At 40.7% G+C, this 72089-nt stretch overlaps 3 protein-coding genes and 1 long non-coding RNA gene across 5 annotated transcripts in view; 2 read left to right on the forward strand and 2 right to left on the reverse strand.

Moving 5' to 3' along the window:
- The window catches only part of lgi3 (leucine-rich repeat LGI family, member 3), a 6500-nt gene extending 4755 nt beyond the window's left edge, over positions 1-1745 (forward strand). The window contains exon 9 of the mRNA XM_044196981.1: positions 471-1745. Within this exon, the coding sequence (XP_044052916.1) occupies positions 471-1200 (730 nt within the window). The 3' untranslated portion in view covers positions 1201-1745. The remainder of the gene's footprint in view (positions 1-470) is intronic.
- Positions 1746-2780: 1035 nt separating this feature from the next.
- chmp7 (charged multivesicular body protein 7) lies at positions 2781-6509 on the forward strand. 2 transcript variants are annotated; one of them, XM_044196982.1, is made up of 10 exons: positions 2781-3367; positions 3460-3631; positions 4053-4238; positions 4402-4535; positions 4735-4846; positions 4947-5066; positions 5163-5261; positions 5358-5415; positions 5502-5720; positions 5814-6509. In XM_044196982.1, the coding sequence occupies exons 1-10, from the start codon at positions 3105-3107 to the stop codon at positions 5867-5869; spliced, it is 1419 nt and encodes a 472-aa protein (XP_044052917.1). In that variant the 5' UTR covers positions 2781-3104; the 3' UTR covers positions 5870-6509. The 2 variants fall into 2 exon arrangements, with proteins under 2 accessions (XP_044052917.1, XP_044052918.1); XM_044196983.1 differs by having other exon boundaries at positions 2782-3367; positions 4798-4846.
- Positions 6510-9284: 2775 nt separating this feature from the next.
- Positions 9285-18950, reverse strand: ccdc92 (coiled-coil domain containing 92). Its single transcript, XM_044197000.1, has 4 exons — positions 18814-18950; positions 13257-13428; positions 12597-12638; positions 9285-11220 (listed from the first exon to the last, which is right to left on the reverse strand). The coding sequence occupies exons 2-4, from the start codon at positions 13390-13392 to the stop codon at positions 10412-10414; spliced, it is 987 nt and encodes a 328-aa protein (XP_044052935.1). The 5' UTR covers positions 13393-13428; positions 18814-18950; the 3' UTR covers positions 9285-10411.
- A 13102-nt stretch (positions 18951-32052) lies between these two features.
- LOC122876530 lies at positions 32053-36558 on the reverse strand. The gene is made up of 3 exons (XR_006378083.1): positions 36074-36558; positions 34591-34653; positions 32053-34486 (listed from the first exon to the last, which is right to left on the reverse strand). It is a non-coding gene; the product is annotated as an uncharacterized LOC122876530 (long non-coding RNA).
- Between the last annotated feature and the right edge of the window lie 35531 nt (positions 36559-72089).

Below are 72089 nucleotides of genomic sequence, written 5' to 3' on the forward strand. Positions count from 1 at the left end.
AAATCAAGTAATTTGCTGTTCACTGGAGTTTGTTTTGTTTTGTCAGACTATTTCTTGGCCAGGACCAGTAACTTCCCTGAGTCTCTGCTGGTGTCCTGGCAACTGCTCCCCACCAAGAAATAGTCCAGCATGTCACCCTTTGTAAAATGGCAGATTGTCGTTTTTACTTTTCCGTTTTTGTATGGATTAAACAAATGAGATATAACGTGTTAATTAGTGTGCTTTAGAGGTGATGGTAGACGGATGGAGCCAGACTGGCTGTTTCCCCCTGTTTTTAGTGTTTATGCTTAGCTAAGCTAACCGGCTGCTGGCTGTAGCTTCATACTTGCTGTACAGACACGAGAGTGGTATCCATCTTCTCATCTAACTCTCGACAAGATTACGAATAAGCATATTTCCCAAAATGTCAAACTATTCCTTTAATTGTGAAATGCTTTAGGAATACTATGATAACCTTTGCGTTATCACAGGTGGGAAGAGGACCCGCAGCGCTTTGTAAAGATCCAAGACATTGACACCACTCGCGTGAGGAAGCCCAACTTCGTGGACACCTTTCAGCTGGATGGAGAGTGGTACTTTATAGTAGCAGACAGCTCCAAGGCAGGCTCCACCAGCATTTATCGCTGGAACAGCAATGGTTTCTATTCCCACCAGTCCCTCCATCCCTGGCATCGGGACACCCATGTGGAGTTCCTTGATGTTGGGGGAAAGCCTCATCTCATCCTCTCTAGTGCCTCTCAGCCACCGGTGGTTTACCAGTGGAACCGAAGCCAGAAGCAGTTTGCTTTCTACTCCCAAATCACAGAGCTAGCAGATGTGCAGATGGTTAAGCACTTTTGGGTGAGGAAAATTCTTTACCTTTGCCTCACACGCTTCATTGGTGACTCCAAGATCCTCCGCTGGGAAGGGCAGCGTTTCGTAGAGATCCAGACTCTTCCCTCCCGGGGCTCGATGTCAGTGTATCCTTTCACAGTGGGCCTCCGCCAGTACCTCATTCTTGGAAGCGATTTCTCCTTCTCCAGAGTATACCTGTGGGATGACCTCACGCAACGCTTTCAGCCCTTCCAGGAGCTCAACATGAGAGCCCCGCGGGCATTCAGCTTGGTATCTGTCGACAACAAGGACATGCTGCTGGCTGCCAGCTTCAAAGGCAACACCCTGGCCTACCAGCACCTGGTGGTGGATCTCAGTGCCAAATAGACATGTTACAGGCAGAGCGAAAGGAGGTGTTTCGGAACATATATCAACACGTGCCAAATAAATGAAAGACTGCAAAATGTTAAAGCCATGTAACTAAAGGTCTGCTGTTTCACCTGATGTTTTAAGCGAGGCAACTTATTAAGTGATTAATCTATTTTTATGCACTATCCCTTAATATCTGAATGAAATGATGTGATAATACACAGCATTAGTAACATGCCAACATAAGTGTCATGTCACTGCTGCATCACTGCTTCTGTTCTGCCAACCATACATGTATATCTAGGCTAATTATTTTTTGAAAGTATTATATTGTATACTGTACTTAATTAATCTGAAAATGATGTGCATGTGCATCTACTAAATTATTCACTGGATGAGAGTGGATACTGCAATTGACTGTAAAACTATGAAGGTTTTGTAAATTACACAGTGTAATTTAGCTGTATAGCATTTTGCATGACATGGTACAAATGATATAACTATGTAATCCAAGCAATACTTACCATTGCAATACTTTAAATCCTCAATTATGTTTATCTTTATATATGAGATACTCTTGAATTTGTTTTGGATTTAATGTTCGTTCCGCAATAATAACATGGGCTCAGAGTCGGCATGAAGCATGAGCAAACTAAGCAAGGGACCCCAAAATTAAGTAGAGTGTTGAATATTGCTCTGTTTATTTTCTTTATAATTTAAACGTTTAAAGACATATTCCTTAATTTTGTTATAATTCCCAAATCCCCAAATGTCCCCCCATTTCACAACAGTACAATTTTTGGGGGGGCTTGGGAAATGAGAGATTTTTGTTTGCAAATACAGCAAATTTGGCGATTATAATTAATGATTTTAATTTGTGAGGCGTTATACAAAATTTGGGGATTTGTGGGAGCTATATACTATATTAAAATTATAAAAAAAAGTTCTAATCCTGTCCTATCTTTCTAAATGTACAGTCACAAACTGTATTTAATCGTTGCTGTGTACATTTACACATGGAAGGGTCGCACGGGCAGAGTGTGCATAGGTAGGCAGGTGACAGGCAGGTAGACCGCGGATGGGCCTATTATACATCCATTACATGGATGTATAATAGGAACTGGATACGGCGGACACTCACAATATTACAAATCCCCCTGCGGCCCAAAACAAGTATACATCGCTGCAGTCTGCAGAACGGGGGTTGACCCCGCCTGCATTTTTCTTTTTTATTGTCCATCTGAGGTTTGACAGTCTTTAAATCTGGATGATGGTGTATGATGCCCTTTGAGTTGTAGACTATATACCAAATGACACAAATAATGAAATTGCGCCATTCACATGTAAAGTAGTTTGTACTCACTGACATAATCAAAAAAATAAATAAACTCAAAAATAAATATATTAATGAAAATATTCAAACGACGCAAGATCACATCTCTTGCGCAGAGATGCGTATATAGGACACAAACACAATGTTCGTGAGCAGAGTTGAGGTGCGCTTGCTTTGTTTTTCAGGATGTCTGCGTGGATGGAGTTAACGCATTTGCTCTTTGGGACAGATATCCCCGCTTTATCGCACGGTTCTGAGTTATAAAACGCGCGCGACCATATGTTGTTGATATGTGAGACGTTAGCTACATCATGGTGAAGTGAGGGTTTGCTCTGATAGCTGGCAGCGAAATGTGAGCCACACAGTTTTCCCTCAACAGACGATATTTGAGCTTATATGGTCCTTGACGCTAAGTGGTGATATTTATTTGAGAGCGCGGAGGAGTGGAGGCTGGCAGTGGATGTTGCTAGCTAACCTAACGTTAACTTGGTTCTAAGGTAGCTAACGTCAGCTGCGTGAGCTGTCTGCTTGGCATAGCTAGCAAGTCGATAAAAGGTGTTTAGCCAAAGTTTAGACTATAGTATTACAAATGTCTTACTCCACTGAAATGACCCTGTCACCAGAATGGGACGACGACGAGCGGATGAATTTTATGTTCTCCGACTTCAAGGAGAACAGAGACGTCAACACGACGGACTGGGACAGTAAGATGGACTTCTGGACGGCTCTGGTCATAAAGAGCTGCAGGGACCGCGGCACTGTTTGTGTTAGTCTGCAGGAGCTGAACAAGACCTTTAGGAGGAAAGAAAAATCACCGCTGGGCTTGGCGACTGTCATCCAGTCCATGGCCAGGTAACTGTCATTGTATCAGCTCTGTCACTGTTGACTGTTCCTGTCTCTCTGGGTCAGTCTGATTACACTGCCTGTATTTTACCTTCTGCCAGATGTGGGAAGATCCAGAGGGAGTCCGAGTTTGCTGCCAATGTGGACTGTGGCTGGCTGTCCTGGGGTGTCGGCCTGCTGCTGGTAAAGCCTCTGAAATGGACTTTCTCCACTCTTCTGGGAAGCAGCGGGGTGCCTTTGGAGGAGTCCTTTGTTGTCATTGAACTAGTAAAGGTTTGTCAAACTCAATATTTCATGATGTCATTCAGATGCACCACAATACATGATGCTTGTGCCACCATGATTTTAGCATTTTTATGCAATGTTATACTTATTGTTATTAATGTTATTGCAGTAAGATGTGCATTACATGTATCTGAATGTTCCATATATTAATCCTTAAATTGCTACAAAGGTCCAGTACAACATTTGATACAAATTAATGAGTGAAATTAAATATAGTATGCATCTGAACAAAATCTGAAACATAATTTATGCAAATTAGTTTGTGACTACTGTACCACCATAGGCATTTTGAACAAAATTAAACTTGCAACCATGCTGAATAGTTTCTCTTTCCATATCTCTAGTATTTCAGTTGGACAATACCAATTATAGCTGCTATATATAAAGTGAGTTATCTTCTCTTATCCAGGAGAAAGCAGCAGAATTACTCAGGGTGTACCGGAGCAGTGAATTTGCAAGCCGCTCCATCCTGTCATTTCAAGAGCTCTGTACTCTCTCCTCTGATGTCTGTGCTGATGAGAGCACCCTGTGCATGGCTCTCCTGCAGCTGCAGAGGAACAAGCAAGTGACGGTTTCATTGCACGAGGGCGAGAAGGTAAAGTGTAACCTACCACTCCACAAGCTGTTCATTCAAAGTCATTAGAGGTATTTTTTTTGCAAGTCATCTGTCAGGACAAAACCTGTTGAGAGAGACTTTATCTTCTGACTGCTGGAGTAATGCTTTATGTTTCATTTGTCTTTATGTGTCTTCTTTACAGATTGTAAAGTTTTGTCAGCCTGGGCAGGATCGCGTTTCCCCAGTCAGTGATGTGGATATAGGCATCTACCAGCTGCAGCGCAGTGAGAAGCTGCTGGGAGAGCGAGTGGAGAAACTGGGCTTTGAGGCTGACAAGTACATCAACTCAAATATGAACTTAAAGTAGAATTAGTATTGATTGATGATGTAAACTATATGTCTGGTAGGCATTTGTAAGCAAGGCAATCCCTTTGGGCAAAGAAGGTATATGATTTAGTCAGGATTAACTTGTTCCAGTTGTGAAATAACCAGTACTATGTGTGCAACTTGATGCTTTGGCCATTTTTTTCCCCAGGTATTGGATCAATAGTCAGAAAGATTGCATTTTAATGGCTCTTAAAGTCAGGCTTTCTTTCAGGTGCAAAGAGGAAGCAAGGGTGCTGCTCCGGGAAGGGAAGAAATCACAGGTAGTAATAACAGTTAACTGCAAAACTTCAAAATTTTATTGTGCGCAACCAAATGTCATAGCACTTGGTTCAGTTCAGTATTCACTGTCTGTCCCCACAGGCACTCAGGTGTTTAAGAGGCCGCAAAAAGGTAGAAAAGAGAGCCGACAACTTGTTCACCAAACTGGAGTCCATCAGAGGAATCCTGGAAAGAATAGCCCAGTCACAGACTGATAAGATGGTAAGAGGCAGAACGAACATCAACACTCTTTCTGTGCAGTTGTCTGCAACCAAGTTTGTTGTCAGTATTTTAAGTGTGTGCTGAACATGTTTGTAGGTTATGCAAGCATATCAGGCTGGAGTGGCAGCCCTGAGACTCTCTCTTAAGGATGTGACTGTGGAACGTGCTGAGAACCTTGTGGATCAAATCCAGGAGGTAGCTGTTTATTTTAAGACAATGAATTGTGTATTTTATAATTTATTTATATATACTCTTAAGCATCTTAATGTATGTATTCTATTATTTAACCAGTTATGTGACACTCAAGATGAGGTGAACCAAACTATATCCAGTGGTGTGACCAGCGCAGGTATGACATACTGTTAGTGCCACATCTTTAATATATTGTGTATATATGAATATCAAGGAGATCTAAGTTTGCCATGTTTTTTGTAGATGAAGACATGGATGAGTTGGAGAAAGAACTGAAATCTTTGTTGGACGAGTCAAAGCCGGATTCCATCTCAGGTTTACCTGAAGTTCCAACAAATGGTCTGCGACCTTCTGGGGAGCCGAGCCTGCTCACTTCTCTGCCTGCTGTACCTTCCACCAACTGGGATATTACCACTGAGCAGCTGGAGGAAGAATTGAATCAGTTAACCCTTACAGATTCAGGTTTGTGCTTTCAGATTTCTTAATTATTTTTTTTTCTGTTGGACTGTAATAAAAAATTATTTTGAAGTAACGTATGTTCACCTTACTGTCCAGGCTTTCAGCAGAAGAAAATGACATCGCCAGTGAAGAGATTAGAGCCTGCACAGTGATGGCACAGGCAAAACATGGCAAGTTTAAAGCTCTGCAACATATCAAACTGTATCTCTTAAAATTATTCTGTTAGTTCATAGAAGTTTAAAAAAAAAAGTACTAAAGAACTAAATTAGCAATTGCTAAATCGTAAAACAAAACCCAAGGAACTTTCCTCCATTTAATGAAAATAAAAAGGCCTTTACTGTGGAGGCATGCCAAAAAGGATTAAAAAAAAAAATCCTTTTGTAAATTAACATGCTTTTCAACTTGAAAACTTTTAGATCTGCTCTGCTCTGAAGATCTCAAGTGAAATGTGAACATTTTAACAAATGCTAATATCCTCTCTGGTATGCCACCATTAGGAATGCTTTTAATTTTGTGGTATTTTTGACAATAAGAAGAGAACTGTATTTGTGGTTTATCATAATGTGTTTATTGATGTTTGTAAATGTCCTTCCTTGGCAGTCCTGTAAATTGTATTAAGTGGCCTTTTGAACTGTAAATATGAAACTTAAAGTAAAGAGAATATTATGCCAAATGATTTATTACAGCCATGAGTATATTTAGTCTCATTGCAACATACCTGTGAGGACTGAAAAGCCTACCTTAAGTGAGTTTAGCCAAATATGTTTCTCAAAATAAAATTTATTTTAATCACTTGTCTGTAGTGGTATTTTTATGTCAGTGTCAGTCACTGTGTTCGAAGCAGAGATGGAGGTGAGGAGAAACTACACTCTTTCCTACTTCTTTACAATCTTTCTGTGTGAATGAAACCAATATAAAGGGACAGTTCACCCCCAAATAAAAAATACATATTTTTCCTCTCACCTGTAGTGCTTTTTATCCATCTAGATTGTTTTGGTGTGAGTTGCCGAGTTTTGGAGATATCGGCCGTAGAGACGTCTGCATTTTTTTATTTTATATAATAGGACTATATGGCCCTCTGCTTGTAGTGCTCAAAACGTCAAAAAAAAAAAATACATTTGAAAAACTCAACAGCAATGTCTCTTCCAGAAATCATGACCTGGTTACTCAAGATAATCCACAGACCTTGTTGTGAGCAGTTTCATGTGGGAACTATTTTCTTTCTACCGATAGTTCCTACATGAAACTGCTCACAACAAGGTCTGTCAACTCACACCAAAACATAGTAAGAGGAAAAATATGTATTTTTGATTTTGGGGTGAACTGTCCCTTTAATGTGTTCCACTTAGCAGTTATGGTTGGTTTGCAAATTTACCTGAAATGAAGGCTATTTTACTTTTTGGTTTTTCCTGGCGTGGCACCACACCTCAAAGGTTTGGGGCAAAGTCAGGCAGACTTGTGGACCTACGAAATTTGCAACCTGCCAAGGAGATTCACAGATACACCAGCACCAGAGACTGTAGGCAGTTATGTTTATGAAAACAATGACAAACATGGTTTTAATACTAGTAAGCAACCTGCACCAAGAAAATGTGACTTGGTGTTTTGAGTATCCTGGCAACATGATACAGAAAACATGCATATTAAACCGCTAGAGAGGAATGTTTGCAATATATGGATTCACATTATGTCAGAGGCTTTAACATACACACACCTTTTCATAACTGGCCACAATCCATGGTTGATAAGACTAATGTTTGGTGACATGGTTAAAAAGAAGTTTAAACTTTCTTTTGCATATATGTGATAAAAGAAGCTTCTTTTTTCAAAATAGCTTTAAAAATAAAGTTGTGCTAATGCATGTTTTACTGAAGTATATACAGTGCTTTGGCCACCAGGGGTCACTGGCACTCACTCAACCAGATTATTAACTCTGGTTGCAATTAAATAGAGCTAAAGTAGCTTTATTGATAGCTTCTAGCACAGCCTCTTTATGCTTTTAAAATATCATTTACAGCATTTGGCCTTTAAAGACAGGTTCCACATGTAGCAAAGACAATAGGGTAAAAGAAACAGCTCTACTATTGTGTTAATGTTTGTGCACAATATCTTTGACTTAAGACTGATGTTTTGACCAAAATTAACACAAAATATGAGTCGTTTTGTGTTCAAGTATCACACATAAATATGTGTATATCTGCATGTATAGAGCAACTCAAGATCTGGAGACTGACTTTTAAAAATGAATTCTATGTCATTGGGAGTAATATAAAAATATATTTGGATACATACTTGTAACAGTGGCAGAACAGAGAGTTGGATTGAAACATAGAGGCCAGATTAATTAAATATGTTGGACCATTAAAATGTCATCTGTTGCAGATTACTGTATATTTTAATCGAAATGGAATAATGAAGGTAAGAAATTCTGATTTATTGATGCCTGCCAAATGTACAACAGGGATGATATTGTATTAAGATTATTTCAAGATTTGAAAGTGTTAGTATCAAGTGCCCTTTTCTTTTAAACCTGTTTAGTGCCACTTTAACAGTTATTATAATATATTTATATATCTACATATGTTATAGTTTACAGGAAGACTGTGTTTTAGTTTTTGAAGGATCTGGAGAGTCTAGTGGTTGTTTTTATATTCAGATTATCAAGCCTGGTTCCAGTCGGCCCACAGGAGAGGCCTTTGTGTGTGTCAGACGTGACCCTTACTTGTTCCCAGAATTTATTTAGGAGATCAAAAATTCCCAAATCATTTATTATCAAGGGGCATTTGAGCAGTTTTTAGTTTATACATTTTTAAATGTTGTAGTGTTGGTATTGATAATGGTTGGTATGTCCTATTCTCCATTAAATTCTTCCATCACTCATCTTTTATTGTGAATCAAGGAGGACACGTAGTGGTTGAACTGGTTGAACTACATACACATGTGTATAAACAGGTACACTGCTTTTCCAATGAAACTCATCTCTCATCAGTAACAGCACACTCTTCGGAGTCAGTGTGACATTAAGTTGTTGTTGCTGTGAGACACTGTGATGTTAATAATATGATACTGAATGGTTGTGGGTGCAGACAGATAATCCGTAGAGCATAATGGTCACTATTCCCTTCTTTAATCAGTTCTGAAGTGCACTTTAGCAAGACAGCTCAGTGATCGGAGAATTTAGCTTTCACATATAATGTTGTTACTCTTCTTATTATACCCTGGTATCAATAACTAATTACACTATTAGTTACAGGGCACAAGGGGACACTGAATGGTCCGATGAGTCTGAACATGATGTGAAATATATGCTAGGACCTTTACAATCACCAGCTCTCAACCAAACTGTGGTTGACCTAACACCGATGGAAGATTTTGAACACAAAATGAGGGAATATCTTGTAGAAGAATGGTGTTCATCTTTCCAGTGGACATCCAGAGGCTTGTCAAATCTATGCCAAGGAGCACTGAAGTTGTTCTGGAGGCTTGTAATGGCCCAACACCTCACTAAGACACTTAATATTGTCTTTTCCTTTAGTTTGTCACCCATATGTACAAACAGAAACCAAGTAACCAAACCCAAAAAGCATTGCTTTATTGTATTGATTTATACGTATACTTCAAGGACAAGTGATATTAATGTGAAAAGCAGGTTATTAAGTGATTATAATTACCGTCATGTTGGTGGTGCAGTGGCTACTGTCAATATCTGAGGTGCTTTTGTGTTCTCTATTGAACAATAAATTAAAAAAGAATTCATTACAAATGTACAGCCTTTATAAAGTACAGTTAGTAATATCACAAAATCCTATTACAGCAGTGTTTTCAAAAATGCCCTTGTATCACAAATAAGATCAGTAGATTTTGTTTAAGCCAAAACTTAATTCTCTCACAGGCCTTCATTGTCTCTCTCTGAAACACACACTCTCTCTCTCTCTCTCTCTCTCTCTCTCTCACACACACACACACACACACACACATATATACGCCTTGTTCACCATCATTTCATACTGCATTTACATGTGCACCGCTGCTGTTTTTGCCAGTCAACGAAAGAAAGGTGAAGTTACAGCTCTTTCACGTTTCACAAGCAAATTTCAATTGCACATTATGCAGCTTGTACTTACAGTAACGTTATTATACTGATACAGAAGAAGATGAAAGACATTCGGGGGAGTATTAAGTTTAATAATTCCAGTTCTACCCTATGCAGCTGCACACATCTTATATAGTTTGTTGATATGTCCAGACTATTGTTGAGAAGATGGAGCAGACAGAGATATGTAAAGGTAACTATTAGCCATGACTACACTACACAGCTTGTATATGGTTAAACCGGTCGAGCAGGCACTGATGCAGATATTTGGCTGAGAGTTTGTTGTATGCACCACATGAGACAGAATGAAGTGAAAGTCGAAGCAAAAGGTCAAGATGTGTATAATACAAGATCTCACTGGGTTGTAAATAAGAAACATTTGGCATGCTTTATAGTAGTCCTTTTGTAATGTATATTAAGAAAAACAAAAGTCTTAATGGAATACCATGAACAAAATGATAATTTAGTATTTTTTTTCATTTCGCAGTGTTGCGTAGAAAGCAGGCTACACAGTGGGTCAGGCTCCTTCCTGCTCTTGCAGTGTAGGGTAGTAGGGTGTATACAGTAGATGTGCGTTTCTGTGAATGTTAGCATTGTAGTGTTAAACTGTCCTGTCGGCTCCCGAGCGCTTCCGCACAACCTTCTCCTCATTGACCTGGTCCACTGCCAGTGTCTCCAGCTCTGCTTGCGGTGGGGCCAGGGGAGTGGTGCCATGTGGGATGCGGTGCGCCACGCCCACATGAGCCCTGTACTGACGGTCCCGGGCGGGGCTGTGACGAGGGCTGGCCGTAGCACCCAGGGGGCCGACAGGGGACCGCTCAGAGGCAATAGGAGGGATAACGGCAGGCCGTTCTCGCATCACCTGTGGTTCAGGAGACTCTCTCCCAGCCTGCAAGAAGGGTGTGGGGTCGGGCATGGCGTCTACTGTCTCCCGCAGAACCAGCCGCCTACCGTCCGGGCCAAGCCGATACACCTCTGTCAACTCTGGGTGAAGAGGCTGGGAAAGACTCTTCTTCATGCGCCGCCGTGGGGTTTCAGGCTGCCTGTCCTTGGATGGTGGAGGCGTGGGCTTGTATGAGGTGACTGGACTGACGTTGGGGCTGGCCTCAGACGAACTGCCGGCTAACAGCTTCTTCTTGGTAGCGTGAAGCTGTGAGGTAAGGTAAGCAATAGTGCTCGCTCTCTGCTCCAGCTCCCCGGACAAAACAGCCAGCTTGTGGCTCTTCATCTTGAGCTCCTCCAGGTATTTCTTCTCCCTCTCCTTAATGGTGTTTTCCAGGACGGAGATCATGGCGTTCTTCTGCTCAAGGTCCCTGAGCAGCTCTGTGTTCTCCTCCTCCTTCTTCTTCAGCTGGGCCTCCAGCTCCTCACATCTCCTTTGCAGCTCCTTGCATCGGACCTCACTGCTGTCTGTAGACACAATAAAAAAACTGTTAAAATAGCAGCTCTGACATGTATGCACAGATGCATACATGTAGTAAAAAGCAAACATAAGTACAGATAAATAAGTGCACACAAGAAATACACACCCAGAGACATACATATCCCCAGACCTGACCAACCATTAGTACATTAAGTGCAGACACTGACTATGGACAGTCTGTCAGCTGACAGAGACAGTAAGATCCTATGGAGACTCATCTGCAGTAGGCAGAAAGTGCCAGTCTCACATTACAGATCTGGTAGACAGCAAGGGCACTGTTCTCCTCCTCTGACCTTCATCACTGCTGCGGCCACCTTGCCCTGCCCCACCCAGTTACAGCCTATACAGCCATGTTTCTACATGTGCAAAAACCATGGAAAAAAATACATTTATATATATTATGTATATAAATGTGTATATATCACAATGGGCAAGTTTTCCTAAACTCAGTATCAAATACAGGGATGGTTAGAAAGATGACTGTTGCTTTCCCTTAATGTTTTGAAAGGGGGGCTGGTAAATTTTCTCCCCAGCTGGAGCAGCTGAGCCCTGCTGCATTAAGCAGGTTGCAGGCTGTGCATTAGCGCTGTGACAGATAATCTCATTTCCTGCACTCCAATTTCTGAGATGTCCCACACTAACATGATAGTGCCTCTAACTGGAGGCCCTAATAATATTGCTCAGATCTGGGCCAGCCATGTTAAAAGACCTATAACATATTGTCATCCTGGTGAGATCCAACATGCCTCCTGCTCAGTTACACACATCAGTGGGGTCATGTGAGTAAATTAAACTGTATGCAGCCTGCCAGGGGCCTCCCTGACTGTACTGTGCTGTACTTCAAGCCAGTATAAAGACAGTGGAGCTGGGTCTGAATCAGACCAGTGTTGTGACTCCATGTCATGGCTTTGGTAACATAGGGGGAGGGGCAGTTGGCAATGAGCAGTGGGAGCTCTAATGAACAGCAGGGAGTCCAACAATGCAATGCAATGCTTCCTGGGTGGGACTTTGTTACCAGGAAACAGGTAGAGCCCCCTGCTCTCAGGCCTGTGCACTGACACAGACCTCTATTTCAGCAAAAAACACAGATTTATACCATTGACTTTTGTAGAGTTGTGTCTGCACTTTCACAATTTGAATCACTTGTTTAAAAATATAATTGTACTCCTACTACTGTCATAGAACACTAACTCTAGATGAAACCCCACACAGGACTCACACTTCAACAAAACCACAGTTCAGAATGTTACCAGTAATTACATTTCTGCAACAAATTAATATTGATGGAAACTAATGAGACTAGACATCGAAAGTTAGTGGTAAAACTGATGTGCGTGTTTACCAGAGTATGATGGAGGCTTACCTGAGGGATCAGAGCTTCTCACAGTGAGCTCATATGTCAGGTCTGTGAAAAAAGGAGAGGGTTACTTACATGTCTGCGTCACATGAGGTTGCAAAAGGGCAGCTATCAAACAGCATGCTCCTCACACAGACTAACTAGCAGCAATGCATGTTTGGGGAAAATGTGTCAAGTGCTTGCCATATGGCGAAGTATTCATTTAACAAGATTAATGAGTTCCACATCAGCTTTAGTGACAGGTTAGCCAAGGATACGGGAAATCAGGGCTAAAGCATGCAATGTCCTGTTTTCCTGGGTGACCATCTTTATATCCTCCCTTTGTGGAGGAGTCTTTCTATTCCTTGTGGTATACTCAATTCAGGCTTTGCTGTGTTGCATTGCTACAGTGCAGGGTGTACTCACTAATGCTTGAGTGCATTTCCCATAAGTCATCATATTCTCTCTAAAAGGTTTAATAGTGGCACACAGCCTCTTGTTTACATTTTGTCCCAAATATCCACTACGTACATCTGTCCCGGTTATGAATTTGAGGACAATAGGATCATTACTGACATTTATTGTTTGCTTTACTGTTTTCAAATGTTCCATCTGTTCTTGAGATATACTCTTAAGAAGTTCTTTAATGTCCCGGTTTTAGAAGTGGCTACTTGTGGCTGTGCTCACCTGTGCATTGCTGTTGTAATCTGCGGATCTCTGCGTGTAGCCCCTTCAACGTGTTGGCATGGTCCTGCTGGAGGAAGAGCAGGTTTTTCTGCGCACTGTGCAGCTGATTTTCCAGTGTTACATTTGCTGATGCCATGACTGATTATGTTCAGACACACACCAGCCTTGCAACCTCCAGACACAGAAGACAGAAAACAAGGAGAGATGGAGAAAAAGAGAGAGAAGGAGAAGATGATAAACAAAACTCAGCCCATCTGGCAAACAGACCGTTACTTCTCACCCTTTCGCCCATAAACATCTGGATTTCGGGATGTGGTCCAACTTTGCTCTGTCTGCCAACTGGCAAAGGCAATCTGCTTTAGATGACAGATCGAATTAATCACTATTGGATAATACCATCAAATCCATTCACAATGAAGGCCACTTGGCACTTCAACAAACAGAGCAAGTGTAAAAATTTTAACCCTGTGCGTTGATAAAAAGAGCAGCAAACATGCTGATGAAAAAGTGATGATGCACATTTATTAATATGCAGAGTAGGTGTGTACGCTATCATCATTAATAAGGCTGGCCTTTTTTTGCTTGCTGTAATTAGCAAGCAATCACTGAAATATAGCTATTGATTGAGAACCTGAGAGTGAGCAGTGTGGGCCTTCAAAACTCAGACATCTGAAAGGTAACACTAATCTAATATACGCTAATCTAATCTACACTTTATATAGTAATTTTGTTAGTACATACAGTGGAAATACTCTTCAACAGCACATAAGATACCTAAGAAAATCAAATTCAAGCCTTACACTGAAATTAAAGTGGCAAATTAGAAAAGTCTAAAAAATTAGATCATGTAATCTGGTACATATACAGTATATGTACCAGATTAGTATATGCACAGCTTCACTTGGTACAACATACAACATACAAGATACAAGATAGATTTATTGATCATTTTACAATACAGGGTTATATAATGAGATTTTGTTTACTTCCCTTTATGCTACTCAAAAAGTATATATATACAGTAGATCAGTAAATAAATAATAAGTCATAGAAAAGAAAATTATTTTACATTGTGGAGTGCTGAGGATGAATTAAGGAGTCTCACAGCCTGAGAGAAGAAGTTGCTCTGTGGTCTGGTGGTACGACAGCAGATGCTTCTGGGGTGGGTACTGTCCTTTAGTATCCTTTGGGCTCTGCGCAGGCAACTCACCTCACCAATATCACTGATGCTCGGTAGGTTGGTACCAATGATCTTCTGAGCGGTTTTAATCACCCACTGCAGAGCCCTCCCTGACATCCCATGCCAGTTTGTGATGTTTCCAGTCAGGATGCTTTCTATTGCTCCTCTGTAAAAGTTAACAAGATTTTGGCACAGGAATTTTGCCTTCTTAAGTTTCCTTAAGAAATACAGCCATTTCTGAGATTTCTTGACCAAGGTGGAGATGTGAGATGACCATGTCAGGTTCTCTGTGATGTTGATTCCCAGGAACCTAAAACTATTCACCTGCTCCACCTCAGCTCCATTGAGGTAGACAGGGGTGTGTGTCTTTGCCTCCTTTTCCCTAAAATCAACAATCAGCTCCTTGGTTTTGCTGAAGTTGAGCAGTAGGCTGTTCTCTGTGCACCACTCTGCAAGATTGTTGATATCCTCCCAATATGAAGTCTCATCGTTGTTTGTAATCCGGCCGATGATGGTGGTGTCATCCGCAAACTTCACAACAGAGCTGTCTCCATGTCGGGGCTGCAGTCATGGGTGTACGGTGTGAACATGAGGGGGCTAAGCACACAGCCCTGGGGGGGCTCCGGTGTTGAGCACTAGATTGGGTGGTGAGAGGAGGTGTGGCCGGCAATCCGAACTGTCTGGGGTCTGTTTGTAAGGAAGTCCAATATCCAAGTGTCTTATACTTGATACTTGTCTCAAGTATCCTTGAGTGTGGTACTCAAGCCCAGAGTGCTAAGTTTGCCAATCAGTTTGGGGGAGATTGTGTTGAAAGCTGAGCTGAAATCAACAAACACCATTCTGATGTAGGTGTTCTGAGTGGAGGACAGTGGAGATGGCATCCTCTGTGGATCTGTTGGTTCTGAAAGCAAACTGGTGAGGGTCCAGGCTGGCTGGGATGTTGTTCTTTATGTGCTGGAGAACCAGTTTCTCAAAGCACTTTATCAGTATGGGAGTGAGAGAAGGTGGCTGTCTTCAAGCAGGTGGGAACAATCTCCTGTGACAGTGATATGTTAAAAATGTCATCATCATCAGCAACTAGCTGATTGGCACATGTTCTTAGTACACAGCCAGGGATGTTATCAGGCCCAGCAGCTTTACTCATATTCACTCTCAGCAGGATTCTTCTCACATCCGCTGTGGATGCTGACAGTGGCCGGTCTTCTGGAGGCGGAGTAGACTTTACAGCTGACTCTTTGTCAGGGAGATCAAAACTAGCATAAAATGTGTTTAGCTCATCTGGTAACGTGGCCTCACACACGATGGGGGCGCTCCTGCTTTTGTAGCCTGTGATGTTTGTAATCACCTGCCACATATCTTTGGTGTTGGTGTTGAGATCTCTCTCCAGTCTCTCCTGATGTCTCAGCTTTTCCTCCTTGCTGCCAGCTTTCGGTCTTTCTCTGGCGGTGTTGTATGCTTCCTTGTCTCCTGACCGAAAGGCAGCTTTTTGGCTCTGAGTAGAGCCCTCATCTCTCTATTAATCCAGGCTTTCTGGTTGGGGAATGATTTTAGTTTCTTTGTGATCATCAACAAATTTGCTGATGTATGATGTCACTGATGATGTATATTCCTATTCTCCTGGGTGGCGCCCGGTCTGTGCACTCAAAACAGTCCTGCAGAGCTGCTGTAGCTTCATCTGTCCACCCTTTAACTGTTTTTACTGATGGTTTGACCCTTTTTATCAGCTGGGTGTACGTAGGTAGGAGGAGCAGGGAAATATGGTCTGATTGACCAAAATGGGGGTGAGGGAGAGCTTTGTAGCTGCCAGAAATGTACACATGGTCCAGTGTATTTGCTCCCTTGGCGGGGAAGTGGACATGCTGGTGGAATTTAGGTAAAATAGAGGTCTGTTTGATTAAAATTACCAGCTACAATAAAAACACCATCCGGCTGTTTTGTCATTTGACTGCTGATGACCTCCTGAAGTGCGTTTTTTAAATTTTTTGGAGGAATGTAAATAAATACAACAGATAGCAGGAATGACATTTCTTTCTGCTAGAAAATAAAAAAATAAAATCTCTTTCAGTGTCCATACCATGGTCAATAACAAAAAAAACAAAACAAAAAAAATCAAAGCTAAACACATTGATAGACATCACAATGACACTGGGTGTGGCATGAAGGCCTGCCAGTCTGAAGCAAGCCTCTTCCTTCCCTGCCTTGCCCCACCGTCCTCCTCCCTCCCTTCACTGAACGTCCTTGTCTCAAGAGCCAAGCCAGAGAGAGAGAAACAATCATTCAGCCCCAACATCTCCATCCCTCTGCCAGACAACTGTACTGGGCTGAGAGTTGAGAGCACACTGATCCCTGCAACACCCCTCCTGAGTGCAGAGAAAGCTTCTCCCTGCATACATAAGTGTACTTCAATAAAAAACATCCCACAGCTTCTCACTATTACATCATCAGCTCACTAACATGAATAATATATTCCATGATACTTCACTGGACACACTCCCTAGTTTCTGAAGTTGTCGGTGTGATTTTTTTCTTCATGGCTTAAATGGGAAAAAGGAAAGCATGTGATAACCAAAACACAGACTTATAATCACAAATAGAGGCAGTGGTGTGTCATAAAGGCTGAAGAGATCATCTATTATTGATGAGTAATGTGGAGTCCTTCCGGTAAACCCTGCGCTACAAGCATATCTCTCATCCCAGCTTTTTCCTAGAATAGCTTAGATAGCTTTCTATTTGTAAAGACATGACCTCAGCCAACTTCAAAACATGGCTCATGCCATAGCATGGAGGTGACAGTGGTACATAGGAGTATAGGAGTATAGAGTTTTAGTGAATTCAAGAGAGACAATAAAGTTTCTCTCTCTTTGTTCAGAGACAATGTATGAGGTAAATGCAAATCTATCAGTAACTACGTTTGTTTTAAAAGGCAGAGAATAATGTCAAACCAGTGTGACGTGTTCCTTGACTTTCCATGTTTATTTTTTCCTAATGCACAAACCAGCATTTCACGATAAGGAGAACATAAATAATCAATGAACTGCAGCAGCATGAAACATTAGCTAGTAGCTACCACAACAAGAGCTTAGCAGTGACTGGTCTTCCTCTCCTTTTCTGTTTCTTTGCACACAGATGTCCATACTTCATCTTTGGTTTTGACAATGTGGACTACTGTCTTCTCTAATTTTGTTGCAAGTATTTTAGGGCGAAATGCGTTTTAGACACTCAACTTACTCCTTGCATACGCTTATGTTTTAGGAAACCTAAACGCCTACCATGTCAACAATAATAATTTTAAAAAAGGCAAACAGATAAACAACTAAAGGTTAACCAGTATAAGCATTAAAAACACTGCCTATAGTTTTAACAGGACATAAGCTACGTGTTAGCCGGCAGGGACGTTTGATACTTTCCACGGCACTTTCAATTTCAGCACCTGCATTGCGGACAGCACCCCAAACCCACATTTCACATTAAACCGCTGCTGGTCCTGGCAGTAGCTGCCAGAGGATCATTACTTCACACAAACGTTATTATCAAGCTTCAGAGACAGCACTATCATTCAGGACATGACCTTCTTAATCATTATCAAACAAAACGTTAGTGGTCGTAAAACCGGGGTTGGTGACAGGTGCCTGTGAACGACTTCAAAACATCTCACTTTCCTTATTGTTTTATGACCTGATGCACTGTAGGATGCCATCACTGCATTTCGTACGGTCATCACAAAGGCTGTCCTTACAGCTAATGTTATGTACTGCTGCTGTCCAGGGAGGAGCTGTACAGTTTCAGGAACCGCAAACAAGCTAGCCCGATACGTGCTATTCTCTACTGAATGGGGAAAACGTCACACCAAACTCCCTTTACAATCCGTCACCCTAGTAATATCCTGCTATACACAAAAGGAAATGTACGAATCGTAGAATATAAACAATGTTTTTTGGCATTGTGGGGGTGTTGTGGTAAATTCGGTATATGTTGAATCCACCACACATGGCTTAATTGCAATAAAAGTCCAGGGTTTACAAACATTGGGCATATAATTAACAGCTGCCACCCTATTATTCAATTTTTTTTCTGACGAAGAAACAACAGGAATAACCCGGGCAAACCCATTATAAGGGTTAAAATGTCCATGAAGTCAATAAGCTTGGATTAATGTCGATTTGAAAAATGGCAGTTAAAACCCGAAAAATAAGCTTTATTGCGTTTGCAGACAAGCAAAGTGATATTAAAATATCTGGATTTTAAAATGTCTTTGAATCAAACAATCCCTCCATATAGGTGGAGTAACGTTACGTATGAGGCTTTAATTATGCTAGCCTAGCTGAACAGCTAACGTTAACGAGGCTACAACAGCACATTATCTTGTGGAGCGCTTACCTTATGGCTAAAACTACGCAGCCGTCGAATATCTTGTAAAAGGTTGTAAATTGTCGTTGAGCAGCCTAGCCACACCGGCTAAGAGAGTTCTGCCTTGCGGGGCATGTCGGTGATGCTGTCAGGGGATCGCCTTGGTCGGGTGAGAGGGGAGTGTGGCTGTGTCAGTTTCCTGTCATCATCTCCCTGAGCTACTAGACAAAATAAAGCGATGCATCATGGGAAACCATGGTAAATTAACGTTAGCTATCTATCTAGCCTAAAGACATTCAGTCACTATTATTTCTAATCATGTCATTCAACACTAGCATTTCGAATTACAACTTGAATTCTAACAACATATGAACATATGCCGCAATACAGGTTTCACTAACCTTATTTGACATGAAATGTTGTAGCGGTTGTCAGGGTCGTGCTACAGTTTTTAGTCACTAGCGTCATCACCATAGCAACAGAATATGTCACCTGTTCAAGAGAGATGCATTCACGCCATCTAGTGACAGCGCCGGAATATAGCATTGCTGCAGTAAGTCAGACATTTGCTAATTTCTTAACGCTTACTACACTGTATTTAGGAGTCAGGTTTAATGTCCATCACGTGCCAAACTGCCGCGGTGAAGTAAATTAATGAAAATAGATGAAAGCGGATGAAAAGAGTACAGCTGGTGGACAGCAGAGGGGAGTGTTGCCCTTCAGTGGCAGATTAGGGATACTACAACAGTATATTGTGATCACTCATTCATACTGTTTTTTAATCTATTAAGTTTTTCAACAAATCCCACAGTGATTGGTCTTATTATCTTCATTGCTTTAATTTACCATAATAATCTTTAATGTTTCATATTTTCAATGAATTTATGCATATTAGAAATTAATCTATGGTAAAATCCTACATTGGATTCTCTAGTGGTCTCTTGTCATTAGAGATTGTAAAGGAATGTGAAACATGGGTCTGATCTTAACAGATTTGTTTTCTATTATAATCAAACAATTAGACATTCAGCAACACATGCAAATAGATGTCTGTGTTATTTTGGCTAATAGCCAACAGTACAATGTGCAGTATGCTATTTAAGCCCTTCTGCCAACACATATGTTTGACTCCTTGGGCATTCTTGCTGCAGTGTGGGGTTACAAGAGCTACTACTGCCTTAAAGCTGCCATAGATATAGGTAGGTAGGTAAATACACACCCAATATGGCTATTCAAGTGGATATGCATTTATTAGAACTGGTGACAGGTTTGTTATGTCAGATGCCAGACTGCAACCAAGTAAATGTGTGGGCTTTATCAGCTGTCAAATGTCATAAAATATATCTATCATGCAAAATTTATTTTAGAGAAATGATTTAAATTTGTTTTTAAGAAATGATTTGAGAAGTCCTGACAGAGTACTGTCTGTCAGTGAGGAACAGAAGTGCCGATAGTTAATGAATAAACCTGAGGGTAATAAATTAAGAACCATATCAAACACAACCTTATGGCCAGCATATTTTGTCAGGACAGCATCAGCATCAAAGTGCATTTGCCAAATGTAGGTGTGGTGTTGCTTCCTTAGCAAGAGAAACATGTAGAAACAGGTAGATATGCCGCAGTTGATAGATGTAATAATGAATCCATTAAATCTAAATTTCACAGTTTTTTTACCCTGTGTTGTATGTTTGATGTTACTCCAGCAAGTGTATTACGGTTTATTTTTCCAATGTTTTGTGTGTGCGTGTGTGTGTGCGTGTGTGATCACAACGTCTTTTGAATGGTCCTATTATGAGGGTTGAACGATGAGTGACACATTAATAAAGTTTATTCTATTCCAATCTACACTTCCATACACTTTCTATGCTCAATTTATTCTAATATCTGAATGGTCTGTTATGTATGTTTATGACAGTATATGCATTTCATTTGATTTGTTAAAATCTAGTTATAATACATTGTACTATTTACTGCTCCCTATGCAGTTTTCCAGAGGAATAATTCAACTTTATCTAATCTTAAGTGATATCAGCACTCTTAACTCCTAGTCTGAGGTATGAACACTTGGGAAACAGTAGCCTTTTCATACTGACCCATAATATCACCTTAAATTATTTCTGGCAAGAGAAATTCCTCAGTGACATAGCTACTGCGTAAAATGATACAAAACAAAAACAAAAGAATCAGTTTTCATTACCAACCTGAGAAAGAGTCTCACATGTAAAAAGAAAATATCGTGTGGAATAAATGGAATTATTGTCCACCTCTAGAAATGTTATTTTTCGGAAGCAGCCTTTAATCTCTCCCTGGCTTTGGCATGTTTGTGATAGGGATTAAATTCTTCTCATTTCTCTATTTTTTAGTGTTTCTGGCACACTTCCCAGCCGCCTGCAGAAAGCAACCAGTTGAGCAGAAGGTAAGTTATCCTCGCCCCAGCAAAAGTGTGGTGAAAAATTATTCCCCAACAGAGACCCCTACCTTACTTGTGATTTGTTTTACTTACACACTGCTAGGGATCTCCATATATCATAACAGGTAGTAAAGTATAGCTCAGTGAGACAAATCAACCAACTAAAACAAGCAGGATTGACTTTGGACTCCTCCTGTGACTCTAACCAGTTTACAGTCGTTGTTTTTTTGGCCTTTGCCTACGGGTGATCCGGTGCTGGGAAGGATCCAGCTGAGGAAAGTCCTTCATACAAGCTGACCAAAGCTTCTCTCCCACCTGAGGTGTCCACAGTAGGATTTCCTTTAACAATCTGGCAGACCTCATAAATGTGTCTCTGATTTACAGCTGAGTGTGTCTGTAGATTGATATTCTGTTTTTTATGAAGAAAGCGAGGAAATACATTCTTTCAAACACAGCCATGCACTCAAAAATGTTCCAAGTGATGCCGTACAGACGGTGGCAAAGGTGCTGGACATGGGCCCAAAACGTCATATGTTATACTGCTGGAAAAGTAATGAGTGAACTATTAAGCTTTTGTTACAACTTCTGGGCATCAGTCACGCATCAATGAGTGTCAAAAAACGAATTTATATCATTTTTGAATGTGTCTCATTGGTATGGTTACTGGACTGTGAACAGATAGCGCAGGTCCTTGTCAAATTCATGGAATTACAAATGAATTCTAAGCACATGGCAGCCAGTCTCAAATAGCACTGTTTTACTGCCCATGCTCTGACAAGCTGCCAATACTAACACTTCTCAGGTTGTAATAGTTTTACAGTTATTATATTGAGGTTGGCAAGGCAAAATGCCTCTAAAACTCTGAAAACCTAATTTAATTTTCCAAGACCTTTTTTTTATTTGTCTGTCCAAAGAAAGTCATAATCGCTCAACTGTTGAACTGAATGTGTCATTTATGTGAAAACTTCAAAGTAAGCCACTGACAGTTGCGATGGCATTAACTTATTTCAACTTTATAATAATAGTGCATTTAACACTGGATATACAGTATCATAATGTAAAATACAATTGGGCAACATTTTAACCGTAGCTGAATTATGTTTTTAGATAATTTGCCATTATAAGATTCCTTATGGATTTATGTGTTTCTGTTGTTTGTGAGCCCCAACCTAAGACAATTTTATATCATTACGTGATAGACAATAAAGTTTTTTTTAATCTCTAGACACTACAGGCAGTCAGTGTACATGCTTGTGCGTGCTCATACTTACTATCATCACCCCCACATATAAACACAAGGGTACAGCCTTTTTCATAGGGCTACTCATCATGTTTTAGCCAGATGTTGAGTCTATAACAGACATTTGAATCTTCTCTGTCAAATGGTAAATGGACCCAGAGACTTTTCTATTTTGATTTGCTCTGTGCTTGTGTGGCATGGAAAGTATTTGTCCTTTTAAGTCCTTACACAGTATCCACAGTATGAATGCCAGTAGCATCTGGACTTTATACTGTATGAGGCCATTTGAAAATACAGGGGCCAGAATATGTGAAATGAGCACTTAAAGTAAAGGTTATTTCAACAGCAATCAGCTTCTCTGACACTGTTTTGTACCTTCCAATTAATTCATGACAAATTTACGAGCTGACAAAACATAGGTGAACACAGAGAGGAAATTATAGCCAACATGTTACATAGGGCCCACATGGAAAGCCCTGCTATGGAATCGCTACACCACCACTGCCAAAATGTCTCTGCCTTTATTCTGGTAATGAGGGTGGACTGCAGGAAACCATGCTTTCTATGCAACTAATTTTTATTTTTTTTTTTTACATTTTTTTACAGTCCAGGGAGAGTAGTGTGCTCGATGCCATTTAAAGTGACACTTTAATTACTAGTGGTTAATGGACCACTAACACCAGACTTTGAAGTGGCTGTAACTCAATGTGCCCGCACAGCCAGCCTCGGCAGGAAAAATGTGTGCCATGGTGTAATCCTTCCACACAAACTGGTACAAGACACGCTGTGATAAGACACATAACTCAGTTTAAATGAGCTAATGAAATAGAAAACATGAGGGCTCACAGGACAAATCAAAGGAAAGCAATTATGGCAATAAGCTTTGAGTATTAGTGAGTATTTGAGTAAAGCCTGGATAAGCCAACTAAAATAATAATTTAGAGAATGCAGGGGCATTTTAAGTAAAGCAAGTGCATATGTCAGACAACTCTCGTTTCATTTCAGATTTCATAATGTAAAAAAGTCACTTTATGGTCTGGCCAAGTGACAATGAAAAGAAAAAGAATCAAGACATAATATCAACTAGTGTGCTTTATTGATTGATTTATGTGATTTATTTGTAAGGGAACATGCACCATATTAAACATAATGTTACCATTTGATGTGTTGTACAGTGACAGAGCAGCACTAAACAAACAGGACAAAAAGAAGTACATCACTCACAGCATGTCAGCAAGAATTGGACAAATCAAAAGCAAGGATATTTGTATACAGAAAAAATCAATAAAATGAGAGTCATTTGGTTACATTACATTCTAATTTGTCTAAAATTTGCCAAGTTGCATTTAACTTTTTACAATTTTTCTTATAATTAAGACTTAGATTCAGATATTCAAATTCAGTATCTATATCAATCTTTTCATCCCTGATGAGAATGTCATCGTATCAACAGCTATATAGTGGTTTTGGAGAATCTCCTTCATCTTGCCAATATTAAAACTAACACATTTGTTAGTTTTACAGCTGCTAGCTCAACTGTTTTTTCATGTGTGTATACAACAGTGTCATCGGCATACATTTGCAATTTTATCCCTTGACATGGTTGTGGGAGATCATTAACATACAGATTAAATAATACTGGGCCTAACACTGATCTTTGAGACATCTATGCCAGTGCTTTAGATTTAGAAATAAGAGTGTCATAATTGACTGTATCATATGTTTCATGCTTCAGGCGAACTTGTGTGGTAACGTTATGTGCAAACCCTTTTGTGGTTTGCGGTGGATATTCTCCTCTTGGATTATCACACTTTAGTTGACAACCAGAAGAGAAGCAGAAGCAGACATGCCTTTCCTGGATTCAGAGCAGCCATAAAATCCTCCAGGCTCCTATTTCGACCACCTCAGCCTTCCACTGTGCACCACCATAATCACTGCTATGAGATACAGCTCAAAGAATCTCTGTTTTTCCAGAGAAATAAGAGACTGGTTGTAGGTTTTCCATGTTTTCAATAGAAATATTTCATCCTGGTGTCTAGTCACAATAAGGATGAGAATTCTGCTGACTTCTTCATTTCATGTGCCCACGATTATCCATCTTCTAACCACTGGTTGAGTATGTAAAGAAGGAATCTTTGGACACTGGAAGTTCAAAAGCTGAGAGAGCACGTCTCTGAAATATAATCAGTAGAACTGTAAATGTACTCTATGAAAAGGTTACAGAAGCTCTAAAACACTTGCTAGTGCTTGAAATGTCCTTGTGGCTGTGAGGAATCTATACATATACATGAGATCTATGTAATATGGCTGTGACTCCTGTGGCTCCTATGGTTTTGGCAGAGTAATGTCTTAAATCCTGCTGTGAGTATGCTGCACAACTCTGTGTCTTTAAAACTGTACTGAGAGTACTGGAATTTGGCATTTATTTCTGCTGGGGGTCTGAGCAGTCACAGTTTAATTCTGTGAGTGATGGAGGCCTCTAAACCTAACCCTAACCCAACCTTAAAACACCCATCATTAAACTCTCCCATTTGCACTGCACAAGATGAAAAAGTCAAAATACTCATCAGGGACCCGCTAAACACATGACCAATGCCTCAAGAGTAATTTGACATTTTGGGAAATACACTTTCTTGCCAAGAGTTAGATGAGAAGATTGATACCACTCTCATATCCATCCAGTAAATACAAGGCTACAACTACAGTAGCAGTGGGTTAACTTAAGGCTTAGTATAGCAGACTTTGTTTATACACTAGAAAATCCGAAGTGTAAAAACAACAATTCACCATTTTCATGCTAGGCTAAGCTAACTGGCTGTTGGCTGTAGCTTCATGTTTAGTGTATAGATGTGAGAGTGGTATCAATCTTCTCATGTAACTCTTGGCAAGAAAGTGAATAAAATATTGAACTATTCCTTAAATCTATGTAGACGTTGATAGTGGTCAGGATGAGCCTTGAAGTCCTTGCTGTAATCTCTAAATCTGCAGCAAAATAAGAAGATAATGTTTAATTATATTTCTTGTACAGAATACTAAAATTACATTGCATTGACAGAAATGTTTGTGAAACTTGCTTCAGTTTGTGGTTTACTGTGTTTGCTTATTGCCCTTACCCAACCCAGGTATGTTAGACTTCAGCTCCTCTTTCTAGAGTGTGGAGCTAGCAAGCATTGGGTACATGCTGAAGGATCAAATGCTGTAAATAAACACTGGCTGCTGTTTATACATCTCACATATGGATTTTAGTGCCTGTGTGATCTCCAAAGGCCTTGGGCCCGCTCCAGTCAAACTGGGCGACTCATCCTTTAGCACAGGACTCCAAATAAAACAGAGCTGCCTAGCCAAGCAAAACCCACTACAGAGCTATTTTCCACCATCTGTGTGGCCAGACAAAATACAAGGAAACCATTTCAACCCTGAGGCCTTCCCAGATCAAGAAACACTAGATCAGTCAGATTGACGAAAAGGCCCAATCAACACACTGTCAAGGCCCTTCCTAAAGTTGTCCACTTCCTCTGTGGGGGTAAGTGAAAAGCTTCACCTAACCTTGCACCTCTCCCAGCAGGAGAGCTGCTTCACAAGCTTAGCGCACCCCACCCTGTCTGAGCAACCTCCCTGAACTGAAAACATTTGCTTTTTAACCAGTGTCTTTTATTTCTTCCCACCATTTGAGTCAGACACATTTCACCCATATTGACAACTTCTGATTCAAGACCTTCCAAGTCACTTGCCAGGTATTCTCCTTCACACTGGTGCTGTGTTCAACTATTGCCAATATCTCCCAGAGTCTTCCAGCTGCTCTCTGCCTCCCTGTTGTCTTTTTAGACGTCTGCAACAGGGACGCCTCTCCTCCATGTGGCTGCAGTGGCAGGGTCCTCAGGGCCTCATGGAGGGACTCTACTTGACTATCCTCTTTCAAAGAGGACTGAACAGGACCACAAAACACCCTAGCCCAGCTGCTTGGATGGAAACCCAACACCAGCTGAGCTCTGTGAGACCAGTCAGCACAGGAAAGCCACGGATTATGGCCTCCACTGCCACACCATCTTCAGTAACACCACTGTCGTCCTTGGCTTCCAGTCCACCCTTATACTCTGAAGAAAGGCTCCTCTGCGACAAAAGTCAGAACATTTCAAGGTCTCAGATGGAAGAAATTGAACAGTTGTAAAAAGGAAAAACAATTTTCAGTGCATTTATGAATTACATTTAATGTTGTTATTGCTCCATCCACAGAAAAGCCACTCAAACCCAAGACTTTGCTGATGATTCCTCCAGTGCATATTCTGCTGTTTAGTGGCAAATGTGATTGAGTTTCATTTCAGGAAATTCTTTCCATGCTGTATTTTCATTCAGGCAGGGGCATTGCTCTGCCTTGAAACTTTAAGACAGGCCTGCCCCAAGTGTGCATTGAAAAGAGTCTTTATCTGCCACTCACTCAAAATCAATACCATAAATGACACATTGCCAGAAACACTTAGAGTTTATATTACTCAAAAAACAAACAAAAAACAATCAGCAATTTGAATGGGGTGTGTATCCACCTGCTGGATTGACAAAATATGAGCCTTTTCGTGTGTAACACATAACTTTTTCCTTTCTTATTTTAACAATTAAACCACTGTGATTTTAAATCTGATGACACATATACACACAATAGTTCCATATAGACTGTAATTTTAAAATACCATTTTTTCCTGGAGCAATATCACCAATAAACACACCTTGACATAAATCACTCCTTTGGCTGTTTTGTTTTTGCTCCTGGAGGAGTGGAGCTCTTAATGAATCTAGTGCTTGGCAGTGTTCACAGTCACAGGCTTTAATAACAGCAACATCAGATGACAGAGTGTTCTGACTTGCACCTCTAAATACCCTGTAGTAATGTAATAAATCCAACACAAGAATTTACCTGGGCGACATTCGTGCAAAATTATATTGAAAAGTGTCCAAGAGTCCAAAAAGGTCAGGCTGACAACAGGACATACCATATGATGTGAAGCAGCAGTGTGAGACAAACCGTGGACTATACGGTACATATCACTCCACGAAAGTCTAAAACTGTGATCGTCTGTGACCAAAAGTCTACTAGTGTGGCGTGTGGTGAAGGAAATTATACTGACGAGGGTGACATGCATGAAATAAATTACACTAACTTGATGGAGGGAAAAATTGGAATTGGGGGTTGTGTAAACTAAGCTGCTGTCTGTGCTGTTGACTCACTGCTGAGCGAGCAGCTGGTGAGCCGTCAATGTGACGTGAACAGGGCAGGAACAAGAACATACTGCCATCACAGCTTCTGCCCTGAAAATGGTAATTACTTAGTAAAGTGGACAGAGCTAGACAAAAGTTAGATATTTTTTTACATTTTTGTTTATATATTTGTCATGTCGTATTTATTTCAGATGGCTAAAAATAGAAATCTTTGAGTTTAGTGAAACTTGAAGGAATTTAATTTGTAGGGTATTTATTTGAGAGTTGCATTCTCCTGTAGATCAAAATGTTATGTCAGAGACCCCTCTATATAATTCTAGAGGAAGTGAATGTTTCCAATCTTTTGTTTTTCAAGGGAATAATTCAACCTTTTGAGAAATACACTTATTCACTTTCTGGAGGAGAGTTAGATGATATAGGCTACCACTCTCATGTCTGTGCAGTAAATATAAGGCTACAACCAGCAGTGGGTTAGCTTAAGGCTTAGCTTAGCGCAAAGACTGGAAACAGGGGAAAGCAGCTAGCCTGGATCTATGTGAAAAGGTAACAAGATCTGTCAACCAGCACGTCTTTCAAATTCACTGTATTCATATGTTATATCTTGTATGTCTAATCCATACAAAAATCCAAGTGTAAAAAGAACAATTTGATGTTTTACAGAGGGTTATGTGCCAGACTATTTTTTGGCCCGGACCCCCTGGAGTCTCCACTGGTTGCCTGGCACATAGCCCTCCATAAAATAATGAGTCGTCATCTTTACTCTTTTTGTGTGTGGATTAAACAAACACGATATAACACATTCATTAGTGAGCTTTAGAGGTCCTGGTGGCTGGATTTTGTTACCTTTGGAGAAAGTCAGAATTGCTGTTTCCCCCTGGTTCCAGTCTTTATACTAAACCAAGCTAACCAGCTGCTAGCGCTAGCTTTATATTTACCGTACTATGATGGGAGTGGTATCAATCTTCTCTCTTTACTCTACAAAAAGAAAATAAGATTATTCCCCATGATGTCCAACTATTCCTTTAAGACTTTTGGCAAAAATGTGTCAAAAATAAATGTAGCAAATATTGGCACAAAATATTTGCATTCAGCAGTTTTCAGCTCAAAAATATTAGTTTCAACTTTCATATGTCTGCAAATTGCAGGTGAGACAGACAAAAAGAGAAAATGGGACCACAGATGATACACAGCACTGAGGGTAATAGAGAGGCACTGTGTTTGTGCACATTCCTGGAAGCCACAGCTCCTGTTGGCAGGTTGTCCTCCTGTGCCTGTTAGCTCTCCCAGCTCCACGTGTTTATGTCTTGGGTTTCAATCCTTCCCCCTCCCTCTCCAAATATTTCCTAATGCCACTGAAGAATGTTCGAATGTTGTTGAAGTAGTGAAGCGGTCATATCCAATGAGCAGGATCGTTGTTTTTTCTTTCAGCTGATACTTTATGAAGAGGCTGTACTCAGCCAAACATCCCTCTCCTCCTAATCCCACTGACAATGACCAAATGTTTGAGTGAGGATTCATTATCTTTGTCTTGATCCGACACACACACACTGCACACGACAAATGTAAGGCTGTACAGTAGCATAAATGTAAATAAATGCCATGATTTATTTCTATAACTCACTAAGAAATATTTGCTTCTGGATTAACTTGAATGACTTCTTTGTTGAGTTGAAGAATGTTGGCTAAAAATAAAGCTGTGTAGTAATGGAGGGTTTCTGTGGCCCCGTTGGTTCTCCTGCCGGTGGGCTCAGAGTGGGTCTGACTCTCTAATTCAGCCCACATATATTGCTGCGTTTTCCATTCATAAATAAACAGAAACCACACAGTCTGGCCACAACGTGACAGGGAAGGTGTAAACTACACAACCGCAATGTAGGGACCAAGCCTCACAGAGTTCTGGTATGCCACTGAAGCTAGATGAAGACTTACCGACAGCTGAAGTTACAGCCAATAGTGTGAAATCCCGGTGGGGAATGTGTTGCTTTCTTGCCGAGAGTTAGACGTGAAGATTAATTCCACTCTCATGTCTCTGTGTTAGGTATGGTGCTGAAGCCAGGAGGCAAATAGCTTAGCTTAGCATAAAGACTGGAAGCATGGGAAACAGCTAGCTGTTCGAAGTATGAAGTCCTGAAGTCACCGTTAGGTTTCCAGTAACCAGCCGAGACTTCAGGGAATACAAAAGTTACCAGCACAAAACAACACATAAAACCTTAATTCGTCATTTTTACATTTCTACCTTTGTACGGATTAAACAAATGAGATAAAATGTGTTAATTAGTAAGTTTTAGAGGTGTTGGCAGGTGTATTTTTGGACTTTCGAGTGAGCCAGGAAAGCTGTTTTCCCCTGCCTCCAGTTGTTATGCTAAGTTAAGCTAATCATCTCCTGGCTCTAGCTTCATATTTAGGAAACAGACATGAGAGTGATATCAGTCCTCTCATCTTAACTCTCAGCAAGAAGGCAAATAAGTTTATTTCCCAAAATGTCAAACTATTGCTTTACTGTCTACTCACTGGTTACCTTTAACCTTTAACTGTACTCAATCATCTAGGTTAAAAATGAAGCTGCAACCAGGAAAGGGTTAGTTTGGCGTAGCAAAAAGACTGAAAGCAGGGAAAACAGCTAGTCTGGCTCAGTCTAAAGGTAACTCAGGCTACCTCTAAGAGACCTTCAGAGGCAGTGACAGACATGACATGTGTCCAAAAAACAAAATAAATAAATAATTAAAATAAGCCAAAGATAGTACTTAATAAGAACTGAAAGCCTCAAGTTTGGCTATAAAGCATACAACCCTGTCTGGAACATTTACCTACTCCTTTGTCTTCTTTGTATTGGTTTGTCAGAGTCTTTCGAGCTGTAGCACATATGTGCTTTTAAAACTTTAAAACAAGGCTTCAATTTCTGGAACAAATCCAATGTATGCTACTTTCTAGCCTTGCATTGGCATTGCAGTAAAGGCCTATATGGTATTTGAAAATAATATTTTTAAATCAAATTTAAAAAGTAATTCCTAAATGTGTTACCTTATATAACCTCAGAGTTACATTTTAATACCTCAGGAACATAGACAAATACATGCTGAAATTGAATTTGTAACATTCCTTAAAAGTAATCTAATGACAATAGCTTCTAAATTTAATAATCATTATTAAGTTGTACTTTTCCACAGGCAAGTAGTGCTAGATTTCAAATATTTGAAATATGGTGGATTTCTGGAAGTCTCTGCATATGAGAGGCTTTATTTAAAAGACTCAGCAGATAGCTTCTCTTCAGACCCGTTTCCCTCTTTCCCATAGTAAGTATGTCTCCTCTGAACCACCAGGGGCAGGGAGGACACATCTGCTGCAGCCGTGCAGACGCATTGCTGATGATTACTGCAGGTAAACTCATTTATTACTGTACTGAAAATGATTAGCTGCGGCAGCCAACAGGGACAACAATATTTCATTATTCATATGAAATATGAATCATCTCGTTTCAACATTTTTGATAAACATGGCATAAATGCTTCAACAGGACACCATATTTAAGGTTTTGTGGAAGTACACAAACTATGAATTTGAGGGTGATGTGATTTGTGTGCACAGCTGGCACTTTTAGTATATTTAGATCTATATATTTGGCAAATTTCTCATTGCAGTGAACAGATCTAGGATTGAAGGGTGCCTGCTCTGGACTGTTTCAGGTGCCGCCAACATCCCGGAGTTGAATATTTACCTTTCACTCTAAAACTGGGGAAAGGGAAGCCAATATCCAACACCAACCTGTGTATTCAGCAGCTGTTTGCTCAGGTGAACAAGCCCTTATTGAGGATTTTTCCTGCTTATTCAGGGGTTTAGTAGTAACATTATAGAACTATCATCCTTTAAAAGCTGTGATTCAGAGTTAACAGCTCACACATATAGACCCTGCAATGAAAATTACGCTCACCATGTGTTGTTGAGGTGGGACATTTTTTATTGCTCTAGCTTTTAGTCTCTATTTGACCCCTAATGAGCATGCAAAGTGGACTGTTGATCAGTTGTATAAAAATGTGCGCCCCATGTATCCTTTGTTGATGCAACATAATGATCTGTATTTTTGAAATTAAAGCTCCTTAATCAACTAGCAGTTATAAACTCTTTTAATGAACCACTTTACAGGAGTTTCTCTTTACAAGTTTCCCTCAATGAGAAGAAATGTTGAGACTGGTCTATACGTCCAAGCACTGGAAAAAATCCCACAGAAAATAAAGGAATGTTTATGGGAACAAGTAAATTCATAACAGGCAAGCTGTCAGAGACATTTTCCACTCTAAACATGAGCCACACAGGAAAGTGCAAATGAGCAACAAAACAGCTGTTAAAGTTTACAGGCCTGCAGCAGTTTATTCATTCATTAAAAGAGCAAAACTTTGAAGAAGTTGTTTACTTGAGGTCATACATGACAGTCCATGCTGTGAGAATAAGACAGACATGGGGGAGAGACAGTGGGACAGCCACCTTTTCATTCTTGAGATCACAAATGTTCAGACACTGTGAGTAAACTTGTAAAAACATTTACACACTGAGGTAAAGTTGTTTAATTCCCAACAAACTAGTGCCAATCAAGACACTGGCATATAGTCTTAGACTTACCAAGGAGTGACTTATATGTCCTCCCATTTTGGCTCTGTAAGTACAGACGAAGAATTTTGTCTCTAATTCAGAGACGTGTGCTCATTTGCCAAAGAAAAATAAGGCCCACATTGAAATAATCTGAATTCAATACCTATCATATCTGTGCCACCAGCAGATCAAAGTTTTCCTTTATCTACATGCTGGATTGGCACATAATTCCAGACAATTCCAGACATTCATGATCCCCAGAAGATGAAACCTATACTGACTTTGGTAATTCCCTGTGTTTTCCTCTTGTGCCTCCAGGCAACCACATTTGTTCTTTTGAGTCAAATGTCTCAACAGCTACTGGATAGATTGCCATGTAATCTGGTTCCAACAATCAAGTGCTCCTTAGGATGAATTGTACTTTTCATCTAGTGCCATATTCAAGTTTGTCCAATGCTTTATGATTAATGATTATCATTACTTGCAGTTACTGCAGGTATTTGGCCATATACCTGCAGTAACTGCAAGTAATGACATTCCCATCAGCCTCAGCAGTAGGCCTTCTTTGTGTTTAGTGTTAATTAGCTAATATATAAAAAATATAAAATATTATACCTGCTAAACATCAGCATGTTAGCCTAGTCATTGTGAGCATGTTAGTATGCCAAAATACAGCCTCACAGAGCTGCTAGCATGGCTGTTGACTCTTAGTCTTGTGTAATAATTGCCCCATTTGGGAAGAAGTTTTTTAAAATGTGGCCCTTACCTCAAAGCAAGTTAGTAGTACTTGTTTCTTCTTTTAGTACTTGTTTTTTCTTTTTAGTAAACTTGTATTTCATTGCCATAATTAGTTTTCCTTCACTCTTTCTCTGGCAGGGACAAAATAGAAGTGAATAAGCGGTAAGCTTTCCATCTCTTATTAGCTGTAATAGAAGCCTCCTGCTCTGACAAATGTTCTGCATCTGTGAATGCACAGACCTTTGACATAAAATAACACCCTGCTCCTTCCAGACATGCCTAAGTATACACTCACAAAACCACACAGGCTTTGGCATCGGCTTGTCTGCATTCATCTGAGTTGTTAGATTGCTGAGTCACAGAAAGCTATAGGCACTGAACTATAAAGAGCTATAGCTGAGAACATAAAGGCTGTAAAATATATTGCCTCTGCGGTCTTGGCTTTGTTGCAGGCGAGAGTCCTTGTTCTGAGTCAGACACACAGGACAGCAGTTCCCGCAGACTGCACCAAGTGCAACACCAACAAATTACAAAATGTACATACTTTACTCATTTGGCATACTCTGTCGTGTATTTCATAAGTACATCTATCAGCCTATAGTATCTAAACTTGTAGTGTATGGCATCAGTCTTTGTGTAATTTGCACCCATGGCTAAGGCACAAAAGACAGAAAACCCTGGTTACAGAGCATTTTTTGTGCGTAAAAAGTGGTTTAAATTCAAGTTTGGAAGGTGACGCCATTCCAGCTCTTCTCTGCTTTTCCTCCCTCTGTATGTTTGTACAGGTGCACGTGTGATGTATGTGTTGCAGCCACTGTGTGACTGAGCACTGACCCACTTCCACCGTTTGGCACGCTGGTACTGTCCTGAAGAAAGAACCTGAGGCTGAGCAACAAACAGCCCTCTGTCACTGGGAAGAAGCCATACTTAGTTTTAATGGCTCACAACTCGCTTTGGGCTCTTTGATTAACTGAATTTCAGAATTATTCATAGATTTCTGAAGTCACTGTTCCACATGTATATTTACAGTATGTATATACATGTCCATATGAAACATATGTACCATTTGAAATGTGCACACATGCACACAAATGTCAGAAATGTCTGTACTATAAGCGTCCTATAGCACTACTGCTATTATGATTAACACATTGGCTCTGCTGCTGACCCACCACCACCTTTAACCAAGCATTTTACAGCAAGAAGTTTGTCAAAACACAGCCAGAGTAATGGGTGGCAGAAACATGGCATGGCAACCATCAGGGTGATAGGGCCTGATGGGAAAAGGAAAGTGGGGCGCATAGTCTGGCAGGAGCATAATTAAAACTGAATTTTGGGGTTAGCTTACATTAATTCCTGTGCCAATTCAAGCATATTAAAAGCTGGAGCGTCAACAGGCGAGCGTGTCCCCATGTGGTACCCTCACTGACTCTCATTCTTCAGAGCGGCGCTCCCCTGCCATGTCTCTTTGCTGTTCCACACTTGACTGTTGCGACTGGAGTCAACCAACATCAAGGAGGCTTTTTGAAACAAAAACATTATCATTCACATATTAATATGTCAACACGGCAAGTAGGATAGAGATGTGGATTTTTATTGGCAAGATGTACAGGAGAGAACAGACCTCCTGCTTTGAAGGATACACTAAATCTCGTGCCCACTGGATCCTTGTCTCTTTCACATAGGTCTGTAGAGGAGAGAAGAGGAGAAAAACTCATTTAGAATCTTGCCCATTTTATTTGCAGCTTTAATATGTTTGGTTCAAAATTATATAATAAACTTTTGACTCCCTAGTATTATTGTACTATAATGGGTTAATTTCCCTGTACCAAAACAGGCCACTAGGTGTCTCCTGTCACTGCTTACAAACAAACTCAGTTTCAGGCTTTAGCTCTGCATTCATACAGAAATGCATGATGAGCTCTACTACAGTACCCAGTATTGTAAGTAGCAGACTTACATTACCATCACTGCATGCCAAACATTGCACCACACGGCCAAAGACAGCAGATATGCCTCCACATGCGGCTAATATATTTTAGTGGAAGAGGTGGGGAATGGATATGACAGATGTGGTGAATCATGTAGTCAACTCTGAAAGGTTGTCATCACCATAATAAAACAAATTCCTTGACAAGTGTGTGTCACAGTGAAATAGGCATTCTGTGTCCCATAAAGAGGAGTGGAAGTTGTATAAATAAGCATAGAAACAAAAAAGCGAAAGGCCCTGTATTCATCCTTTTCTGACTTTATAAGCCTTGGGCCACAAAGAGCCACTTCTGGCAACAAAAAGTTCACAGACTGACACAGCTGATGTTGGCTGTCATGTCCGAACAATAAGTACAAAACAAACAAAAACATAAAAGCAGATATAAAGATATATAAGTGAATCGAGTTCAGTTGGCCGGTCCAGCCCATCAGTCCACCTCCCTGCCATCTCCTCTCTCCCCAGCTTGGCCCTCTCCCTCACACACCACTCCCTCTCCTGGGAGTGGTGTGTGAATCTACCTCCCTGCCAGCTTCCTGTACAGCAGCTCTCAGACCTCTGTACTGCATCTTAATGGTCTAAATTACAGCACTGCATTTGATGGCTGCCTGGCAGAGAGGGGGTTCCCACACCTGAGAGCTGACAGGGCTGCGAGGCTGATTGCTGCTGGCAGAGGTTAGACAGCCGCTGCTGGACAGGGAACAGTCATTTCAGCCATAGCTGTAGAGCTATTCTGTTCACGGTCACAACCGCTGCTGTCACCCCCTCTCTGCTTTCTGGGAGGAGGTCAAGCATTTTGGGTGTGCGCCTGTTTTCACAGTGCTGAAAAGGAATATTCTGACAAGTGACAGTTGAGCGTCAGAGAATTTTTGGTGGGGCATTAGGTCTCAGGTTTACTCCCTTTGACCTCAAACTGCAGGCGGATGGGAAAGCAGGCACAGTTCCACATCAGGGACTAAACGGACAACTTTGCCAAGTGGCTGTGACACTGGGCGGTGGCGAAGGGTGAGGCTGCAGTACATCAAATTTAGCAGTAAAATCTAAATACATGTCAACATAAAAATAAAGTCTCCTTTAAATAAAGCTTGAAACAACCCAGCTCCTTTTTTTTTTGACTTACCGCAGACATTGCATTTCGTGGGACATGAGTCAACAGACTGGGAGGTCAGTGGTGGGAGGGAAAATGAATGAGTGACACTCTTCCCTCCTTTAACAGCCAATGCATTTTTCTTGCTTGCAAAGTTTCTCTTCACAGAACCTGTCCAACAGCTGGGATGGAACGCTGTCACTCGTCCATAAGTACATCTTGACAGCCAGACACCCCTCATCTCAGCTGATCCTTTGACAGACCCTGACTGTGCATTTGTATGAGTTGAAGAAAGCTCTGAAAATACTGGTAACCAAATTCCTGATCTGCATGCGGTTTATCAGTGCAGCAACCAAAACCACTACTAGCTTTGCATCAGAAGGAGGTCTGGCCTGTGTTCACTGGAGCATGGGCAAGCCCATCCAAAAGAGGCTCAGGCAAATTGGTGTCAGCTGTTGAGATCCTCACAGATTTGAGGTGCACCTCCAAGAACTGATTTTGATCTGTTTTTTGTTTTAACGTTTCTTGGGATTAAGTAGTTTTGCTTCAGTTTGATAAGAATGTATTCACTATTGTTTTGTTTTTTTGCACTACATTTTTGTTGTTGGAAGTATGTGAGCAGGGTAAAGGGGTTGCTGGAGGCTGCTGGAGTGCAGATTTTGTGTCTGGGGCTAGGAGCAGGACTCCTTCCTGTCTCTCACAGGATGTGGGGTATCCTGTCTGGCAGCAGCAAAGAGGGGAGCCCGGCTTCAAAGGCCGGAGGAAGTGGTCAGGGGATGGAGAGAGGTAGGCAGGACAGGGGGAGGAGGCAAACAAGGCCGAAGACTGAGCCCTGCAGCGCTGAATGGCCTCTTAAGTTCTCTTTCTTGAATTCAGTACATTTCAACATGAACTCAATAAGCACACAGTCTTAACTTTATAAAAAGCTGGAAGAAATAAGAGAGCAATTTTTAATTTTGGACAGAGATATTGTGCTTTTGTTTCAATACATTTAAAGGAGACAGAAGTCAGAACCATACTCTGACATTTCAGATATTTATTAAAGAGGATACTCATAAAGTACAATACTCTATTCAATGTTGTTAATAGCTCATACGCAGAGTTCAGTTTCTTTCCTACAGACCCTTGTTCTATTTACAAGTGAGGGGGCTCTCTGAAAGACATTTGCAAATCTTGACTTCAAAAATATGTGCAGTTGGCACTGGGAGACACATCTTCTTCCACTGGCATCTGAGTCATGCCATAGGCAGTGGCAAATGTGTCAAGAGGCATGTGGGCTGCAGACAAACATGCACACAGCAAACAAATGGGAGACAAACAAGTGTCAAAGAATAGATAATAGAAGGATAAAAGGAGGGATAAAGCAGGGAACAAGGGAGGGAGAGAGATTCCTTAATTACACACGTAACAGTAAATATGGGGCTTTTAAACTCATTACATTCTCCTGTAATTTTATGCTTGTCTTGCAGGCTGACTCGCAGGAGATCAAAGGCTAACACTGAGAGAAGCAGAGTAGGAATCAAGTAATTATCACTTAAAAGATGAAGCATCTTTGCTTGCCTTCGCTGTAAACCCTTTTCCTCTCCACATGTGTTTGACATTAGCTGCTCTGTGCCCCACATTGGTAAAGACATTCTAAGACCACTAAGAAGGCCTGACGAAAAGGAGGCCCGAGGCACAAGGAAGCCTATTTATAGACCTGGGTCACAACAAGCTGCCACTAATTAGTCAGGTTCATCATGGAGCGGGAAATGTAGTGAAACATAGGAAAAGAGAAACGCTGACTGTAAAGGAGTCAAACTGGGCTGTTGGAAAAATGGGTTTAATGTTTAAAGGCACAAAAGCTGAGACTGTGTCATTGCAAATCAAAATATGTCATTTATTTACCTATTTATTTATTATTCTCAATATGTAGTTAATTGATCAAATTACCTGCTTTACAATCTTCAGTATTTCAAAATAGTAAACATAGAAATAAATGTGAGAAACACAGTCAGTTGTGAGAAACTGCAAGGCTAATTCTGACTGAAAGATTTAGGTAGCAACAGAAATCACCTGTTAAAACAAGACTGACATAACCTTATAAAGTTGATATAGCACACATCTAGCAGACCTATAGCAACATTAGCATTCAGTTGGAGACATTTTTCTGGCCACTTGATTAATGTAAGTCCAATATTCAATCCAGTATTCCTGAGGTAAATATTTATAGTTATTCATATATTATAGTTTGGTGCTGGGCAGGTACGCTATGAGACATGTGAGAGTGAACCAAAACAGTAAAGTTGTGGAAAGACGCTAAAACACAATAGAGCTAGGAAGAACTGCAGAGTCTGGTGATAATTCTCTGTTGTTTATTCACTACGAGTGACAGTGTTCACATACAACTCGTCATGTGATCCCTTATTAGTATAAAAATATTTATTATAGCTGCTTTAAAAAACTGTTAATTGCCTTACCTGCTTGGTTACATAACCCCTTGTTTCCAAATTTGTGTTCCAGCAACATCCGAAAAGACATCTTGATAAAGGATATCTTCATTTTATCAGATTTTAGAAGATATTTTGGCAGTTTGGATGCATCATTTTGCAGTCTACATTTTAGTCCCACAGTCTAAACAAAAATATGAACAATCTGGTCATATAACTTAAAAGGGAACTCCACCGATTTTACACATCACAGTCTGTTTACAGGGAGTACTACTGTGAAAAAAGTTGTATGAAGCCCTTTGTGGCTCCAGAAGGAGCTGTGTGAAGTCTGATAAACTGCCTCGAGTGATGTCACTTGAGTCAGCGTCGTTTGAAGCCTACAAGTTTGAAAATGAAAAATAATCTGGGGGTGTGCAGATAGAAAGAAGTAAGCTTACCAGTCCTCTATAGCCCACTCCTTATCTCTGATTGAGGTTAGCAGCTCAAGGCTATGTTAGCAGCTAATAGCAGACAATGTTAAAGGAGTGCAAAGCTAAAACTGTGAAGAATCCTTTTAAAGGTTCATACAGTGAAAGGATTATTGCTCTCTGGCAAACTATCCTGGCTGCATAAACTATAATTTAATGATATTTGATTAGAAAATGTTTAAAGCAGGTGTGAATGTGACTGTCCAGAGTATCTTACCCTTTGCCCAGTGCATGCTGGGAATTCATTGGCATCTTCAGTAGTCTGCATTTGCACTGCAGTCAAACCTTTAAGCATAAATATATGAAAATACATTGGGCAGTAAACTCGACTGAGCCAGAAAAATAATAATATACGTCCATTCATGTACAGTTCCAAAATCCACTAATGTTGCATGTGGTGTGGTGCGACTGAAATACTTGGCTGAATTCTTATTTGGTCTGTGGCTCTGAGATGTGGGAGTTACTATTCACAAGAGCAGAAATGTTGGAATAACAAAAAGCTCCTAATGCCAGAACCTCCTCATAGATCCTGCCAGGGTGTCAACATGCCCCTAAAGAATGTGCTGAGCTTCACTCTGGCCAAGGGTCAGCCGAGTATATGCGTGTGTATGTGTGTGTGTTCACATGTGTGCAATATTCATGTGCATGTGTGTGTGTGGATATGTTTCTATCTGTGGGATTCACTAGCCGTATGTGTGTAGGTGTGTATGAGTAGGGTTTAGGATGAGTCAGCTGTGAGACAAAGAGGTCAGGTTAAGGAGGCTGTTTGCTGGAGGAGGACAACCCTTGACCAACAGTAACAAGTACAGTCAGTTACACTTTAATAAAACATTGTTACTACTGTCACTACATTGCAGTGTGAGTAATGAGACCAGGTTCATTCCACTATGTCAGCACGTACCCAGCCTGCTGAAGTGTCCTTGAGAAAAACTCTGTGTTTGACCCTGAACTCTGACCTGCTTATGAGAAGGCAAACTCAAACTGAACGTTTCAAATTATTATCAATAAAGATATTTGTTTGATTACATTTACTGAAGAATATCATACATTCAAACATGAGTATTTTTACCCATCACAAGTTCTTGAGACATGAATTATGGGTTAATTTGTGTTAAATAGAGAAGGTAAAGGAATTCTGCAAGTATGTACACACAAATGTGATACACAATTACCCGGCAACAAGGTGCATCTTTTTTTTTTCTCACAATATGTAAATCATATCTCAGTCCTGTTTATGGGAACTGAGAGTGGAATTTTTCAGCTCCATTTTGTTCAGCAGCTGTTACCCAGAGCAGCAGTCCTGCGCCCCGCCGGCCTGCCGGCCTGCAGTACCTCTGCAGGCCAACTCAGCCCACACACTGTGGGGATGAGAAGTGGCACAGCAAGCTCGCTGGACTATCCCATAATACCCCATGGTAAAAAGCATCATTCACAGTCGCCATCGCCTCTGTTCTTTGTGTGTGTGTCCGTGTCAATGCCTGTGGCCAGATTTACATTTTTTGCATTTATGCATGTGGACATTTCTCTACAATGTGTATGTACATAGGTCCCCATGGGTATATGCGCCCACTTTGTCCAGCATATTGGGGTGAAGGTGCTTTCACTCAGCTGGAAAGGCGGACCAGGTCAGTGTTTGCAACTAGGGGAAATACAGTAACTGCTGTGAAGGATGCTGCTCTGCACAAAGACTGATTCACAGGGCTGATGGGAACATGTGTGCAACACATGGTGAAGCCTGAACAGAGAAAGAGCCACGGGCTGGAGAGGCCCATAGGGACCTGGCTACAAACAACCACCACACATCACTCACACACACACACGTGCACAAATACCCATGTTCTTGTACAGTCTACAGTTTTACAGGGCGTTGAAGCTTCACATTATTACTTTAGTTCCCAGGTAGAAGTAAGTGTGTGTGCTTGAGAGTGTGTGTGTGTGTGTGTGTGTGTGTGTGTGTGTGTGTGTGTGTGTGTGTGTGTGTGATTGGGATGTGGTGATGAGGGATATCCGGTGGAGTGCCAGCGTGTGAAAGTGTCTTAGAACACCCAGAGAGCTCAGAGATTTGATTACAGCTAATTGCCAAGATGAAGCGCAACAGCTGGAACTGCCTAGCTGCCATTCAAATACACCAAACACGCACACACACATACACAGATACATCCCCTCCTGCACACCAGTGCCTCCCTGGTTTTTACTAGGACAGAAATGAGCTCCCTCTTTGCACCTCACCCCTCATTCCTCTGGCTCCCCTACTCTTGGCAGGGCCAGATCTATAGCACAGAGAGCTCTGCGAGATGACTGAGAGCTTGTTGGAGTCGATATAAGCTGGCCCGGACTGAGATTGCTGAGGCTGCTTTTTTCAGCTCTGGGGTTTCCCCCCTTGCTGTGGTATTGATGGAATCCTAAAGATGCTTGCAGCCAGATGTCTCAAAGACAAAGAGAAAGACAGAGGGAGAGAAAGAGGCAGCTTGCAGCCCTGCAGAGCCTGCCACATGCTGGAGCTCTCTTCAGGCTCACAAAAGCCTTAAAGCATGCGTTATCTGCTTCCATCCAAAAATAAGCTGGAGCCCATATATACATTTCTATCTAAAATGAAGGATTAAAGAAGAGTCAGGCGTGGGAATTCAAGTAAGAATTCCGGGCAGAAATAGGATTTAGCTTTGTGCTCTGAAAGACCAACATAGATGCAACAACAAATTCATCAGCAGCTGCTTTAGTTGTTTGACTAAAAATATATGCTTCCTATGACTTGGGCTCTGTACAAGGCAAAAGGATGAAAACAGTTGTTATTTCAAGGAAGTCCAGTAGACTTAAAAAGATCAAAAGAGCAAGTTTGTTTATAGAAACTTCACCAGACTGTTCCAGTGCAAATAAGAAAGGCTTACATACGTGATTGCCCCCAACAAACATACACAGTCATGCATCACATTCCTCCCATTCCTCTGCAACTCTTAGCCACATTTTTTGCTTTTTCATTCACTCACACATATTCTCTTTCCACATTTTTTCTGCCTCATCTACCTTTTCTTTCTGTCTCCCTGACCTTCTTTCCTGTCAACCCTCTGGTCTTTCTCCCAGAGACCAGCTCGTGCAGACAGGAAGTGTGGCCTCTGGGTTTGGGCCCATCAGTGCGGTGTTTATTGTCCTAACCTCAGAGAATTAGCATTGAAGACAAAGTCAAGGGCGGGGGGGTCAAGACAGGTCCAGACTGGGTTGTATATTTGTTTAGTGTGGGGTGTGGGGCTGCCAACAGGCAGTGTGATGAACAGGAGGGTGAGGAGAGGCTTGGTTGGGGTTGGGTGATTGGAGCAGAGCTGCACACATTCCTCCCATTGTGCCCTGTGCACCGCATCATGCTCCTCCCATCATTCTCTTCCTCCTACAGAACTACAGAATGTAGAATGACTTGATTAGATACAGTAGGTGTCTGTGCAAGCATTCCTCCATCTCCATGACTCATGATAAAAACATTTCTCAGCTCAAATTCTTAGTTTATACAGTTCAGCCCTGAATTTGCTAAACCACTTTACCATATGTGTAAAATAGTCAGCGGACATGGACAATGAAAAAGCCTGCATATGGCACCTTTCTCTCCTGCTACATTAGGGCAATAAAAGGGGAAGTTAATGACTGAAAGTGTGTGTTCCTCCTTTGTAAAATGCCATGCAGAGCAGTTAAAGTTCCTCTCCTCTGCAGCAGCAGGGAACAGGAGGCTGCAGGAATGTGCTCTGTTCACAGGGAAGCAAGAAAGACTTATTACAGCTGTGGAGAAAGCAGTGAGGAGCTGCCAGCTTCCACCGTCATGGAGGGTAGAGTAAACATACCTATGCTCAATTTACATTTTCTTATTAGCAAAATAGTTTGTCCATCTTTAAAATCAAACTAATACCAGTAAGGCAAAACTGCATTCTTCTTACAGGTTAAACATCTATGATTTCTGCCATATAGTTTTTTATTCAAATAAAGTATAAAATACATTTCACACCCCCTGACATTGTTTTCTCATTCATACTATTGTTTCAAGTAACAAAAATACTCATTTTTAATGGAAAAAATGCTGTGTCTCAAAAGGATGATGTAACATAAAATAGGAGAATGATTATTGAGAATGGTCTTAAAGTTAAATAGAGGTATTAGTGTTTTGATTTTTAGGTGATATTGCAGATTATTCCCAGAGACTGCTGTACTTACAGCAAGGGCAGTTTTTCGTCGATCAATTCTGGTTCGGGACTCCTGAAGAATCAACCAATCACTGGAGAAGGTTTGTGGACCAGCAACCCAGCAGTAAGGATGAGATATTAGATGGAAGGCTTTGTACATAAATAAGTACAGATGATTATTACATCTCTCATCGTAATTATCACCAGTAATGAACCTGAGGTAAATGTAGTCTAGGGTCCTCAGAGTGGAAGCAGTCGCATATCAATGAATGACACACATAATCCAGTCAGAGGGAAGCTGGTTCTGTTTCTGTACAACAGGCCAAGCTTCTGTCGCACTTTACAAACAAGGTTTTTTTTGACTATGAACATTAAACCCAGGCAGAGTGGAGATATGCATATTATTGTTATCTGTATCTGTATCTGGATCTGGAGAATAGCATGCATTTTGTTTTATGTTCATTAAGTACTAATTTAAGATTAACTAGTGCATCTTGCAGTGCATTAAAGGAAAGTTGTAGTTTGTGTGGCTCTGGCTTATTGGACAGAATCAACAACACAGTATAAAACAGTATAGTCTGCATAAAGATGACTTTTACAATCAGATTGTTTCTTGGTTGGATCTAGCCTGTGACTTTTGTGTAACCACAAAGCCACTCTGCCACTGGAAGCTCAAACAGGCACTGGCCATAACAATGACAACCACCAACAAAAACAACATTGAAGACATAAGCAACAGCCGTATCCTCTGGATGGTGTAATTGCACTGTAGAGGAGGTAAGATAATTAATTTAAACCTTTAATTAGTGTAAAATACACTGCTTTCCCTTCAATTACTTCAGTCAGGAACATGTGGAGGCTCCTTTTTGTGGAGAGACTGTCGGTTCACACAGAACAGAGAGGTAAGAAACAAAGAAACTTCTATAATGCTTTGTAAACCAAGTCAAATGTCAATGGCTTATGCAGTTAAAGCTAATTCCCATGGTTTGTGGTATTATAAAATGCCACATGCATGAAGCCAAAGGTGGCCAGTAAGAAAGAGTACCTGCATTCAGCATGAGCCAAGAAATTATCTGTCTCATTAGGAGAAGAAAACCGTTTCAGTTGGTGTTGTTAGTAACCAAGTCCAGTAAAGACTTGCAGGGAAAAACTCAGAGGACCGAACTCGCCCGGTGCTCTGTTTCTCTCTTCTGAAATGAAAGCCATTTTTCTTCTTGAAAAAATGCTATAGGAGAGAAAGCGACCGAGTGGAGAAGCAGAACACCAGCCATACCCAGATTAGTTACACTGTGAGCAGCCAAAAAGAGAGTTGGACATTAATATGGCAATTTTACCTGTTAACATTAAGTGGATTACAAATAAAATAAATGGGGTAATGGTGACTCAGGTGTTGCAGTAATACATTTGTCACTAATGTCCACAATAAGGTGGGAAAGATATAACAAAATACACAACAGTGGTTTGGAGGTCAGCCCCCTTTTGAGAACTAATTTGGGTTTGTTTGCCTTTGTTGAGCATTGAAGGGAACATCTATGCACATAAATCCTTCAGTGGTGATTGGGCTGTCGTCCAACTCAGATGTTACACAGAGTTTCACGCTTGTGCCTCTGAATTTGAAAAAAAAAAATCACAGGAGGCCACACAACTCCAGTTTAATGAAACTATAAGAAAGTGAGTGGACACACAGTGGGACATTGGGAGAGACTTGTTTAAGGAGGATTAGAGTTGCAGTTGTTTAGCTTCTGGTTATGACCAGAGCTGGGCAAGCCATGCATGACAAATCCTATAGATGTAAATGATGGAAGGATTTAGCTGAGCAGGGGCTGAAGGCCTGGCACTCTGAAGAAGGGGCGAAATCTCTGCCATTTCATCCACTGAACTCTGTGACACTAATCAGGAAAATCTCCCTGAAGTAGAGAACTTGAGATGAAACCACAAAATGTCTGGAAGGAGTTGACTCCAGGGGAAAGCTGGTGTAAGGTAAGATATGGCTGGGCCTGGGCTTAATCTTGAGTGCTGAAACGGCTATGAGGAACTGCCCTAGATAGAGGCACTGATTATTGTAAATGTAGGCTCTAGTGTCTGATGAATCAGCCTGCCTGGTTACCAAAACAAGGGACTGTGCCTGGGAAAAAGAAAAAGATGGTGAGCTTTGGTGGCCCCAAAGGACACTGTGTGTGTGTGTGTGTGTGTGTGTGTGTGTGTGTGTGTGTGTGTGTGTGTGTGTGTGTGTGTGTGTGTGTGTGTGTCCACAGCTCTTCCCCCAGCTGTCCTGCCACTCTCAAATCTCTGTGAATTTTGGCCGTTGGGTTGAACTGGCAGAGGAATGCTTTCATGTTGCTGCTTAGGAACTGGAATGGAAGTATTAAAGTAATTCAAAACATGACCCTAATTTATTAAAAGTCATCTGTTTCCTATAAGCGAGTGCTAATTAATGGCCAGGGGGAAATGAGAGGCTGCACAGATGAGAGGCAGAGAGAGAAAGAGGGAAAGAGAGAAAGAGAAAGGTTTGTGTGGGTTGGGGAATTAGAGGACAGAGAGATGCTATACATTACTTACTGTAACATGGTTCAAATGGGATTACTGCTCAAGTTAGACAAGAAGGCTGCGTTCAGAAATCATTTGCACTTTCACAATGTTTTGATTAAGACCAATTTGCTGTATTTGTTTGGTGACTGGAAAAGCAGGGTAAACAAAACAGAGGGTGAGTTTCCTCTGTGTTTACTTTAACATGCAGGGAACAGCATATGTCTGTGTACCACTTATGACAGCAATTTTCTCAGTCCCTGCGAGACGCATGGAAATTATTAAAGGAAAAATGTGCACTGTGGTGGTCACAGTTATTCTGGCAATCAGCAGGAGCAAAGTGATGCCAGAGTAAGCCTTGAGGTTTTTATCTTTACATTTTTTCCTGCACCTGGACTCATCCTGATCAATATAGAAACATTAGAGATGATTTTCATAAATCAGAATGCAATGCACACTTTTCCTTTCTCCTGACCTTTACATTATATTTCAATAATCAGATCTAACTGGGGTCAGTGGATATGGCCAACCTTTCTCTTCTGGAATGAGACTTGAATCTTAGACCTCAGTTACATGGAAAAACATGCAATACCTTGAGATTTCCTATTCAGACAACCATAAGCCAGTTCTCAGACAATGGCAAGAGGAAGTCTTCTTTTCCCCGTACCGTAGAGTCTAGATTTAATCAGTATCTGCAGTCTGGAGCAACACATCAGCAGACCAGAGAGCGTCAGGTAGCAAAGAGAAAGCCTCTTTCCCTGGTCCACGGGCCTTCGAACATGCACACCGCATCTGCCGCAGACCTGCTGGAATCCATGTTTGCACAGCTGCTGCTTTCTCAATCTTTCTCCATATTGCAAACCATTTCTTACTCTCCCACTACAAGAGAATAACATTACAGAAGCCCCCAGGTACTACAGCTTCTGCTCGGCGGTGGAAGACAAGTAATCGAGCCCCTGACCACGGCCTGACTGGCCCACCGGACGTCCGCTCTCACGGTTGGACCGGACAAGCTGGTGTTGACAGAGAAATATGAGGACGTCTTCACTGGAAGCACAGTCACTTTTTTCCAATCTAATAAAAGGCTCAGATTCCCAGAAAAGCATTAAGTCTTGGTTGACTACATGACTGTCATCAGCACTTGATTTCTTACCGCCCACCAGCTCAGGCAACATATCTTTACATCAGTCTAAGTAAAACTCTGCTGACAGACTGTTGTCCAGTTCTGACAGTAATGTATGTAGCTGTTTTAATGCACCTCAGTGTAGCGTGACAGACAAGAGGTACAATGTGAGATACAACATCGTCTCTAGTAAAAACATTTAAGGGGAAAAATTAAGTCTAGACCGATCATCTCCATTCAAACTAGGCCTGTGGTACTCTGTTAGGAGAAAGACATTATAAAGGTTTCCCGTTTGAGAAGGCCTCAATTTGTAGATCAGACGCACTGACACAACAGCTCATACTTGCTCTTGTTCTTCACCTATTTAAAATAATTAGTCTTTCTTTCTAATTGTCTTTCTTAGCCTGAGCTTCTATTGTGGACAGTGTGTTTACGGTGAGTAGGAACTATTAAGCAAGGCCTGGCAAGAACAGTAAGGCATTAATTACAATGGTATTCTGAGAATTTAATTGAATTTAGTGCTAAGCACTCATTACTGTGGGGGTTTTGTCCCACATTTCCCAGAGATCACTACTCAGTAACTCAGAGTGGGCATTACTGTGATGTCTTGGATGGATCTGACATGGATCTTTAGCCACACTTGCAGTTCTAGGGATGTCTCGGTTGGTCCACCACTTTGGTCCAGACCATCCAGATATTTAAGTATCGGATGCATTGCCATGAAATGTTGTATGGAAAGTCATTGTTCGACAGATTATGAGTCCCAATGATTCATGATCCTCGGACATTTCCTGTTGTCACACCATGAAGATGACAGTTTTGGTTTTGAGTGAAATATCTCAAAAATGATTTCATGGATTGCAGTTCAGTTTGCTACAGATATTCAAGGTCCCCAGAGGATGAATGGTAATGATTTTGGTGAACCCCTGAGTTTTCCATTAGTGCCACCAGCATGTCAGATTTATCATTTATCCAATGGAATATCTCCACATCTCCTCGATAGATTGGCACAAAATTTAGTACAGACACTCACGATTCCCAGACGATAACTACTGACTTTGGTGATCCTCTGACGTTTTTCTAGAGCTACCAGCAGGTTAACATTTTGGGTCTAAGTGAAATACTGTGTCTCCACAACTATTGGATTGCTATGAAATTTTAGTACACACATTCCTGCACCCAATGGAATAAATTGGTATAACTTTCTTAGTTCCCTGACTTTTCACCCAGCACCATCATCAGGTCAAAATTTCACTTTGTCTGATACGAATTTATGACCAAATACCTGCAAAACTAATGACATTCCCATCAGCCTCAGCTGTATTTTGCCAATTAGTAAATGCTAGCATGCTAAAACACTAAAATAACATGGAAAACATTATACCTGCTTAACATCAGCATATTAGCATTGTCCCTGTGACCATATTAGCATACTGATGTTAGCATTTAGCTAATAGCATGGCCTCACAACCGCTTGCACAGCTGTGGACTCTTGGATTTTCTGTGGGTGGCACTTTTCCTTTTGTCTTCTTATTGTTCTACTTATTGTAAACATACTGCTGTTGCTGCTGCCAGAAATGTAAGATGCACCAGTTCCTTCATGAAAGAGGATCTATCTATGTATCTAAACTTAAAATGAACTCATACAAACTCCCTCTAATCAAGTCATATAACTACAAGATTGAGCAGAACATCTTGATCCTTGCCTTTTGGACATTAGCAATCTTTTTGATGCAAAGTGCATTGAAATCATGTAAAAAAATCAAAATTTTAAATTGGTTCAGACCCACCGAAAGGAGAATATCCATTTGTGCATATGATACAATATTCATCAGTGCAAGATAGTGGTTAAAAGCAGGTGAAATAATATAGTGTTATGAAAAACACACAGGAGATGAATGAGAGTCATCTTGACACATCAGGAGTTATTGGAGCACTGGATCCTCCTCTTAAAAACAAAACAAAACAAAAAAAATTATGCCAGAGTCTTCTTTCTTGGATAATTAATCTGCTGGAGGGTGATGGGATGTTAATGGCAAAGATCAGAAATGTTTACATAAAATGTGCCCAATCTGCATCGTGGGAGGGTGATGTGTGTGTGTGTGTGTTGGGTGGGGGCTCGTTTTAAGAGGGCTGTCCAAGGTCAAAGTGAGATTAGGTTTGGAATATGTAAACACACTTTCACTCCCACTCTCATCTTTGTCTCTCTCACACAGAAACACACACACTATCACACTGGGAAAGACAGGGGTGGATAATCACACTGTGTTTCATATTTCAGGAAGGTGTGGATATTTTATCAAGCATGATTCATCTTCTCTATAGGCAGCAGATTTCCCTGTTTTCTCAGGGCAAATAGTTTGGTAGTCAGGCAGTTCTACTGAACTTGTTTTCATAGATCAGAGGAACCCACGTACTGTATCCACACTCTCACCCACCCAAACACCCAGCCACACACAGCAGCCTGCTGCCTCCTCCCATAACAATACCATGTATTTTTGGACCGTGCCACTGGTTATATAGTTGGTGCAGTTCCAGGACATTTTTAAATGGACTCCCTCTCAGCATTTTGTTTGTGTTGTATTTAACAGGCATGTTCCATTCTTTCTGTTCCATTTTCTGTACTTCTTCCAGCAGTCAGTTATAGCCTCTCTGCCGACTGCTGCTTTGGTTTGGGCTGCATGCACAGAAACACATTTGTTTAAGAATAAGGCGGCGGCACTGACAAGGGAGGGTGTGGTAATAAATGTCCAAAATTCATGGTAGGCTGAGAGTTAAGTTTAGCCCACTTGAACTGGCAACTACCGGGGAGGCCCAGCAACAAATGTAGAGGGAAATTGAAGGGAGGAGTGTGATAGGGCCAGACAGAAATGCCCCTGTATGAGAGACATAGCCTTGTCATATAATCTGTCATCAACACCACGACAGTGCTGTATCACTCTATCATGTCTACGTCTTTTTCTTTTTGCTGTTTATAAACGGTACATGTGACTAATACATCTACTGCTGTCCACTGTCTAGACACATCAGAGCAGAATGTTCTGTGTCTGCAAGTGGACACCAAAGCTGTGATTGATTAATCTCAGTTCAGTGCAAACACAATTCAAATGGTATACACATTATGTGCAACAGAGCATGCAGCATATGAATGATGGTTTAGATGCTACATGCATACATAAGCACATACAGTACATACTGTATATGAATCTAATGTGCATGCACACCATTCTAGGCCATAGTGGTTGTGTGAGTGTCCAGCATGAATAGTTTATTAGTCATGCTAGCAGCATAACTTCAGGGGTGACAATGTCAGTCTGTCTGTCACTTGTTCTATCTACCACTTTGGTCCAGACTGAAATATCTCAACAAATATTGACTGATGGATTGCCATGCAATTTTGTTGTTGACATTCATGGTCCTCAGAGGATGAATTGTGCTGACTTTGGTGATGCTCTGACTTTTCCTCTAGCGCCACCATGAGGTTGACATTTTAGGGTTTTAATGAAATGTCTTGACAACAATTGGATAGATTACAATGATATTTAGTACAGATATCTATGATGCCCAGAGGATGAATCTTAATGACATCAGTAATGCCCTTTTGTGTGAAGTTCATATTTGTGGTTTTGAATGAAATGTCTCAACAGCTGTCGGATGGATTGCCATGACATTTGCTACACACATCCATGTGCCCCTCAGGATGAACTGCAATAACTTTGGTGATCCCTTGTTCAATACCAAAGAATTGAAAATGGTTCATACCATGTTAAATTATTTGGTTCATGACCAAATACCTGCAAAACTAAAGACAATCCCATCAGCCTCAACATAACTATGTGTTTAGTGCTAATTAGCTAATTAAGATGGTGAACATGGTAAACCTTATACCTGATAAACATCCACATGTCATTGTGAGAATACTGACATTACCATTTAGCTCAGGGCAGTCTCACAGTGCCGCGAGCATGGCTGTAGACTCTTAGTCTTGTATTTACCATCACTTAATGCTGCACAGAATTTTTCTCCACTGACTTCTGATTAGTTTTCACCCTACCTACTCAACCCAGAAATAAAAAAGTATAACATCCTGACCTACTAAGATAAACAGATATTACTCAACAAAACACTTTAATTTCAGTACACTTCATATACGTACACACACAGGTTTTTAAACAGAATTCTAATACAGCCAGATTTATTTGCAGAAGACAGTTACTACAAGTTTTCCTTTCTCCGCCAGCTTCCCAGGATAACAAGAGAGAATGTGGGTGAGAAGTTCATTCCTATCATTCCAGGTTGGCGACTGGGAGTGAATTCACCTCAAGTGTTTGAATAAACCTGTTGGGACTCAGCTCTATTATCTCTTATGATGCAGAGCAGATCTGGCAGCTTTGCAGTAAAGTAGACAATAAATCTTAAATGATATCTTGATAATCTTAAATAATAGTTTTTATCTCTGTTTTATTGATTATGGCAGAGTCTATCATCTAGCTAAGAGTTTTTGTAATGAAAGCGTGAAATAACTTTATTCTTCATAAGTAGCACAGTGCAATTGCTGGTGATGAAGGTGCCAGTTGTACAACCAAGTGCAAATCATTAAGACTTTACAGCAGCCTAACCCAAGCTTGTGTGGTGGAACTGTTTGCTCAGAGCCAATATTTAATAACAAGTTATGTACCAAATTGAAATAAATAAAATCTCAGGATTTAGTGCCAGAAACCATCATGGTCCCAAAAATGAAGCGTTCCCTCAGTGTTTGGGTTTGTGGGCTGTCAGTAGTGGTGAGGACTCAAGCTCTCTGGTGAAACACATTCATGCCCAGCATGCATAGCATGCGGCGGGGGTGTTTATGAAGCTGGTTTCTCTGTCTTTCTCTGTTTCAGATCTCTTTCTGTCACTCTCATTCACTGTCTCTCTCTCCTTTTCCCCCCCTATATCTCACTTGCTGCCCTGACAGCGGCGCTACATGGCCTCTACTTCTCACTTTGTAGGTCGAGTTTGAAACCCAACACTGGCACCAGGAGTCACCTTCCAGGCATGGCTCAAATGCCCACCACCATCCCCATGCCCTGCAGTCACAAGACTGAGGTGGGAAGGGAGGTCAGGATTGCACCAGGCCAGGAGCTGGACCCCCTCTTGTGATGCTTACATAACTTCAGAACTTGTTGGAGGACATTGGATGGGGAGAGTACCTCAAAGCACATGATCAAAGCACATCTCCATCTGTTTGATCAGTGTTGGGGCCAGATTGTTAGGTGGGCTCCACCGTGACCTTCCGTAAACCCGGGTGACCTCCCCCCCAAGCATTCGGCTCGCTCTACCACTCTGGGGATTCAGTTTCAGTGGAGCCATGCATGGATTCCCGTTATACACACAGGGACAAATTAGAGAAGCAGTGAGTGAGAGAAAAGGAATGGTTGCAATGAAGGAGTGAGTGAGTCTGGAGAAGAGGAGGTAAAAAGGCATAACCATATATTTATGCCTTTTTACCTCCTCTTCTCCTTCTACCTCCTCTTCTGAGGTGGCAGTGAAGACAGCACACAAGCGGATTGGTTGGTCCTTTTATTGACCGTCGGTGCCTCAGATGAGGAGATTTATGGTCATTAGGGATGTGTGTGTGTAGGTAAGGTGGTGTTTGTGTGTGGGAGGAGGGCTTTTGCTGACTTTGCAAGAGCACATTAGCAGTACAGAACCTGAGACCTGCTCAGACCACCTGCACTGCCTTCAGCCTGTCAAAATGGGGCCCTTAACAGAGTCATACTGCCACAGGTGGTCACATGAGCAGTTGACCTGACCTGCTCCTCCATTCCTAAAACTCTTCATTACAACTTGGGTATTATTGTCAGAGTTTTGGCCATCATTTCTATTATTTATGATACCACTGTACTTTGTCGACACTGCTATAACTAAGTCTGGCCGTGGGAGAAACACAAGAAGTCAGATGATAGAGAGTTTAGATTGTCTAAACCACTTTAATTTGGAGGCAAAACTGAAATTGTGTGCACCTGAAATGTCAGTAATAATCCCTCATTGCACCAGAAAACTGTGGTACACAACTATGATCAATACAGCAGGTCGAAGTTGAACCAGGAAGTCATACTGTAATTGTAATGGACAGTTTGTGTAATAATTTTACAGTGTACCTTTGTTTTCTCTACCCAATAAATTTGGTTAGGCTGGGGGTTTATTAAAAACCTGTCTGATCATCTGACTGCTCGTGTTTCTTGGCTTGTCGCACTCCTTTTTAGCATTGTCTCGGCATTCCCAGATCTCAGGAATTAACTGTGAGTACAATGTGTTTATTACCAAAAACAACATGGCCAAAACTATGAAAATAATACCAAAGTTATACAAAACTGGAATTTTCATTTTATTATTGTTATTTGGATCATCACTTTAAACTCTTGACCACATAGGATTAAAGCTGCACAAATCAATATTTTTATATTAACAATAAGTCACATTAAGTAAGTAAACAACAAGTAATGTGAAAGGTGTCACTTGTAATGACAAACCCACAGATAATCATCACCCAACTCTACAATTCCCCTCAGCTCTATGGAGCGTTTTAGCATCTTTCAGCTACTTTTTTTGGTTTTACAGCCTGCAACTTTAATGTTTAGTTCATTCTCATAACTCTCATCAAACTTTTTTGTGCTACACCAGACAGTTTTCAGTGAAAAAGCTCTGATAAACTGACTGTACACTACCTGCTCAGCAGGTAGACAAAGTTAGAGACTAGCTGGTGAACATAGTGAAGCGTCACTTGAGCCAGATATTTCCCTCAAAGTTGGTGGAGACCAAAACAGAGCTAAAATAAGAGTGAATATTGGACTAACATTCATCAACTGGCCAGAAACACAACTCCAAATGAAAGGTAGTGTTGCTCCAGGTCTGCTAGATGTGTAAATAGGGCGCTGTTTGCTAATACATTTGCCATGTCAACTTTATATATGTCAATTTATTGTGTTTACAAGAGGGCAAATTCATCAATTATTGCAGGTTTAAGATAGATAGGTTTAAGAAACACTGTTAACAAGCACTGTCAACTGTATTCAACTGTACAGTCTACTGTAAACCTGCACTCCTTACTCTCCTAACACTCCAATCCTACACGAGCAACTGATAATGAAGACAAAATACATCTACAGAACTGACAGTAATACAATCCTCATTTCAGTAGTCTACATGACTGCTTTTACGCATGCTCCCCAAAACTGCACCCTCTGTGACCCTGCTGCCAGTAAAGGTGACACACGCTGTCACGTCAGATTGCACCCAGTCATATACTTGCAGCCAGTGGCCCCTGATGTAAGCTTACACACATTAAATTCTTCAAGGTAACCGAATGCTGTGGGTAGCCATGCAGGAGCCAGCCTCTGTGAACCCATGGAGAGTTATAAAAAGAGCAGAGTGCAAGCAAAAGGGCACTCCCTCTCTGTTTCTTTGCCTCTGTCTCACTCTTGGCCTCCATCAGCTCTTACTCATATCCACCTATTATTCAAATCTGATAAAAAATTAATAATACATGTTATGTGCTTTATTATGCCTTATTATAATATGAGTATGATATACATTGATTTAACTGATTTAGAGCACATCATATAATTAGGCAAGTAATAATTAATAGAAATATATAATTAAATGTTTAACAAATATGTGTTTGTGGTTGTGGTTGTCTAAGCTGCCTGATACTCATTGCATTGTCCGATTGTCTTGTATAGCTTTATGGAAAAAGCCCTCCAATGTAGCATTTATCTAGAATAAAACCAGCAGTATTGAGGAATTTTGATTGACGGCTGCGGCTTCCTTTCCTTAAGGCAATGTATCAAGCAACTAAGAATATTAGCTATGATAACATAACATAGATAACATATTATGATCTTATAATATAAAGTTGATATGGTGAATGTGTTAGCAAACAGTGGCTTATTACAACAGTTATGGAGCAACATTATTATTACAAGCATTATCATTCATTTGGAGTCGTGATTCTGACCACTTGATGAATGTAAGTCCAATGTTCATTCTCCTTCTAGCTTTGGTTTGATCTTCACCAACTCCTGAGGGAAATATGAGTCTCTTTAACTGCTACTGTAAATTCTCCACTATGTTCACCAGCTAGTCTCTAACTTTGTCTGTTTGCCATTTGGTGCTGGCTTTATCAAGGCTCTATAGCTGCGTCTGGAAGCTATGCTGAAGAAAGTGCTGAGAGAGAACCAAAACAGTAATGTTGTGGGCCATAAAACCAAGCTGAAAGACACTAAACCACTTTGTAAAGCTGAGAGAAACTGCAGTCAGGTGGTAATTATCTGTGGGTTTGTCAACAGTCATTTCATCCATTGTTATTGTAAAAATGATTATACTGTAGCAGCTTTAAAGCTAAATATTGCTGCTTTCTCTGTTGATTATTGTAATTGAACTGCTAATGAGAGCCTCTGGCAGACTCACTATGTCTGCTTTGTTTAGTCAAGATTAACCCATTTTTGGCTAATGAAGCTGTTGCATATTGAGCTTGGACATGAACTTACAATATTTTCTATGTGTACTTTGACTGTAGTCTGAATTATTTTCTGGTGTTTTCTTTGTCTTGTTACCAGGTTTGCTTTAAAAACACATTAAAAACACTCATTCGTGTCTCAGTGTTTATCACAGAATTAAATGGTTGATATAAATATTGAATGTCTTGACTTAATTTACTCCTGTTGAACCATGAAAAGTTTTCAGATTTTCAGACAGTTAAACCAGATGTATTATATACTGTATAAAAGAATGTGTATAAAAGGAAACAAAAGGCACATATGTCTGTCTAGCCAGAGAAAACGAGGTAGCGAGAGATGGGATGAGAGCAAGAAAGAGAGAGAGAAGTCTGTAGCTCTGTCTGCTGTCCCATGTGGATAGAGTATCGTGGTGTTGAAATGGCCCACTGAGCCAGAATGTCAGCTATACACAGCAGATAGGATGGAGCACCAATCTGTCCACAGTTTACAGACGCTGCACTGCTCTCCACTGCCTCCCACCCACCACTGACACTTCAGGGCCAGTGGAAACCTTCCCACTTCACACACACAATGCATACACATGCTTTAACACTTTTGCATGGGGAGGGAAGCAGCCAAGTACATACATGTATGTATTTTTTTCTTTACAACTCTGATGAAATGAACCCAAGCCCACTTTGCCCACATTTTGACACACAAAATCCATTGCCATTGTGAAGCATTCAAAGGAATCTGTTTCCCTGAAATACCACGTCCTTAACAGAAAACGCATGGAAAGCCTTCACAAGGCCAACATTGTTCCTCAGGCCTTTTAAAATGCACATGGAGACGTTGTTGAAGGGAAAAAAAACCCTACTGTAGCACTGTGGGTGAGAATTCAGGCTGCTGGCAGATAAGATCTTTAGAAGTCGGTGAACAAAAATCTGCCCTATTATTTATGAGGTATGATATCAGTGTGAAATACATTGGCAAGGTGGCATTGTTTTTTAAGAATGGGTGAAGAAAAATAAGCAAATTAAATATTTGGATCACAATGCAAATCACAAGGCCTTGAACCAAAAGTTTAAGTGATAAGAAAAACCAAAGCAGTAGGAGGCAATTCAACAGGAAATCAATCAACAATGTAAGCAGCTCAAAAGCACTGACATACTACTCAACTTAACACACAGAGTTGTGCAAGAGGCAAAACAGCCCAGGGTAAACTATCCAAAGCCAGATATCAATGGTCTGTTTAGCATTAACTACTCACGAATGTGTAACATTTTTAGGCAGAACAGAGACGACTGACTGGTCTCATGCCACAGCAGCGATCCATCAGCGCAAATGGTGAATGGCACTCCATATGAATGATAAAGATCTCATATAATGTCTGCAATGCTACACCATCCAGCCTGCCGAGTGGAAAGCTGCACTGCAGGTCTAATGAGCAGAGAAACAGCAATGTGTTTGACACGCTCTGTTGATGATGGAGCTCCCACTAAAGCCCCAGCTAATTAAAAGCCACCACAGTGTTGCAGGATTGAGCCAAAATAGCCTCCAGACCCAACTGCTTGATGGAGTCAAATATGGCTGGCTTCTGGAGTTTTCAGTCAAATACAGAAACACACTTCATGTTTAGCAAGATCACAAAGAAAACTTTTGTCTTTCAGTAGCAGTATGAATGAAACCCATGGGAAAGTACTGCGTGAAGATACCAGGTTTGCTTTAAAAACATATTAAAAACTCTTCATTCATACTCTTTGTGTCTCAGTGTTTCACACAGAATTAAATAACTGATATAAATATTGAATGTACATAGTTGACTAGACTCAATACTGATATATGCTGAAAAGATGTCAAAGGTCTGATGTGATTTTTTGCAGGCACATTACTGAGTCAGTGGACAGGTCATCATTTTTCTTTATTCTAATGCTGGGATCAGCCTTATTCTGTCTTTCAAGATACTGACATTTAATTCAAGAACAAATGATTAGTATTGAAAATGGTTTGAATAATCAATGAATGGAGATCTTTGACAGTGTAAGACATATTGTCATTTTATAAAATATGATACATTGATATATGGATTTAACTTCACAAAAGTCTAAATAGTAGTTAAAATTAGCTCCAAATTGAGCAGTTAAAACATTAAAATACTGACTATATATGAATGCATAGGTAATAATAATCAAAAAGTAAAATAACATAACCCTCTAAAAGGAACCATTCTGTATAATGGGTATTCTTACTTTTAATACAGTACTTAGTGTACTTACATATTTAGTAATAATACATATACTTTTACTTCTTTTACTAATCGATATTTTCATACAAACAATGGGAAAATGACTACATGTAATGTAAAAAGTGTTGGTTGTAGTGACAAATCCACAGAAAATAATCACTTATTTTAATCTTTTTAGCATCTTTCAGATCATTGTTTTGGCAGACAGACAAGTTAGGGACATGTTGGTGAACATAGTATTTAGCAACTAGCTAAAAGAGAGTGAATATTGGACTTACATTCATCAGGGTGCCAGAAACACGACCCCAAATAAATGCTAATGTTGCTTTCTGTCTAATGCAGGTTTTAGGATACTTCAGTAATAATGCATGTATTCAAGTATATTTCTAACTTTTTACTTGAGTAAAGGATCAGAATATGTCTTCCACCACTGATTGCAGGTATAGGGAGGAGGGAGTTCTCCCTATACCTGTAATCAGTGTGTTCACTGGTTCATTTGAGGCAACAGGGAGAGATATAGTAATAGATAACAGTTGTTTCCATGCTAGCGGTAGTGCGACAGGCGGAGGCAGACCCCCAGGGTGTGACGTGCCCCTCTGCAGCCCCAGACATGTCAACAAAGCTCACCTCCCATCCAGTCCACAGCAGAGCAAACACAGGAACCACATCAAAGCATCTGAGCCATGCCACAGTGCCCCTGTGTACCGGTTTGCTTTTCTCCTCCAAAGGTTAATTATAGTGGGGCTTCAAAGGGTCGGCTGGCCATCTGCAAGGAATTTGAAAGTTGAAGTCTAAAGTTCCTGTCAAGCCAAACAAAAAAATAAATAGACCAATCAATCAGTACACTGCTAAATTACACACCCCTCCATTGTGGTTTGTGGGGGGTAATGGCAAGTTAATGTCTTATTTAGAAAATAGCTTTTGACCATGAGGGAGAGACTTGACACTTTCATAATCCAATCTGCAGTGAGGTTCCCGTGACAAGGTTATGTGAGGGCATAGTACTGTATGAACAAACAGGCACAAGCAAAATGTATGTGATATACAAATGTGCTGCTGGAAAACATCTTTCTCATGATGGAGATGTGTCCATCATGAGTTTGCAGCACAGATGCAGCACAGATGGAGCAAAGGTTTATTTGAGGGTAGATTACAGGGTGGAAAGAGAACAGAAAGAGAGGAAGAAGAGTGATCATCTTTGTAGAAGAAAAGAGCTGAATGAAAAGAGGAGACAAAAAAAGAAGTTATACAGAAATTCTTTACACCTCCAGCCCTTCACCCAGCCATACCCCAAGCTGTGCAATAACTCTATGAGTAGCGACAGTGCATTTCAAGACCTGCTGGTGTCCCTGGCAGCTCTCATTAGTGCTAAGAATAGTCAGCTATTTGTGTTTGTGCAACCGAATCCTGGGCTTTTTATGACTGTTTACCATGGAGGGAATCTCGCTAAGAGCCCTCCCCACTATTAGGTGTCACAAGTAAAATATCCACAGCCAGAGCTGCGTCAAACAGTAGTTCAAAGCATTTGTTTTCCCATCCTCAGAGAACCAAATGAGTGGGGTTTATTGTACCAGCACATTTAAAATAGTCTAGTCAATCACAGGCGAACACACTACATTAACTTTAAAATATACCTCTCTGTTATTGTCTAAACTTTCTCACACTGATTGCACCGCTCTGTATGGCAAACTTATATAAACTGGCACAAGAAATATATGTGAAAACTGCTTGGACTTATAGGTCTGTTTGCCACTCGTCAACTTTCCCAAACCTGCAAACCACTTCTGTTTATTCTAATAAGGCACAGAGGGCTGAAAGAGAAGCATTAACTAGGCATAGTACTGCAGTACCCCTCAGTCTGTATTTATTATTCCAATATGGAGGACAGGCGTGTCTAATTGCTTGAACAGGTATATATGTGTGTGTGTGTGTGTGTGTGTGTGTGTGTGTGTGTGTGTGTGTGTGTGTGTGTTTGTATCCCAGTTTTGGGCTGTGAGTACACAGGCTGAATTGAGAAGTGGTTCACTTGCAGAGAGGCAAAGCCAGAATCACATGGTTTTAATGCTTCCTGCTTGTTGTTTTATGTGTCTACATTAAATGGAACCACATGTTATCAATAGATTTCTACACATGTGGAGGAAATATTCAGCCTTGAACACGCTGGGCCCACTTTGTTCGACACATGACTGGAGAAATCAATAAATTAATCAATGGAAATGTAGGCATCACCACTGCAGCCATTAAATGCTCCTAAAGAACTCGTTAGCCTAAAAGGTCCTTCTGTGCCTTGAGGGGTTGACAGGCAGAATTCATTTGCAGTATTTCCGTCAGAAGCCAAGATTTTGCGCAACTGGGGTGTGGTTCAGTGACATGTGACGGCCTGGATGGTGCAGGTGTCACATTCGCTGTGAGTCACAGTCTGCATCCTCATCCACACAGTCACCCTAACCCAGCAGCTCAGAGGTGTGTTTGTCGAGCACCCACCAAAAACATTAGACCTGCTCAGCCACCACACTCCTTACATGCCTGTGCTGGCTTGTTTAAGTGCACACATTCACACACACACGCCATCAAATTTATGCGTAGCAGGGAGCAACAATCCACCAGCATGGAGACAACTTGCCCAGTATTACATAAGATGCAACATTCTTGTCAGTGCAAAAGAAATACGTGCTGCCTCAAAATTACCAGAAAAATTGACATGTAGGTGTGTGTTCAACAGTAATTGTTTTTCATCTGAGCAGGACTTTGACTTTGAATATGTTTTGAATCAGTGAAAGTTGTTTCTACTTTATATAAAACTAATCTGTGATACTTGACTAACTACAAATAATAAGGTTAAAGGAACAGAGTAACCTTTTGGGAAATATTCTTGCTTGCTGTCGTGAAGGAATAGTTTTACATTTTGGGAAACATGCTTATTTGCTTTCAGGACGAGAGTTAGATGAGAAGATTGATACCACTCTCATGTCTGTATGCTAAATATGAAGCTACAGCCAGCAGTCGGTTAGCTTAGCTTAGTATAAAACCTGGAAACAAGGGGAAACAGCTAGCCTGGCTCTGTCCAAATGTGACCAAATCAGCCTACCAACACCTCTAAAGCTCACTAATTAAACACGTTTCATCTCATTTGTTTTAATCTATACAACAAATTAAGTGTAAAAATTAGTAAAAGTTAGGGACGTGCAGGACAATTTCTTGGCTGAAGCATTAATTACCTGGAGTCATCGCTGGTTGTCGGGCAATATTACGGTGACAAGTTGACTCCAGGAAGTCACTGCTCCCAGTCAAGAAATAAGGTTAGACGGACAGAGCTTGGCTAGTTGTCCCCTCCTGTTTCCAGTCTTTACACAATTATTAAGTGTGAACATAAAGGTAATTTTTATGCTAAGCTAAGCTAGCGAATAATCATCATAAATAATTGTGATCTAATAAAAAAATAATGGTGATTATTTTAGGTTAACTCATGCAGCCCTAGTATGTACTGTATAGTAAGCCACAGAAGAGATTGAGTTTAGACAGGTTGTGCACAAGAAGAAAAGAAAAGAAAAATATCTGAACAGGATGATCTCTGTACTCTCTGCTCCTTATCACTTATCACATTGTCTACTCAGTTCAGATAAATCACTTTGTACAAGCTACAGCTATCAACTCACTCATCTGTACCCTAAGGAGGAGATTTCACTGACTTGACAGTGGAAGAGTGATGGTTTTAAATATACCCATCAGCAGCATCAGTAGTAAATCTTCATCATGTTTATACCTCCCAGTGCTGAGGGAGCAGGGGTGCAAGAACTGACTCACCAGTTTCCTGCCGTTTCTGTTTTAGTGCTGGGGTGCCGAAATGTAAAAGTCTCCCTCAGTCCATCCTGTGAATGTAAATACCAACCAATTTAAATGCAAACACCTGTAAAGTAGGTTTGAGTAGTACAATGTAATGAAAAGCAGGAAAATATACCCCATGTAGCATTTGGCTCCATGATAGCTTTCTGTTCCTTTCCCTCCCGATTTACAGTTTTGACCAATTAAACTCATGCATCTCCACATCTGTGCTGTGGACAAGTGATTTCATCTCTAAAGAAACGACCTTGCCAGTCTCGGCAGCTTGGTAAGAATAAACACTAGTTAAAGGAATAGTGCGACATTTTGAGAAATACACTTATTCACTTTCATGCCAAGGCTTAGATGAGAAGGTTGATACCGCTCTTCTATATGTCCATTAAATGTGAAGCTGGAGCCAGGAGACAGTTATCTTAGTTTAGCAGACTGGAAGCAGGGGGAAACAATTAGCCTGGCTCTGTCCAGAGATAAGAGTTGTATTGATCTTCTCATATAACTCTCAGCAAGAAAGGTAGATTAAAACTATTCCTTTAACACATTCTTGGACATTGCACTGAAAGTCAGTCATTGCACCTCTGTTTCAGAAAAAAATATGCTACAAAAACCTCTTCAACATGTTTTATACCCTGTTGTAGGGACTTATTGTTATGACTACGAATTAAAAGCCTTAAAATGAATGTCACATAATAATAACTTGACATAATATTCATGAGCATTGTAAATTCCTTATTATTTGTGATTCCATTAGTTGTTATTATCATATTTGCAGTATTTGGGTGATTTGCTTGGATAAGAGTGTGAGTGGGACACGCAACACGTTCACAATCACCTTACAATACATGAGGTTGTAGGACTGAGGTGAGACCACCATTGGAGATAAGTGCCACCACTTTCCTTACTGCTGCCCTCAAAAATGTTCATAAGGACTGCAAATTACATAGAGGATGCAAATGAAGTGCTTGTGTACAAACACCAGGCAGTCTAAACACTGTGCAACATGCTCCAGTATAACTGTCAAGGCGTATTACACAGCTGCCTGTTAAGAAAACTACTGATTTAGTATGATTACATGCAGCAGGCAGGTTGAGAATTAGAGAGTTGATTCACAGGGACAAGAAGTGAAGCTCACTCTGACCCCTTAAACTTTATCTCTTTTCTGTCTTGATGCATCTCACCATAGTGTACAGCCCACTGACATAGATGCCTTCAAGATAATTTTTTAAAAGAATATTTCTCCAGAAGAAAAATGAGTAGTCTCATGAAAATGAAGGAGGGAATGTGCTGACGACATAAACCTCTCATCTCAAACCTCAAGTGCCATGATAATTCTCAATCTGTCAGTTAGAGGCCTGGAGCGCTGGAGTTGAAGTATCTTCATGATACAATTGAAATGCAAAATTTGACCAGCAGCACTATACATTCAACAAGATGGTAAATACAGTTTGGTAGAGTGATGACGCAGATTAGGGGAACTAAAATCATAATACGCAAGACGTCCACATGACAAAACAACCCAGACTCCCACTGCAGCTATAAATCACTTCTACTTTTTAATCAGTCAAAGAAGAAAAATGAACATCCCATGCCAACAACTGCACATTAAATTCATTAACCGAGTTCTTACGGTATGGCAGCGCATACAGAGTGGCATTTAAAAAGTCATTTCTAATTCCATTGAACATAAAACTTGCGCTGTCGTTTGAACTCCGCCCCCGTCCCATTTTCATTGCGGTATTTGGGCTTTGTGAGGGATAAAAGCGGCCTGTGAAAATGGATCAGGGATAATGGACCAGTTGGCTCACAGCGCAGAGCAGCCAATTGAAACACACTGTTCCAAATCCCTCCTCTCCAACTCAAATAGGGCCCACGGTTTAACGGCAGAGTTGCACTTGCCACAACATTCAAGGCTCTTTATAGCTTACATATGCACAAATCTTATTATGACTTTCCTCTGTGGCCTCTGTGTCTTTCAATGTGAAAATATTACCATTGTGGAGGGAAATGACCCGTGAAGGGCTGACTAGGAAACAGCTTTCTCACTTCTGTCTGACCGACTGTACCCGCCTGCCGGTTTTGTAGGACAACGTAAGGAGGCCGAAAGAGGCAGCAGCTGTATGTTCTGCTGCTGTTGGTTGCCTGTTAAAGCCACCCCCAGGTCAGTCAGGGTCAATGTGGACTGGTGGGACAGTAGTTAGGACGTGACCTCAGCCCAGCCCCACGCAGCTGAACAGACTCACTGCCAAACCAGGCTGAAGTTCAAGTTTGAACCCTCATATCCTGTGTAGAAATGGGCCACAGTAGCATCTCCTACTCCCTTAATCACAGCAGGATGAATTCTAGGAAACTAAATTGCAGCGGTTTGTCTAGACACAGACACCAGAGCATCGGGTTCTAACCAGGTTAAATAATATTTCTAGAATATTCTTGGCTTTTTTAAGTTAGTGTACTAGATGGTTTGCTACTGTGTGTATACTATAACAAGTGCCAGAAAGGGGCAGGAAGTCACATAAAAGTATTTGAACACTAGTTTAGCATACTTACCAATGACTCACATTTTTCTGTAGCTGGTACCTGTTGAGGTAACTCCACCTGTCTGGTATCACCAACAGATTAAATCAAAGCTAACAAATGTGTTGTTTCCCCTGTGAGTCAGACTACATGGGCTACTAAGCCCAGTAGCTGTGACCAGCAGTACATGACTGACTTGCTTTTAGAAAATAAAAACATCCTGGAATGTAGCAGCCACACTGATAAACAAATGGGTGTATATGCCACTTTTAACCACCAAGATATCCTTTACATACAGCACAACACCTCCAGGTTCAGTACTGTGACTGAGTGTGGGGAATAATGACGTTGATCAGTGGGACAAACAATCAACATGTCATTATATTGTAATACTATATCAATACACTGGCACCAATATATTGAGGTGTGCCTGTTGACTCCACAGAGACGTTTACTTGTATCTTTGCAGAATTGTAATTCCAGCCTTAGCCTGCTCTCCTATGTCAAAGAAAATCATGCCATTAATGGGAATAAGTCAAGTCGAATAGAGTTAAATAAGCGTTTGCTTTGACTTGTGTACTTTTTTGGTCAGAACTGTAATTACCAAAAAGAAAAAAATTCAAGTTTTATTTCTTTTTCTGCAATAACAACTGACAGTGTTGGTACTGGCAATTTGATTGGTTCAATATCTGAGTGGGCCGGCCATAAAAATAGTGTAATATTACTTTAATTCCAACGGACACACAGCTGAACGATTTTGTTAGCCGTTGCGTTGAATTTCCACATTTGTTTTTATTCTGATGTGTGCACTAAGTATTTAATAATTGCTTATAATTCCTTCTTTAAAGAACATGATATGAGACACTGATATGAGTAATGAGAGGTACCTTTACATTTTTGGGGCGCTGACTGTGACTTATCCTGCAACTGAAATCAAGCCAGGAATCTCTCAGCAGCTTAGTGTTGACTATAGAATTAAATGCTGCTTTTCCTTGCCAGCTAACAGATTTTATTTATGCAAAGCAGCAAATGCACCAATTACTTATCATACTCACACACTACTGTACATCTCTGAGCTCAGTGGCAAAGAGGGGCATGTATGTTATTATGTTGTATATGTGTGCAAGAATGCAATTTCATTCAGTCTAACAAGTTGTGGCAAGAGCATTTGGTGTGGCACTGCGAATACACCCACTCCTTATGTCTTGGTTTGTTGCCTTTCTATGTACGTGTCCTAGTGTTAATGTGTGTGTGTGTGTGTGTGTGTACAAGTTGAGACACAGGCATCTAAACACAGCCTGTTTACAGCTGTGTTGAGCAACAGTTCAGAGATGTGTGTGTGTGCGTGTGTGTGCATTAATCAGTGTGTTGCACAGAGTATCCTCCCTGAGGCCCGAGGCCAGGCAGCGGCTGCAGAAAACAAGAACCTCTGTCAGCGTGTGTCACGGCAGACAAGTCTGACTCACAAGTCTGCCATCAACCAGAGCCTTAAGGCACTTTCAGCTCTGATCAATTTTTTAATAATTTTACAGTCTGTCTCTGACTTTTCAAAAGATTTCCATCAAAGACATTTTGGAGCGATTTTGGATAGGATGGTAAGATGGCCACGTAGCTCTCCAACAGGGTGAATTCTTCCAGGAACTGAAGTGGTTTTCACTTTGGATCCTTGAGCTGAAAATGTAATGGGGAAAATGTGAGGAATTTGCTTTCCTTTCATGTTGTTACTTGGCAGGGCTTTTCCAGACACCTCCAGTGTCCTACATGCAACTGTACAGCAGGGCTTGGAACTGTCTCCGCACTCTTCCTCTGTCAGGTGACAAACTGGAGGTATGAAGTTTGACGGACGTTAACTCACAAGCCTGTCTCCTAATATGGCCACCCACTTCACATGACATGACTGGGCCAGGAAGGAAGAGAGTGAGGAAGGAAGCGTCAATCAACGGAAAGAGGTCGTCTCCAAGAGTTCAAAGGTCAGCACTTCATTGAAGAGGTAATGTCAGACTGAAGATGGAAAAAACAAGATGTGAGGGTGTGGACAGAGACAGAAAGAAAGTGTATGAGTACGTGAGTAAGTGAGTGTGTAACTGAATGAGTGAAACTGAGCGACTTTGAGTGATGAAGACAGGATCTGAGATGGAAGAGGAAAAAAAGTAGGACACTGTGTGGTGTGACAACTTCTCACTCTGTGTGTATACCAAGATCCTAATGATGCATGTTTTTCTCTGCTTGTGATGTCTACGTACTGTTTGCCAGTGTTTTAATAAATTTAGACCACATTTCAAATAAACCTGAGTTTCCTGAGTTTCTATGCAGGATCAAGAGTCAACCTACCAACCTCCTGTACACCTCACCCAGGATGCTCAACAAGTTGGAAACACATGTATGGCGTTGACACTGCAGAAAGAAACACACGGACGGAAGTTTGTACCAGCCAAGCCAGGAAGTGCTTTGTCGCCAGGGTGCAGCAAACCGTGCTCCACAGCAGTTCCTCTGACCTCTGGGTCAATGGGCAGTTCCTGAAAACTCTCCATCTACAGCCTGTAGTTCACCCAGCACCTCCTGTGACTGGTGCTCAGTTTTGGCTTTCAAGACTCTGCAGAGAGAGGGAGAGAAATGGAATGGAGGCATGATAATGTTGATTGCTTTTGACAGAGGCACTGAGAGTGATTATAGATCTACAATACTGCATGTAACATTGTACCCAGTGAGTGAGAAGAATTTGGCAAGACTGTCTGAATGCACAGATCATACTGTTTTAATTATTCCACTCCAAGTCAGCAGTGGCTTTCTTAAAACAAAAGAAACAGGTATCACTTTATTTTAATTCCCTTTATTTAGCATTTATAAGTAGTATATAAACAAATAATGAAAGGCTTATAGCACACTATAATGTAGTTGTTATCAGATATAAGGGCATTTCGACTGTCTCTTAATGTATTTGTCCACAACTATAACTCCTCATGTGACTGAAGTATTCATAGCTGGTATATAAACAGTTAAAGCTGTGTAATGTTTGCTGAACACTGCGGCTACAAGTGACAATTACGAGGTAATGCTAAATGCTTAACATAATATTTAGCGTTTAAATACGTGGGGACTTGTGCATAAAGTCAGCAATCTGATTCAGTATGGTTATATTTACCTAACATTTGCCAACATTAGCTAACCTTAGCCAACATAAGCTACTAGTCATAATTTGTACACTGTATAAACTCTTAATACATTCTTTATAACACACTGTAAAATGTTACACGGCAACGTAAAATATCTATAATTGGTTATTTATACGTTTACAAAAATCCAAAATAGAGGATTACAAACAATTCTACACCTACCTCCAAATGATTAGTACATGTGTATAATCACTTAATAAATGCTTTAATATACACACTAAAATTGAATTAGGTGATTATAATTACATCTTTTATTTAGATATTCATATTGATAAACAGTTTAAATTCCTAATGAGTAAGTGATGCATTTCATCTGAATTTCTAACACACTATAACATAACTGTAAATACAAATAAGGATCTATTAGAGTGGTTGTTATATTTATGAACAGTGCTGAGTCACTTAATCAAACATTTTGAGAAGATTAAAAGCAATTTTAAAATGCCAATACGAATGTTTGCCACCAATATTCCCAGTCACTGGATACAGATCCACAATAATATTCACATCAACTTTTGAATTAATGTTTGTTTTGTGTAATGAAAAAGAAAATGATCAATTATCAGTTACAGTGTAATCACTTTAAGGCTTTATGTCAACCTTTCAAAATAAAGGTTCATCACATTGGCTTAAGCACAAGCATGCAAACATAAACTAGAGCTTATGGTTTTTCACACACACACACACACACACACACACTAAAGCTGGGGGAATTCCTTAAATAACATTCAGGCCAAAGCACACATGGGTGGTCCACGCTTGTCATTATATCCCTGCAGGCAAGAAGGCAAACACAAAGCGCCATGGGAAACACAACCTTCCCTGATGGCAGAGCACTAGCGCTGCTCTTAATCTGGCAGCAGACAAGTCATGAACTCTGAGTGAAGCACAAATCTCTTGGAGATGGAAGTTTGGTTTATCAACCAGCCAGAGATTGAACTATCCCCAGGGCAAAGGCAACCTAACAGAGAGGAAGCTCTATGGTGAAAATATATTGTGGAGAATAAATCACTCACTGTCATTGAAGAGGAAGTTACAGCTTGTTTGTTCTTCCTACTACGTGGACTGAATCACTTTGGTCTTATTGCAGGGTAATAAATAACATGTTACTGTGGTGAGCTGCTGTCCCCTTAACATCAATCTCAAATTGTTGCTTTTGATTTTGTGCCTTGAGCTACCAATGCATGGCTAACACTCAAACCCTGACCGCAGTCCTGAGCAAACACACTGAGCAAACAGGCAGGGCTGTTGTCAGGACCCAAGAGTGGGACTTGTTTACGCTTCAAAAGCACAGAGAGCAGGGCAAAGGGCAGGGCCTTTTCTCTCCAAGTGTAGAGACGAACGCCTCTCAATGGAGATGAATGGGACAAGAAACATAAACAGCTCATATCTCTTTATCCTCTAACCCTGCCTTGAACTTTCTCGTCTTCCTCGACTCGCTCACATGGCTGTGTTTGCTCCCCTGCTGAGCCCGGCTCTCCCTGTGGCCACTGTAAACCTTGTTTAGTCAATAAATAACACTGAGAATCGACACAGTGGCACAAAGCACAGATTGTATCTCTGTCCACATTTCATTTTTCTCAGAGTGGGTACTGTTGACACTCCCACTCCCTGGTATTTGTCTGACAGATCTCTGACCTATCTGCACCAGCCGTATTTAAACCAGCGACTGACTATTGACTGTCTGCACACAAAGTCGATTTTTTGATGATGTTTCATGCACTTAAATTATCTCTGCATATTTACCTAAGCAGAATATAGATCCAAATGTATATAGATAAAGATCCGTATCTGCATCACTGAGCATGTCAGTACATGCAGTCAGTCACATATCTGACTGTTACACATTAAACAAAACTGATTTCCGTGTTTACCTATTGACTGTTCACACAAAGCTGTGAGGAAGTGAAAATGTCAGAGGAAGAGGCATGCAGGTGAATCACTGATTACAGCTGAGAGCAGATGAGCTGCTAGCATGCAAGGCCAACAGCTGTGGAGCCTTAGGGAGGTCTCAGTAAGGAGGTCACAGAGTGCACAGGCTGCACCGAGCAACACCAACTGATCACTTACAGTGATTTATAACTGTCGAAATTGTGGAAAACATGTGAACGACTTTGTCACCCCAAGACGTTCATGCTTGTTCGTGTGCAGCAGCACAGCTTATAAAGATTCAGAAGTTTTAAACTGAGACAAATGAAAGTGGAGCGCAGTGGAGGGCAAATGTCTGCAAATGGTGAACAAGTTTCCCTCCAGAGGAGCTGACAGCACTGTAAAGGTTTACATTTAAAATGGCATTTTTAACAAAACACTGTTGAGCAGGAAGTTTAGGATGTCACACAGGTTCATTTTTCAAATTATAAATAAAAAATAAAAATCATCTTTTACAAGAGACTCTTTTCTTTAATTGTCCAGCCATGGGAGCTTTTCTTGTTAATGCTAACTACAATTTTTTCTTCAATTTACTCCATAAACTGTATACAACATTACTTTCTACAGACAGGTAAGCAAGAATTTACAGCCATGCTAGTGACCATGTGAGACTGTGCTTTGAACTAGTGCTAATGATGTTAAGAAGCTTTAATCTTTACCATGATCACCATCTTAATTTAGCGTGTTAGCATGCTAACATTTGCTAATTCACACTAAACACAAAGTACAGCTGAGGCTGATGGGAATGTCATTAGTTTTAAATATTTTTGAAAATGTTTTGGTGAAATAAACAAGATTCTTCCAGATAGTTAGCTAGTATTGCCAAATTTGTTAAAAGTTTCTTTAAATTTGGTCCTTGAGTTTGTAGGGTTGTGCTTTAATTTGCTAATCATTTGCATGTGCCAGAGGATATTTCCTTAGACACCAGAGTGAATATAATAATAGATTGAAATAATACTAAATTATATCTGTTTGAAATACTGTATCAGTTCAGCAAATTTACATTTTTTAAACAAAATGTTACAAATTATTACTCCAAACTTTTGCATGTCACTTTTAAAGCAATGTTAGACTTGACCCAAAGTAAGGAGGTAAGTAAATAAATGTATCTAAAATGTAGCTCAGTATGCTATACAAAAATGAAAAGAGTAATATTGCAGACATTATAACCCAGTGAGCCATTTTACAGGTAGCCTTTAAGAGTGTTTTTTTAGATCTAACATGGTCAGGTGATGGTTGTGATTGGTGGCAACATTGGACCATCTATCTCCATAGAAAAAGAGATTGGGAAGGAAGGGAGGAAAAAAGGCAGGGGTCTCCACACATTAAAACCAGATGCAGCCAGGCTCCAGAGATGTGAGGTGCATTATGGATTGAACTCTATGGTCTGGATGGCATATTTAGAATCTGCCAGGCTCATCCATCATTAAGTCAAGGCACATTCAAACAGGCCACGGAGAAGAGAGCAGAGGTGTGCGAGTCACGTGAGCGTGCTGAACAAGCGGCTAGTGTTTATGTGTACATTGTGTGAAAAGCAAAGTGGAGAATGGTCACCTATCTGCGAGATGGAGAAGATTCATGGCTGGGAGTCTGAAGAAGAGCGTTGTGTGTGGAAACCACAGTGACGTCCCCGCCAGCTCAAAACAACCTCCCTGCCAGGACCGGCCTCTTTGTGGTTTGTTTACATTGAGAGCTATTCCAGACAGCACGTGCACACGCCAATGTGCACGGCACAGTGCACACCTCGAGAAAATATGTGTACCTCACTGAAAACACAGACTTGAAAAATCGGTCATGAGGGCTAAATGAGTGTACTTCTTTCTGTCTGTCTGTTTGCTTTACTCGCTCTCTTGCATGCAAATAAATACACACACGCACACCTGTATTACCACCCCCCACCCCCCTTTCCAGACCCAGTTCGCACAGCTGGCTTGGCAACGCTATGTGATGCAGTGATACTGAGAATTCTGCAAATCAGGAATGTGTGTGTGTGTGTCTGACTGTTTCCATGTCTCAGTGTGTGTGTGAATTTCTGCATCTACGCATACAAACATGTTTGTGTCCTCATGTTTTTGTCTGTGCGTGTGTGTTTGGCAGGGTGTGAGTGATTGCCCTATGAGGGGGAAGGATGATGGAGCACTAAAAAATGAATCATCAGCAGACGGCTTGGCTGTCCTCCCCCTCTGTGTCTGTCTCAAAGCCTCCTGGGATCTCAAAGCTCTCAGGAACAGAATCCTGATTGCAGAACTCCTCAATCAACTCCCAAATAATGGCGGCGGCTGCTTGGCCAAATGGTAAAGATGTCTGTTCCATAATGTCCCGGATCTACCATCCATAATGGAAAGGTCATAGGTTTGATATACAGTGTCAAAGTAACTTTACTGAATGAATATGAAGGATAAAACAGGTATCCAGACAGCCATCCCCAAAATGAATGATTGCAGTTTTTCAAAGAATAATTAATCTTGCTGAACCTGTGATGGATGAGAACACATGGAGAAAACATTAACTGAGCCTGGTCAAAATATGATTTTTTTGTTTGTTTGTACAAAAAACTGTGACCAGCTTAGAGCTAAATGGGATTCCTCGTGATACAAAGCTGGCATTGCTAAGTGAGTGAAACCAGGTGATGCACGCTGATACATGCACAATGAAAACCAAACAGACGTAAAAATATCCCAGGTGACTTTTTTAAAATTTGTCTCTCTGCTTGTGACATGAAGTTGTCACGTGTGAGCCGAATGTGTGGAAACAGTGCAAATGTGAACATGTGAAAGAAACTGCATGTCAAAACCTATGTGTCCAGCACATGCTTTGAATAAACATGGAGGTTATAATGATATATTTTTTGTAAAGGTACGCAGTTTTCTTCCATTGATAGACAACAGTAGTGTCGTCATAGTAACAACAAAAAAGACTTTTAACAGCATAAAACAAAAAGATTTTTTGTGGTTAGAGGTATCAAGCCATGCACTCAGTTTTGGTTTTATTTTGCCAGGCTTTGAGACATCAGAGATTTGTGGTTCATCCCAAATACAATGGAGTTAAATAGAATTTCAGCTGTGGTCCTCACAACATTAAACAACACTCAGTCTTCAACCACGCTAGCGGCTCTGTGAGGCACAGTAGTGCTTTGTGCTTAACGCTAACATCAGCATGCTAACATACT

Source organism: Siniperca chuatsi, linkage group LG5 (assembly GCF_020085105.1).
Source record: "Siniperca chuatsi isolate FFG_IHB_CAS linkage group LG5, ASM2008510v1, whole genome shotgun sequence".
Classification (NCBI taxonomy): domain Eukaryota; kingdom Metazoa; phylum Chordata; class Actinopteri; order Centrarchiformes; family Sinipercidae; genus Siniperca; species Siniperca chuatsi.

Excerpts from the sequence above, each read along its gene's own strand:
- chmp7 (XM_044196982.1), top strand. The coding sequence starts at position 3,105 with ATGTCTTACTCCACTGAAATGACCCTGTCACCAGAATGGGACGACGAC. Across the intron at positions 4,536-4,734 it reads CTGGGCTTTGAGGCTGACAA|GTATTGGATCAATAGTCAGA; the intron begins GTACATCAACTC and ends TTTTTTCCCCAG. Across the intron at positions 5,721-5,813 it reads GTTAACCCTTACAGATTCAG|GCTTTCAGCAGAAGAAAATG; the intron begins GTTTGTGCTTTC and ends CTTACTGTCCAG.
- ccdc92 (XM_044197000.1), bottom strand. The coding sequence starts at position 13,392 with ATGGCATCAGCAAATGTAACACTGGAAAATCAGCTGCACAGTGCGCAG. Across the intron at positions 12,639-13,256 it reads ATTACAACAGCAATGCACAG|ACCTGACATATGAGCTCACT; the intron begins GTGAGCACAGCC and ends CTTTTTTCACAG. Across the intron at positions 11,221-12,596 it reads GAGAAGCTCTGATCCCTCAG|ACAGCAGTGAGGTCCGATGC; the intron begins GTAAGCCTCCAT and ends TTGTGTCTACAG.